This window comes from Eptesicus fuscus, chromosome 22 (assembly GCF_027574615.1).
Source record: "Eptesicus fuscus isolate TK198812 chromosome 22, DD_ASM_mEF_20220401, whole genome shotgun sequence".
In the NCBI taxonomy this organism is placed as follows: Eukaryota; Metazoa; Chordata; class Mammalia; order Chiroptera; family Vespertilionidae; genus Eptesicus; species Eptesicus fuscus.
In genome coordinates, this window is record NC_072494.1 from 9,181,629 (window position 1) to 9,253,717 (window position 72,089).

The window sequence follows — 72,089 nt, forward strand, 5'->3', positions numbered from 1 at the left end:
GCCATTTGAGGGTCAGATAAAGAAACGGGGGCTGTGAAGACTGGGGCAGGAAAGATGTAGGGTAAGTGTGATGGCTTCTTGTCATGTGGTGTTTCTGTTTACGCCAACATAGGCCAGAAGAGTAAAAACCGAAGTGTTTTCGATACCACGGAAGCTCGGGGGCCGCCTTTTGTAGTGCAGAATCTGGGGAGTGGGGTCCGAGAGGAAACATCGAAAACAAAGCCCCGTGCCTCTCCTTAGAGCTCCCAGTTCTCTTCTTCCTACAGAACCCCTGCTACTTCTTTAAGGTCCAGGGAAAATGGTCACCTCCTGCCTGCAGCCGTCTGTTACCTGAATGGCCCCTCGGGCAGAACCAATGGTGTTTTCTCTCTGTTTGCAGAGCACCTAATTAATGAGCAGGTTTACACTCCCCCCGCCCCACCAGTCTTCCAGCTCCTGCAAGGAGGACGGCAATTCTGCCTGGATCTTGGTTGTAGCTCCAGTGCCTAGCGTGGTACCTGGCACAGGGTAGCTGTCCACGGAATGTTTGTTGAGTGACTACATGAGTGCAATCAGGAGCCTGACCCTGCACCCCTCTGTGTGGCTCCTCTGGGAGGTCCCGGGGGCTCTAACAGAAGCACAGGGTTTTCTTGTTTATGGTGGCTGATGCTGGGGTTCCAAGCAGTTATGCATTCGGGCTGGGAAGCTTTCTGTGTGTTTCTCTTTTTCTAAGGCAAAGTGAAGTTGGGCTGGGAAGCTTTCTGTGTGTTTCTCTTTTTCTAAGGCAAAGTGAAGTTGGTGGCGCTGGGTGCATTGCTTCTTTGTAAGGTCTCTGTATTACGCCGGCCCCAGGGCATTCATTTCCCTCAGACACCTTCAGCCTGGCAGATCTTATTTTTTGAATTACTAAGAGGTAACACTTTGGGAAGAAAAATTCCCTTGCTTGAAAGAAATGTTTTCCTCTCCCTCTTAAATTCCATGCTTGTTTAATCTTGTTTAAACAATTAAATTCACCTTAAGGAAGCTAAAAATGGAATCACTTTGGGGAAGGGGCCGGGGCCAGCACTCCTGCCCAGCCAGCTTTTCTTCTCTCTTCGAGAAAAGCCTTTCCCATCCCCGCTCTCCTGCCAACTGATTAACACCTTGTGAGGAAGCCAAGCCCCAGGCCAGGCTGGGCTGTGCTTCTCAGAAGGTGAGCTCTTCCCAACGGAGAGCACTTGTTCTTTGTTTCAGGCAGAACTTTTACCTTTTTTATTCTTTATTTTTGCATTTGATTAAAACACTTGGATCCGATCCAGACAAAGCTGTAAGAGGGTGGCGGGCCTGGGTGAACCGCGTGTGCGAGAGCTCTGGGCTCTCTGAGGAAAGCAACAGCAGGGTTTGGTCCGGGCGGGAAGGACCCTCTTTGGTGTCGGTGTGCAGACACCTCTTCGCTCTGGCCTCGCTGTTGCTGAGCCTCAGCTCCCGGGGCTGTTTGCGCTGTTGTCAGTTGGCGGCTCTGGTCGGGAGCTTGCGCTGCCCTGAAGCCCAGGGCGTTCAGCAGGGACAGAGCATCCTCCTGCAGCTCAGCCAGGTCTGAGGCCGAGAAGCTGTGCGGTGCAGCCCTCTGGGAAGCTGAAACAGAGAGTGATTGCAGGGGAAGGGAGAGGAGGGCATTCGTGGATCATCTTGCCACTGTAGCAACCTGGCTGGCATATTTAACACGGATGTTCCATTTTCCCGTGTTATTTTGTTCCAAAATAAGACCCGAAGCAGGGAGGCATGGAACAGACTGACCTACCTCGATGTGGGGGTCGGGGGCGGGGGACGCGGGAGGACAAGAAGAGTAAACCAAAGAACTTATGTACTTACAAGCATAGCCCATGGACGCAGGCAATAGGGTAGCAAAGACCTGGGGGTGGGGTGGGTAGGGGCTGGGAGGAGGGGGGAAAAGGAGGGGGAAATGGGAGATATCTGTAATACTATCAGCAATAAAAATATATTAAAAAAATAAAATGGGCCCTGACCAGTTTGGCTCAGTGGATAGAGCATCAGCCTGCGGACTGAAGGGTCCCAGGTTCGATTCTGGTCAAGGGCATGTACCTTGGTTGCGGGCACATCCCCAGTAGTGGGTGTGCAGGAGGCAGCTGATCGATGTTTCTCTCTCATCTATGTTTCTAACTCTCTATTCCCTCTCCCTTCCTCTCTGTAAAAAATCAATAAAATAAAAATAAAATGGATGTTCATTTAGTCCTGGTTATAACAACCACTGGCATGTACCAAGTGACTACCTCATGCCAAGCATATTACATACATGATCATGTGTAGTCCTCAGAATGTTCCCTCAAGGGGTGTTTCCTATTCTTCCCATTTTTCTGGTGTGGAAACTGAAGCTTGGAGAGGTCAGGTCAGTTAACAAGAACTTGCCAAGGGTGAGAACCAGGCTTGGCTCAAAAGCCCTTGTCATGGAGTCTACCCAGGTGCGGGGGCTGGGCCTTGAGAGTTGTGAGGGTTTTTCCAGAATGCCATAAAATATGATCTATTGAATTCCCTCAAATGAGCAAGGAACAACTTCCCCAGCAAACAAACGGTCAGATTAAACCTCACACACAAGCACCCGGGCCATGAGAAAGGGAGCTGCTGAAGGCAGCATGGGTGTTTGTTTCAGACTGCTCTCATTAACAGTTCCTGCTCATTCATTGATTTTGTCTTATGCTAGCTCTGGCTAACAGACAAGTGGTAACAGGCACCAGAGACAGAACAAAAATGTATGGGTGACATGCCTACAGTTGGGAAAAGCCTATATGTTCCCAGGTTTTAGTGCACCGGGAAACCAGCTAATTCTTTATTTAAGCGGTACAACACCCCCAGGCATGCTTCCCGAGCAGCAGCCTTCACTGAAGCATCCGTTCTGAGCCACGCTGAGCGTAGGTGACGGGCACAGGTGTGTGGGGGGTAAGGCTCATCCCAAAGTATGATCTGTTCCTTTGAGCTCTGAAAGATGCCTCCCACCATTTGACAGGCAGACAATTCACCTTCCACGTCCTTCTGGCCTACGTTACTTCAAAATGATTTGAATGCTCAAGTAAACTGATGGGCCTGTGAAGTTGGCCTGAGTGTGCTAGAGTGAGGATGCGGGGGCGGGGGGAAGGTGCCCTTGCGCTTGGAATTTTAGAAACCGCTCGGGATAACGCTGTAAGTGGACCACTGCCCTCCAGAAACCACCTCGTTAATGATCCCCTTTTCGGAAAGTCCTCCAATAGACACAGACTCACAGACCATCATTTTCCCCAACCTGCACATTTTCTTCCTGAGAGAGCACTCTGGTGCATCTTCCCGTTAGCCTTCCTCGTGGAGCCTGAAGGTGTGAACACTACAATTCCCAGAGTTCAGCGGGTCCAGCTCTCTCTGCACCGAGTAACTGTTATTGTTATGCACAAGGTCAGCTCTGTTAAAATCTCACCAGGACCTCTGGATGGGAAGGGTGGGGGAATGGGTAGGGCAGAGGAATGATGCCAAGACCACAGCAATGCCAATATATTTTTCCAACTCACCTCTATTTCTAGCCTCCGCAGTGAGCAGGGACTGGGCCCCGGATGATAAGATGCTAATGTGATGATTGTGCTGCGCTTTGCACTTGTGAAAAAGAACCAGTATTAAACAACAACAACAACAACAGCAATGGTAGAATATGATTATGGTTTGGGGTGGAGGCCACAGGATCTCAGGATGGAGAGCATGTGGAATCCATCCATAGCTCTGTACAATGCCCTCTGAACTGATTGGGTTCAGATGAGAAACATTTTTTTTTTGCCAGAATTCCCATTACTGGGCGTGGGGGGGTCTGGTAGAGGCCCTTACTAGAGGAGCTGCCTTCAGAGACAAGATGCGATGGTTAGCTGCCGTGGTGGGAAATCTCCATGCAGCTCTAAGCCAAGGAGTGGCTGAGGCGGTTTAAATTGTTTATTTTAGGCTGTTACACAGAAGGTGTGATAGATCAAATAGGAAATGCTCAGCAGTACGCAGGGGACCGGCTCACGTCATAGGCCATAAGAATTTCAGATTCAAGTTCACATCCACACGGCCTTCACTATTCTGGTATCCGTAATGGGATGCTTTTGGTGAACTTCTTGCGGGTTTGGATAATTTGGAAGACGAGGCACGATGAGCTCCAGAGTACTGATGGTTGTTTGTGGTGAACTGTGGTGCTGGGGGGGGGCGAGGGGAAGCCTGCAAAGCCCCTGCCCTTCCAGGATTGGGGCTGGGCACCCCTTTCGTGATCGGATAAACCACCGTATGACTGCACTTGTGTTCTGGAAAAGAGGGAGCCCGAGGTTTTCCCAGCGGGCTCTGTCTCTGGGTTTTCCTGCTCCCTGTGGTTTGCCTTCCCCACGTGGGTGGCCTTAGTGGTCTGCTGTTTCTATCCAGTTTCCTTGTTTCTATTTCGATCATCATCGCCACCAGTCATTGTTGCATGTTCTGGTGGAAATGTTACAAATATTTAAAAGGAGATTGAGTTAGAGGTTTATCAAATGGAGAGCCTTGCCGCATTTCGGGAGCTGTTCTAACATATGCAGCACATTTACAAAGCCAGAGACTATTTTAAGGAGGTCTCCCCTTTGTGACATGATTCTTTTTTTTTTTTTTTTAAGTTTTGTTTTATAAAACGCAGTTTTCCAGGAGACTGGAGGGCAAGGGCGTTGGGACTTGGGTCTGAGGAAGGAGGCAACAATGAGAAAATGGGCAACTAATGGGGGAAGGTGTTCAGATGGATGAGGTAGCACCTGTCAGTATGATCAGAAAATAAATATCAGGTGCACATGTATGCCACTAAGAGAAACATGGGGATGACTGATATGCCCAGTGTTTCTCATCTTATAAAACACTAGAGGCCCGGTGCACAGATTCGTGCACCGGTGGGGTCCCTTGGCCTGGCCTGTGGGGATTGGGCTGAAACCGGCTCTCCGACATCCCCTGAGGGGTCCCGGATTCCAAGAGAGTGCAGGCCAGGCCAAGGGACCCCACCGGTGCACAATTTGGGCTGGGGAGGGACTGCGGGAGGACTCCAGGGAGGTCTGGCCCATCTCACCCAGTCCCAATCGGCTGGACCCCAGCAGCAAGCTAACCTACTAGTCGGAGCGTCTGTGCTCTGGTGGTCAGTGTGCGTCATAGCGACTGGTCAAACAGTCGCTTAGGCTTTTATATATAAAGATGGGGCATTTGGAATGAAGGGTGGGAAGAAAGCTGGCTGAGCAAAGGGGCAAAGGCTGGGTCGTCTGTGTGGGCTGCTGGTCTTGTCCTATTCATTTTTCTATTTTTTTCTGCCTTTGCTGGTCGTTGGTCTAGTCCAGTGGTCGGCAAACTGCGGCTCGCGAGCCACATGCGGCTCTTTGGCCCCTTGAGTGTGGCTCTTCCACAAAATACCACGTGCGGGCGCGCACGTACAGTGCGATTGAAACTTTGTGGCCCATGCGCAGAAGTCGGTTTTCAGCTCTCAAAAGAAATTTCAGTCGTTGTACTGTTGATATTTGGCTCTGTTGACTGAGTTTGCCGACCACTGGTCTAGTTCAAATAATCCAGAGCCACAGGAGAATTGTAGCAGAGACATGTGCTCATTCTAGAAAGACAGGCTCTACCTCCACAGCTTAACCCAGCCCCTCTCTGCAGACTCTGACCTTGACTCCCACCTGAGTCCCACTAATGCATTTTACCCTTTTTGTTCTACTCCCAATGTGCGTCCGACTGGTACCTCACATTTGATATGTGTAAAATATAATTTTCTATCATTCCATTCTTTTTCCCCCTCTCCTGACATCCAATTTTACTCTCTAATGCATTCCACATTTTTTCCTATGCTTTTCATTCCTATCACCACCACCATAATCCTCTCTCAGGACTAAATTACGTCATGACTAGTGTAATAGCACAGCCATTTCCCCCGTCACCCTGACCCACATTCTCTCTTCTCCCGAGTCCTGATGCTAGAATGGCCTCCCATATGTAGCCAAGCTTAATAAATATTGCCTGAGTGCTTAATACGTGCACAAGGCCCGTCACTTACCGGCCCCAATAAATGTGTCTTGAATTACATCAAATTGAAATACTTTTAAGATGCATGCAGTCCCTTTCAGGAAGACAAATGCGAAGTCATAAAACAGAACAAGAGGTTGGAGAGGAACTTTCCAGGCAGTATGAGTAGTGGACTCTGTATTGATGGAAGATCCAGGAGCCGTTGCTAGTTCGTGAAAGACAAGTCCAGGGCAATCCTATTCTTACTAGTTAAGGACTCTGGGAAAGTCAGTAACTATCTCTGGGCCAGCGTTTTCTCGTTTTCAGGGTGATAATTAAAAAAGTAGATCATTACCGAGGTCCCTCCTAGGGGATAATTCTTTGATCATTTCTTTGACTTTTCATAATTTTTCCTTTCTGTCCAAGATGATGGCTTAAGGTGATGATTGATGACTTAGTTCTAAAATAAGTAACTCAGTAACTTACTTGTAAATATGGGTCCTTGAGACGATAAACACCACACAGGCCTGCCGGTTTATGCTGAGCCAACAGACAGGACGTGAGCGGGCGTTGCCACTGTTCCTGGTTCGCGTGATGGTGCTGTCCACCAAGGTGGTGTGTCTGCAAGTTCCCTGGCCTGAGACCTAGCCACCCCCTCCTGTTCCACTGAGAGTTCCTCTTACTCCCCGTCCTGGCTTACCGTGGTCTGAGCAGTGCTTCCAAAGGCCCGGGCACTACACCGTTCTGGGCCATCAGACAGAGGCCGGGACCTTGGATAGTCAAGGGCACCACACCGTGTGGGATTCAGGGAGGTGAACATGGCTTCTGGAAATCTGGTTCCAGAGTATGATTAACTCAGTTAACTCAAATGCCAGGGGAGGAATTATGAGATCAAAACAACTCCAACTTTAAATATTACTTAGCGTTTTTGTTTTGTTTTAAATCAGCTAATGTCAAGTACATGGTCTAATTTCCCTGAGTTATTAAATGCCAAAAGATTAGTTTTGAGGAGCAGCACAATGGGCCTGGGAATGATCTCAGGAAAAGTATATCATATGCCTTTTAATTCTTCCCAAACCTGAAAAGACTTACTGTCTTGGTTAACCTAAGAAGTCTAGGAAAAGATTAATCTGGGTCCAAGGATAAGATGATTAAAAGGAAATAATTTGTCATATACATTCTTTGCTCTTCCAGCCGAGGTAATTTGCTGTCAGCATCCTCTCTCTCTGTGCATCTTTTGATTCTTCGCTTCTATCAGGGTTTGACTCTTGCTTGTAATGACCTTTACCCTCTCTCCACAGAACTGTGTCCTTCCAAACGCATTCCTTATGGAGCTTTACCATGATCAAGACATCCAATTGGAGGGTCACCTGGTTAATAGTGGGCAGGACTCTTCACCCCTGTGCCTCATTATGTTTTTAATCTTTGAAATGAGAGAATGGAATATGAAGGGCCTGTCTAGCCCTAAGATTTATGGCCCAAGATGTGAAATCCTGTGTGCATTTATACCTTCCCTGTAAGGACTAGCCTGCAGATTCAGATAGAAGGAGAACAGAAAGAGACCTGTGGTTCTGTTTAAATGGAAATAAAACATAGAAAACACATTTCATCACCCTTGGCAAAGCTGATTTTCCTCCTCTTCAGGCTAATGTTATCTCCACTCTTCCTGACATCCGCCCTGTACAGACAGGGTCATTTTTCATTCTTTCTGCTCCTGTGGACCCCCTCCCCCATTGAAGGTCATCATAGCCTGAATCCTGTTAAGTTGAAACATACGGAATTTCCTTTTTTTTTCTTGATATGACAAAAATGGTCCAATATTGGCAATTTCATATGGTTAACCTAATACAAAAGCTTTGTTGAAGCCCTAGCCGGTTTGGCTCAGTGGATAGAGCGGTGGCCTGCAGGCCAAAGGGTCCTGGACTTGATTCCGGTCAAGGGCACGGACCTCCGTTGCAGGTTCTTCCCCCGCCTGGGCCCTGGTTGGGGCGCGTGCAGGAGGCAACCAATCGATGTGTTTCTCTCACATTGATGTTTCTCTGTCTTTCCCTCTCTCTTCCACTCTCACTAAAAAAATCAATGAAAAAATATCCGTGGGTGAGGATTAAAAAAAAAAAAAAAAAAAAAGCTTTGTTGAAGCTGTTTCCTCAGTCTTGCCTCTCCTGTCACCCCCAGCCTTTATCACACCCCTTTGCCCAGCTGACCAACTTGTGTTCCTCTTTCGAGGCTTTGCTGCCATCTGAGCTCTATCTCTGCAGCTTCTGATCGCCTGGACTCCCAGTATCCATGTACTCCACACACTTCCCTCGTGCGCCGTGAGGTCAGGGTAACGGAAGGAAGTGGATGGCACATCCACGTGGGGACAGTAAGGAGAGTTTAATGAGCAGTAGGGAGAGTTTCATAAAGATGTGGGTGGGATGAAGGGAAATCAGAAGGGATGTTGAAGCACCTGGGGCTGGTGACAGCAGGGAGCCATTACCCACCCTAGGCCTGAAGAGCAAAGGCGAGGGATTGCTACAACCCTGAGAGCCATGGGGACCCCAGGGGAGGCCTGCATTTAGGGACTGTGGCTTTCAGGGGAGAAATGCAGCTGCTTGCAACCTTTAGGCCAGAAGGGAGGAAGCCAGGGGATAAGTGCTCTGCTCTTTCTCTCTTCCTGTCCAGCCATCTCTGCTTCTGCTTCCTATTTGCCAGCCCAGCCTGACGCCAGAAGGCAAGGCGCTTGTCCTCACGGGTCAGCCTCCTGGGCGTAGAGCAGGGTGGAGGGGCATCTTCCCAGGTCAGAGACGCTTCTGGGTCAGGAACGGCCCCGAGAAGTGTGGGTGTACCCTGCTGCCGACTGCTGTTTACCGTAAATCCATTTGCATCTCGAAGAAGGAGGAAAATCTGGTAGAATTAGATAGTTTATTCTTTGTGTGGGAGGTAAGGGTCCAGAGAATATCTCAAGGGAGATAATTCACATCCATTATTTCTTTTTTGTTAGACAATATTCCTAACATAAAACACACAACAGTAATGTAATAGATACCTGATATACCTACCACTAGATTTAAACGATTGTTAATATTTTACCATATTTGTTTTAGATGCTATTTAAAAAAACCACTAGAGATTCAGCAATGGCCATCTCCCCCAAATCCCATTATCCTCCCTGCCGTGTGCCGCTTCTCCATGATTTCGTTACATTCCTAAGCCACATGCATTGTATGCTTAAATATATAACCGGCATCCTACTGCACACATTATTTGCAACTTGTTTCTACTCGGCTGTCCGTTTTTGAGATTTATCCATGTTAATAAATTAGATCTAGCTCACTCATTGAAGCAACTGCTCATTGTGTGACGACTCCATAATTTACTTACCCATGCCTATGGTGATGGGTATTTAGTTTATTTTCTTTTTCCTCTTTGGCGATTACAAATAATGCTACATTAAACACCTGTGTACCTGTGTACTGTGCAGGAGCACCTCTGAGATAGGACCTGGATGTGGAGTTGCTCGTCACAGGGCATTTGCATCTTTGACTTTACCAGCAGTGCTAAGTGATCCTCCAAACTGGGGCCATCACTTGACCAAGTTGGAGCAGCAGGTGGCACGTGAGGATGATCGCAAGTCCTCCCTTAGGCTGGGCCTGGGGAGCAATGCAAGACTATCCTTCTGGTCCCTTCCTGTTATCTCTAACCGCGGTCCCAAAGGGGAGGGAGGGAAAGGTCGCTGTTTGCCTGTGACGGCTTGTGATTTCCCTTGGAGAGCCATTGGGAGGAGAAAGTCTGCTTTACGTGCACAGGGCTGAGAGGTGCTGAGAGTGACAGTGGGAACTAGTTTTAGAGTCCTTACTACATGACAGGCACTTTTTAAAAATTAATTTATTTCAACTTTTTAATTAAGACATATGCACATGCAGAAATCTTACTATATACATAAGCAATATATAAAAATCATATATATATATATATGTGTGTATGTATATATATATATCTCCTCAGTAAGTTACAACAAAGCAAATACCTGTGTAACCCCCACCCCAGACCAAGAAAGAGAATACTGCTACCACCTCTTTCATGACCACTCCTCAAAGTTACCATTATTTGATTTCTAATGCTATAGTTTAGTTTTGCCTGTTATTGAAGGTTATCTAACTAGGACTATTTAGTAACTCTTCTTTTGCATCTGGTTTCTGTGTTTTATTCATATTGTTAAATGTACCTAAAGTTTATCAAGTTCATTGCTGTATAGTGTTACATGGTATACATAACCATAATTTATTTATACTTGGTGGCCATTTGGGTGTTTTCAGTTTTGGCTACCACAAAGAAGGTTACTATGAACCTAGCTAGGAACATTCTTGACCAAGTCTCTTGTTGGGTATGTGCCTGGATTTACAAGATATGAGTTCACTTACATGTGGAATCTAAAAAACAAAATAAATGAACAAACAAAAACACTAACTCACAGATAGAGTACAAATCAATGTTTGCCAGAAGGGGAGGGGAGAAGGTGGGGGGATGGGTGAAAAAGGTGAAAGGGATTAAGATATACATCTTGCCAGTTATAAAAAACAGTCACGGGGAAGTCCAGCATAGGGGACAGTCAATAATCTATCCTATCTAATAAAAGAGTAATATGCAAATTGACTGTCACTCCAACACACAAGATGGCTGCCCCATGTGGACACAGATGGCCGCCACAAGATGGCCAGCAGGGGAGGGCAGTTGGGAGGGACCAGGACTGCAAGGGAGGGCAACTGTGGGCAATCAGGCCAGCAGGGGAGGGCAGTTGGGAGGGACCAGGCCTGCAAGGGAGGGCAGTTGGGGGCAATCAAGCCTGCAGGGGAGGGCAGTTAGGGGGGACCAGGCCGGCAGAGGAGGGAAGTTGGGGGCAACCGGGCCTGCAGGGAAGGGCAGTTAGGGGTGACCAGGCCTGCAGAGGAGGGCAGTTAGGGGCAATCAGGCTGGCAGGGGAGTGGTTAGGGAGTGATCAGGCTGGCAGGCAGAAGTGGTTAGGGGCAATCAGGCAGACAGGCAGGCGATCAGATGGGAGCCAGCAGTCCTGGATTGTGAGAGGGATGTCTGACTGCCTGTTTAGGCCCGATTCTGGTAGGATTGGGCCTAAACAGGCAGTTGGACATCCCTTTAGGGGTCCCAGATTGGAGAGGGTGCAGGCTGAGCTGAGGGACATCCCCATTCCCCCGTGCACAAATTTTGTGCACCGGGGCCTCTAGTATATATATAAAAGCCTAAGCAACCTTTAAGACCAGATGACGTGCCAGTAGCTATGATGCGCACTGACCACCAGGGGGCAAATGCTCAATGCAGGAGCTGCCCCCTGGTGGTCAGTGCAATCCCACAGCCAACCTCCAGTGGCCAGCCAACCTCCCGCAGTCCCTCCCCCTGACCAGCCCGCCTCAATTGGCCCCAATGGCCCCGATCGCCAGCCAGGCCGAGGGACCCCACCCATGCATGAATTCGTGCACTGGGCCTCTAGTATTGTAATAACTATGTACAGTGCCAGATGGGTACTAGGTTACTGGAGAGATCACTGCATAAGTTATATAAATGTCTAATCACTATGTTGCACACTTGAAACTAGTGTAATATTGTATGTCAATGGTAACTGAAAAATAAATTTAAAAAAATACTTAATGTCAAACTATTTTACAGACTGTCTGTACCAATTTATACAACTGCCAGCAGTGTATGAGAAATTCTGTTGTTCCAAATGCTTATCAACATTCATTACTTTTAGTTTTAAAAATTTCAGCCATGCGGGTGGAAATGTGGAGCTAGCTATCACTGTGGTTTTATTTGGCCCACTTCTCTGCTGTGCTTCCTGAGTCTCAAACCAAGGATGCCTCTGTGTGGTGGATTTCTGAAACTGCTCTTTTATTCCATTGGTCTGTTTGTTTATCTTTGCACAAAACCCACTCCCTTACTTTTTGTGGTTTTAGAATGGGTTTGGTGTCTGGACAAACACTTCTCCCCGTTGTCGGAGGGCCTTGGCGGTCCTTAGCTTTGAGCTTCCATACATATTTTAGAATTAGCACACTAGTTTCCACCAGGAAAAAAAAAAGCCTATTGGAATTTTTATTGAAACTGTGTGGAATTTATAGGTCAGTTCCAGAGAACTGAAAACTTTACAATGTTGGTTCTTCCAAACTATGGACACGACTGTCCTTCCATGTGGGCTCACGTTTTTGTGTCTTTTCTCTCCCTGTTCCTATGCCTTGAATGCCCTTCAAATCCCATTCATCCCCTGGTTCGCTCTTACTCATCTGCAAACTCTTACTCATCCTTTAAGGCTCACCTTGCTCAACTTCCTTACCCTGAGGCAGAGTTAATTACATCCTCCTTTTATACCACTATTACATAGTTTATTTCATTGCCTTCTAGATACTGACTGCCCTCCCAGCACCTAGCACAGTGCTTAACACATATTTATTAAACAATGAATAAAAGTATAAAATAGTTAAAATATACAGTGTAGCCTTTTGTGACTTTTCCGAAAATACCCGTAAAGGGTATTTTTATTTTTTACTGGTAATCTATTGTGAAAAAGTAAACAGAGTCCTGGCCAGGGTAATCAAATTTCCTGCATTTGGAAATAAAAAGAAGTTTCCGTGTCTGTTTTTCATCCCCTTTCTTTCACGTAAAGTTTGGGGATGTGAGTTAGGACATCTATTAGGTTATCCCGATTTTCCAAAATGTAAGATGGAACTAAATGACCTCAGGGGTTTCCATCAGAGAAGTAAGTGGTGGTGAGAGAGAGTGATCCCCAGGGAGGCCAGAGGGCAGGAGAAAGTCCCGCTTTCACTTCACTGATGTGACTGAAGTTCTTTCACAATCTGTGGATGTGTATGTGGCAACACTTGGAGTAGCTTAAAACCATAGCATGAAATGACCTAGACATGATTCACGGGTGGCTGTCAGTGCATCTTCCCTAACAACTCTATGAGTAAGACAAATGGGCTTAAGTGCTTTGTCCTGCCTTGAGAATGCAAACAGGATGCTCCGGAAAAGAATCTACTTTACGTCCAATTGGATAACGATTTCTCATACATTTGGGAAGAAACACGGAGAAAATTTTCAGCCCTTATTGCACATTAATCCCCAGAATTTCATTTCATGGAATGTCCACTATTTCAAAACATTCCCCACAGAGAATCCTATCAATGGCTGGGAAGTCTCCAGAGGTTAACTGATAAGAGCTGGAGTTCTTTCCTTCTTTTTTAAAAGCGGAATTCCAGGAACTAAACTACTTGATTCCTAGACCTGGTTTATGGTTTCATGTGTTCAGGCTCTTAGAATGTTGGAACTGGAAGGACTTGAAGGAACATCTGGTTCAGCCCCCTCCCTTTGCAAATGGTGTCAGGGAGGTCAATGGCTTTTTAAGGTCACATAGCTTGTGGGGGGTGGAGCTGGGACAAGGACCCAGGTCTCCTAGCTCTTAGCCTAGGGGTATTTTCTCTACGCAAAAATTAGCAATAGGCAAATTCCTATAGGAGAGGAGTGGAGAAGTTTTAAAGGATATATATGGGACTTTGAAACACTCTGAGTATGGACATGACCCACTGCTTTCCTGAGACTGGAACCTCACTCCAGGCCAGCTCTCAGAGGCAGCCCTGCAAGAGGCTGCTGACATGTCAGCCCTCATCTCGGACCTGCTTGTAGAGGAGCTGCAGATTTGGTGCTGATGACCGATCAGTATTCCACTGAGCTTAACTGGTACCTGCTCTGTCCTCCATAATTATCAGGAATCTCTAGCCCATCTTCAACCTCCAGCCTCCTCGGGCACTGCCTCCTGCCCTCCTGTGATCCAGCCCTGCCCTCCTCTCTTTCTCTCCAGTTCAGCCCCACTCCACCCAGGACACTTTGCTTCCTTGTGTGGGACTCCTACTGGGCCCCGCAGAGTGCTGGTTCTGCTGAGAAGACTCCGCTCCACCTTTCCCTGAACACTTCTTTCTGGCTCCTTCTCACAACAGAAACATGTCTTCTCCCTGGATACTGTCCCTGGAACTTTCTCCACCAGAGACTTTCCTTCTCCCACTCCCAGTGGCTCATGGGGTGAGGAGTGTGAAGAGAGTGTGCTCCTTCATTTCCCTCCAAATTATGCTTATTAGTCATCTTGTGGCCCTCTCCACCCTTTTACTGTTATTTAAAAAATTCTTACTGACTCACCAAAGCTTCCTTATGGAGTCTATTTCTTCTTGAAATCCTTTCTTCTCTCTTTAAACCTTGACCAATAGTTCCACTTTCATAGGCCTTGTAGATGGCTCCATCTCCTTCCTTCAGAGATGCTGGAGGGTTTTCCTTCTTTCTATCTCAAACTTTCTACATACTTTTGTTCTTCCTTGATATTTCAGAGAAAGTCAAATCTTCAAGGCCAGTATCCCATGGTTTTTGGATTCTTGCCCATCTACCTGCTCTAGCACATCAAGACCCACATCTCTGAGTTGTATCTCTTGGTAGTTCCTTCTGACTGGAACCTTTCCTCCCCCATCTGCACCAGAATCATCTAAGGTATTTAAAATGCAATTTCTTGGGCCCTTTCCCAAAGAGTGCTGTCCAGTTAGTTCTGTATTCCCAGTGTCTAAATAAAATTCTTAGGGTCTGTGCCTACAATCTGCATTTTGACAGATTCCAAGGTAATGCTTAAGAACAATACATTTAAAACTAGAATCATATGCAGCCTCACTTATCAAAACTAACCACCCTGTGTTAGCTACTCATTGCTGTGTAGCAAATTATCCCAAAATTTAGTGGCTAAAACAGCATTTCTTTCTCACAGATGTCTCTAGGTCAGGAATCAGGACATGGCTTAGCTGAGCCCTCTGCTTTGGGGTCTCTCACAGGCTCAAGGTGTTGGCTAGGCTGCCGTCCACATCAAGGCTCAGCCAGGGAAGGATCTGCTCCTCATGGGCTGTTGCTCTGAGGGCCTTAGTTCCTTGTTGGCTGTTGGCCGGAGGGCACCCCCAGTTCCTTACCATGTGGGCCTCTCCATGAGGCAGCTCAACATGGCAACTTTTTTCATCAGGGCGAGCAAATGGAGAAAAGCCAGAGAAAGAGTGTGAGACAAAAACCAGTCTTTTATAACCTAATCTCAGACAGGACATCCCCTCACTTTTGCTGTATTCTGTCAGATAGAAGTGAATCACAATCCAGCCCATATGCAAGGGAAGGGGATTAAACAAGGCTGTGAATATAAGAAGGGGACTTATTGGGAACCTATTAGAAGCTGACTGCCATCTACCCCAACCGAAAAGCCTTTCCCTTTAACCTACTGCTACCCATTTAAGGTGCCAACCTATTTTTCTCCTAATATTTACCACTCAGCTTTTTAGGGGAGGAGTCCACATTGGTGGCCTTCATTTTCTGGCCACATATTCACCTCTTATTCCTTTGTGGCTTCCTTTCTTGACACTCGATGTAACTGTTTTCTCGAAGGTTATAAATGAACTGCTGATGGCCAAGAACTTTTCTCCTCCTCTACCAGGACCTCTCTCAGTATCTGATGTCCCTTTCTTAAGACTCTCCTTAGCCTCCAAAATACTCTACTTTCCTGGGTCTTCACTTCTCTGCTCACTTCGTTTATTCCTCTACGGATTCCTGCCCCTAAATTTTGAGCAATTATTACACTATCCAGAACATAATAATTTTGTATTTGAATAGGATATACTAGTATTATCTGAGAGAAACTGAAAATGTTTTGGGACCAGCTCAACATTATACCTATGGACACAGAAATAACTAATCCACTAAGCCTGTTTGGAGAGACAGTATAAGAAAAAAGTTGCTTTAAAAAATGCATGCTATCACCTGTCACAGTCAAGAGGAGCTTAAGAAGATGTAATGATTAAATGCAATGTGATATCCAAGATGGGATCCTGGGACGGAAGAAAGACATTATGTAAAAACAAGAAAATCTGGATAAAGTATGGACTTCAATTAATAGTACTTAATCAATATTGGTTCATTCATTGTGACATATGTACCATACGAATGTAAGATGTTAAAAATGGGGAACTTGGGTGTGAGGTGTATGGGAACTCTGTGCTCTATCGACCGTTTTTCTGTAAATCTAAATATATTATAAAAGAAAGTTTATTTTTTACAATGCGCACCAGATCAAGCTCTACTCTTCCCACACCAATAACTCACATTGACATTTGCGTCTCAGGTCTCCACAAGCCTCTACCCTCAGGCTTGTGCTCACCTTTCTACCTCCTTGGAACTAAGCCCAGGGCCCCGAATATTCCACAAGTAATTGTTGAATGAGTGAGTGAGCGAATGAGCAAATGAGTGATTGTGAAATAACAGAGTGAACTCTTGGACAGGCTGGTCTGTAAGGACATAATGAACCCAGTTGAAGGGTAATGGGAACGTTTTACTGACCTTTGTCTTCAGTTCATTCAGTTCAACCAAACCTCTAAAGTGGCCTGTTCCCACTTTCTTCTTCAAATTACATGTTCCTGCGCTGTTTTTATCTCTGTCACTTCCTTTCTCTCTTTTCTCTTTTCCTCTCTATTATTATTTCTTCTACTGTGGTGCACTTTCCACTCATTTGGACCCAAACGATGGTTGTTCTTCCTAATGTGTTGTGGTCTAGTGGGAAGTTTCTTGAGTGTCTGTTTTGAGCTGGGACTGAAGGAATAGCAAAACACGGATATTTGGTTCTGGAAGTGTGCCTCCCAGGTAACCACAGATCCTGGACAGGAAGGCTTTATGCCATTTCCCATGGAATTAGTCAAAACTGACTTGTTTTTACTAGCATTAAACAATTAGACTTACTCCCCAAATTTCATCATTTTGGAACAATTGTTTTGGTTTCCATTAGTTTTAGTAGTGTTTGCTCATGGATATGGTTATCAAATAAAGAGCAAAGTCTCCTTTCATGGCCACTCAGAGCTCCCATCTTACATCATAACTGACGTTTGCATATTTAGAAATATTTGGCGTTATCTCTTCCTTCTCCCCTTCTCCCCTCCCTCCCCCCTCCTCTTTCTTCTCTTCCTTCTTTTTTCACTTCTCCCTCTTCCTTTTCCTCCTCTTCCTTATCCATCACTCGCAGATAGATGGCTTGCTTATTCATGGACTTGGATTTGCCTGGGACTTGTGAACTATCCTCTTTCTGTATGTTTCAAAAATAACATGCCATCCTCTGTAAAGGAAGCTAGTGCTATTGGCTGATTCTCAAAAAGGATAGATGGGAGTCAGCTGATTTCTAGTCATCTTAATTAGCTGTTTGGGGTTTAAGTCCAGGATGTGACATGAGAATAAATGCAATTAATGAGACTAATGAGGTTTGACCTCAGCAGCACAATTTTCTGATCCTCTGACCTAACTGGTTATAGATTACAATTATAAATGCCTTGTGTTTTCCCCAGTGTTTCATGCTCTTCAAATTCTATTTTATCTGCCCTGGCCGGGTGGTTCAGGTGGTTTATTTTATCTGATTTTTATATTCTTAAGACATGGTTCTTTCAAGAATTGAGTTCTCAGGTTTTTAGACCAGCATGGCACTGGGTGGGAAGTGTGACTTTAGAGTCCTGGATGTTGGGAGGAACTAAGCTTGGGGTGGACTTCCTTGGACTGTGTTTCAGAGTGGTCAAGGCTTAGTAGGGCCCAGGAAGGAATTTGTGGTCCTTCATGGAGGCAGGACCTGTGTTTGTCCTGTTAATGCTCTTTCCCCAGTGCCTAGAAGAGTACATGGCATAAGGTAGGCACCCAGGAAAAGTTGGCTCGGTGTCTCTTTTGCATGGTGGAAATGAGAGAAGGAAGCTGAAAGGGGCAGAAGGTCTGATTCACTCTCATCATTCATGTCCCCAAATAGAGGTTTTAATCAACAGTCTTGGGGAGGTTGTGGTTCCCAAATTATTTCTATTTATAGGAGAGGGATAACCTAGCTCTTTCCCCACGCCCCTTCTTGTGTCCAGTGAGGACGGTGAGTTGTTAATTAGATTAGTCACAGTCCCGGACACAGAGCCACATTTACTAGTGAGTAGGATTTGAAGGACAATGGCTGGTGTGTGGGAGCTCATCTCTTTGGTTTTCTACAACTGCAGTAGAGTCTCAGGCCCAAACCCAGTTAGGAGGTTAGATAGAGGGACATTGGTTTTACATTTGATGTTTTCCTTGTGCTCCCATCTCTCTTAGAAACTCACAGGGAGGAGGGCTGGCTGAGCCAAACAGGTCTTGAGTGCTCCTGGACCGACTGGCAGGACCCCAACAAAGAACTAACCTCACCCAGATTCCTGATGCTGTTAGAAGCATTGTTGTCCTCTGCTCTGCAGTTGTTCTTGAATCTGAAGGGGCCCCGGACAGACGTAAACATCGGTCACCAATGAGCCCTCCCGTGTGTGGAACATCTTAGTCCTGCTTCTTCCTTCTCTGACCCCCACCTCCAGGCCTGTCTTCAGTGGCTCTTAGAAATCAGCATTGAGTTCGTTTCCTGAGATTGCTGTAACAAATCACTGTAAACTTGATTAAAGCAACAGAAATTTATTCTCCCTCAGTTCTGGAAGCTAGAAGTTCAAAATCAAGCTGCCAGCAGGGCCACAAATCTCTCCAGAGGCTCCCTCCTTGCTTCTTCCAACTTCTGGTGGCTTCCAACATTTCCTAGTTTGTGTCTGCATCACTCCGGTATCTGCCTTCCTCTTCCCATGGCCCTGGCTTCTTTTGTGTGTATCAGATCTCCCTCTGTGTCCCTTCTAGAAGGATACCTGTGATGGCACTTGCAGCCCACCTGGGTAATCCAGGATTACATCTCCATCTCAAGACCCTTAACTTAATCACATCTGCAGAGACACTTCCCAAATGGGGTAACATGATAGATGCCAGAGATTAGGACCTGGTCTCTCTGGGGCCACACCATTCAGCTCCCTAGAAGCAGACTGGAGAAATCTTGCTTTTACCTCTTTTTCTGTAGAAGTGCCTTTTTAAAAAAGAGAGGGGCATGCCCATAGTACATTTCTTTGAGCAGATTGGGGGTCTCATTCTTGGGCACGGTGCTGGAAAGTGCCTTGCTCATCAAAGACAAACAGCATCTCACTTTTTCTAGTTGTTGTGACTTATTCTGAATCATAATAGAAAACACAACTTCCAGTCAGGGCCTACAGGACACCAACATCTGGGAGCACAGCAAAAAACAAACAAACTCCCAAACCACCAGCCAATTAACCAGATGCGTATTTCCAAGCGTCTAGAAGATGTTTGGTCCCTGTATTTGGGGTCCAGGGAACGCCGCGGAGGCAATCTTGAGAAAAGGAGCAAGTTTGCCTTCACCCCTGCATGACCGAGGAAGGTCATAGGTGGCGAGGCAGCATGTTAAGGGTCCGGAGTCGAGAAGAGGGGAGGAGGGAGGAGGAGGAACTTCTAAACGGAGTTATAGAATTGTGTCCAAGAACTTGGGGAGAGGCAGGATTGGTGGAGAATGAGGACAGAACTAGCTGCAATTACTGGAACTCTGGCCCCTCCGAGCAGCCATAGGAAAGATCAAAGGGACAAAGTCCATGCATTCCAGACGGAATCGGGCAGCAAAGCGCAGCTATGAAAGCATTCTTGGCTGCCATACTCTCCAGTGAAGAGAGCGGGCTCTACAGAGTGGAGAGCGCACCAGGTCTGGGCTGTGGTGGGGGATGTTTTCAGGGCAATCAAAACAAGATTTGTTAGTGCAGTGGCTCCTTGTTGCAACTTACCAGCTTTACTAGCGAGCTTCCGTCTTCCTTACGTGAGGTAGATGTACGCAGGACTAACCAAAATGTTAGTTAGTACCTGATTGCTCGGCAGGATTTAGAGGTGTGAAAGAAGGTCCCCCCAAACTAAGACACAGAACCCTCCCCCTTCACCTGTCAGGTAGAGTAGAAGCCGTCAGAACACCCTGACTTCCCAAACTAGCGCTATTGTGTCCTGTGTGGTCTTACTTGTACTTATCCCTGGGGACCTTGATCAGCCTGTCTATAGAATAAAGATGATAATAGTATCCCTCGAATGGAGCTTGTCAAGTTGAAGGGAGATAAAATAATGTGTATGTCTGAATATAAGTGAGGATTTATCCAAATTATTCCATGGGAGCAACCTTGTATTGGAGGCCACACAACGGCTCTCGTATTACAGGGAGCTCTCTTGATGACTTTGTTTTGAACATCAGGGTAGTGGTTAGTTAAGTCCGAGCCTGAAACAAGCTTAATCAATGCCCTTTTGAAATGTTTTAGAGTTCTTTAGATAGAAACCACGAGGGGAAAAAAAAGCAGATAAATTTAGTATAGGGTAAACGATTCTTCCTGGAAGTAGGGCTTCCCACTTGTAAGTGATGAATGTAATTGCAAACAAGCCCTTTGAAGATCATTTTTAGATCATGAATAATCACCTATAAGAAGAATGAAAAACCTAACATTTCTGATGCTATAATTGCTTTTTCTTTTCTTTTCTTTTCTTTTCCCTATTCTTCCCTTCCTGCTTCCCCAATCCCTCCCACCCCCCTTCCTTTTTTCTATGAATGTGAAAACCATTTTGTAAAATATTATTTTGTATATGATACAATTTAAAATACATTTTTAATTACATTTTCTACTGTAAATGGATATTTAACTATTTTACCTACCACCCTGTTTATATATTAAAGCTGCAGAAAGAACTTTTTGGGTAACACTGGACCCTGGGAACTGGGACTTTAAGGGGCCTGGACACTATATTTTCCTGCCGTCTCAGCTTCTCTGCGCATGTCAGCTTCATTGTGGACCTACTTTTTGAGCTTTCCTGATCACATTGTGGGAAAATGCCCCCCTCTACTGCCTCTACCTCCTGATTATTATTTTCTTAAATCCTCACCTGAGGATATGTTTAGTGGGAGGGAGGGAGGGAAGAGTCTGGAAGGGAGGGAGGGAGGGAGAGAGAAACATCGATGTGAGAGAGAAACATGGATCATCTGCCTCTCTTACGAGCCCTGACCGGGGATTAAACCCTCAACCTTTTTGGTGCATGGAACGATGCTCCAACCAACTGAGCTATCCGGCCAGGGCTGATTCTGTACATCTTGTTGAAGTCTTTAGCCCAGATTGAGACTGGAATTTCTGAGCCTCTACGCCAAGTTTCCCAGGGAGAGATTCAGACTGGCCAGGTTAGGTCAGGGGCTCACCCTGGACCCTCAGCTGTGCTGGGGCCACATGGTACGGTCATGACTACCAGAGCTCCTCCCTCTCACCCTACATGTGAACTGTACAGGGTCAGGGAAGACACGTTTTTACTGAATTTGGTATGGGATGGGAGTTTTTGAGCAATGAGCTAGCTGCATCTGAGGACGGTTCATCTGGTAATAATGTTAGGAATGATTTCAATGGCAAGAATGATTTACTAGACATTCTTTTGGCAGGGTGAGGGAGGGGAATTGGGAAGGCTTTGGGGCCTTCAAAAGTTATCTAATAATAGATTGCAATAGTCAGGGAGTGAGCTGCCTTTTCTGTAGTAACCCCTTAAGACCCTCCACAGAAGCAGGTGGCAGTGAGGAGAAAAGAGGGGGAGTTGAGGGAGGGCACTTGGAGGAGGGGAGCGAGTTCCTAGTAGGGGTAAGTCACCATGCTGAGCCTCCGGCCCGGGCCTCATCTCACCAGGCACTCAGACACAGCCTCGAAACACGTGGCTCCTGAAGACAGGCAGAATCCGGCAGAATAAGTGAGTCACGTGGCCCCTGGCACACAGAGGCGTGCCGAGCCTCACCTGGGTTGGAAGGCACTTCCCTTGGGGGAGGGCAGGTAAGCAGTGAGTCACTAACTGGGCAGCCCAGTGACATAGCTTTCATAAAACGTGAGACTCTTGACTCATCTTGGCTGGTGGTGTCTGCCGAGTGTGCGGGTGTAGATATAAACACATGGCCACACACACACCCCCCCACGCCCCCTCACAGAGGGCGGGCCCACAGCTCAGGCGTGACTCAGAAGGTAGCAGCAGAGATAACCCGCTGACTCACGGTTTTACATTCCTTGGCTCCCTCTTCAGACAGGTCCTGGTTTGAAGGACAGGTGACTCACAGACTGGCCCTCTCTCTGGTCTGGTTTTTCCAAGTGCTATCCTTAGTTCTCCAGGTTACCGCAATGTCTGGGCCATCCCTGGTCTGGAGGCCAATCCAGCCATATTAGGTCCTTAGCTTTCTACTTAGTGTGTTCACTGGGGTTTCTGTTTCATCAGCCTCTCTATTTCTAATCATTCAGTCAATATATATATATATATATACATATATATATATATATACATGTATGTGTGTGTATACATATACACATATATATGTATGTATATGTATATGTATGTATATATGTATATATATATATATATGTATGTATATGTATATGTATATGTATATGTATATGTATATATATTCACTGAGTGGCCAGATTATTATGATCTCTGAACGCTTAATAATCTGGCCACTCAGTGTATATCCTATATAATAAAAGGCTAATATGCAAATTGTCCACTTGACCAGGAGTTCGACCATCAGGTAGGCCAGCCAACCGTCCATGTCCCCTCCCCCTGGCCAGGCTGGCCGGACCCCACCCATGCACAAATTCATGCACCGGGCCTCTAATAAATAAATAAATAAATAAATATATATATATACACACACACACACACACACACACACACACACACACACACACACACACTGAGTGGCCAGATTATTATGCGTTCAGAGATCATAATAATCTTGCCACTCAGTGTATATTTCAGAGAGGAAAGAAGACGGAGAGAAAGGTAGAAACATCAATGATGAGAGAATCATTGATGGGATGCCTCCTGCATGCCCCCTACTGGGAATTGAGTCTGCAACCAGAGCATGTGCCCTGACCAGGAATTGAACCATGACTTCCTGGTTCATAGGTTGACACTCAACCACAGAGCCATGCCAGCCAGGATCAGTCAACAAATACTTAATGTATCCACAATGTTCCGGCTCCGTGCTGGGTGCTGGCATTGAGCTGTGCACAGGAGGGACCCCTGTCCCAAGGTCGCTACAGCCTGCGCTTGAGGACTGTCCTGACTCACTTTCTGGGGAAGTTGGTTCTGTTGGAAAGAGACAACTGTTCAAACTTCCCTCCCCCCATGGCCCCAGGGGGCCCATGCTTCTGAGTGATGACTGGTGGGTTCCTCGTCTGGCCCAAATGGTTGGATCCTCTTCCCTATACCTACTTCACACTCCTGCTCCCTGAAGAGAGTGAGTCCCCTTCCTTCCAACAAGTGTGTTGCAATTTGGGACTATTTTGATAGGTAAAGGGCTGGCTGAGTATGTTCTGAGCTTCACACATACAGTAGCCCTTAGCCCTGCTCCTAGACTCCTGGCCATTACCCATGGACTTGCCCTGGGGGCAGCAATTGCTTTATTTGTCAAGCCTTAGCGTGAATGTGTAATTTGATCATCACAACAACTCTATGAGATAGGACTTTTGTCAACAGGTATATTATCATCACCTTTATTTACATGTCAGAACACTTAGGCTCAAAGAGGTGAAATCCCTTAGATCACACAACTTATCAGAGATAATCCTGTTTTATCCAGAACCCCCTGCTCTGGATAATTATATATGTATCTCAACCCCAGGGCCAGTTCTCTGCCTTCTTGAGGCCATCTTTATCTTGAGTTTGGGGGCTATTTATCTTCTGGCTTCTGCAAGTGCCTGACCCTCACTGGCCCATCAGGCACAGTCTGGCAGCTGTAGGAAGGAACAGGGTGTAGGTGACAGCATGTGGGTCTGCTCAAGGAGAGTGAAGTGAGTTCAGTGTTGTACGAGTTTGGTGACTGCATTGCAGGGGTTCTTGGGCAAGGCTATAGTGTGGACAGAATTTATCTTTAGGCTCCAACCCCTTTAGTCATACCTTCTCATAGTCCTGGTTTTGTGAGCTACTCTCTTGGGGGAGTGGGGCCTGCCTCTGTGGCCCCATCAAGAATGTGAAGAGAGAGGCACTAGAGTTATAATCACATGCTTTTGGGCTGAAAGAGGCCTCAAGGAATCATCTAGTCCAATTTCTTTATGTTAAAGACAAAGAAAATAAGAGATTGAGGAATGGTGACTCCCTGAATGGTGGCGAGGCCGGGACTTGAACCCTGGTCTCCTTTCTGTCTAGTGCTCTTTCTCTGACATCACCTTTCAGCGCTCTGAACAAGATTACAGGCAGCTTGAGAGTCTATACATTTGAGCATGAAATACAATGGAGCTTTCATCTCCACAAGTCTACACAGATGGGCTCTTCCTTCTGTGGGCCTCCCCTCCCCAAGCAACCTGTCTTGCTCTTCTATCCCAGGTCCCTTGGGTCCTTCCTCCCCCGTACTTTATTGATGTTGTCTTATATCACACAGGATCTGCGGTGTCAGAGTTACTTTCCAACAAAGGCATCTGAGAGTGGAAAGTGTAACCATAAGCTTGGCAGGGAGAGCTAGCATTGTGTTCCTCTGCAGATGTTCCCTTTCTCTTTCATTGGCCCTGATAACTTTCTTTGTTTCTCCTTTTGTGGAGGAACCTGTGTTTGGCAGAAGAGACATGTCAGCATCCTTGTGAAGTGCAGTTTCTCATGGTGAAAGGCCTTGCATAGCAGGTCCTTAGCTTCCTTCACTGGCTGCGAGGCGTCTCCTCCTGGGAACATCCATGGTCCCCTCCACCGTGCCATGACGTGGTGGGTGTGATGGAAAGGCCTAGTTCCTGAGATCAAATAGAACCTGGTGTGAGTCCTGGCTCAAGCACTTTAATAGCAGCCAGACTTTGGAAGAGATACTTAACAGCTCTGAACCTTGATTTCCCTACCTGTACAATGGGCATGTTGGGGATCACACAAGAAACGGTGAGTGAAGGGGTCTTGCATGCAAGACCATCCAGATGCCTCATGGAAGAGGCAGCGTTATCTTGAGTAAGTCGAGGAGGGTTGGCAGTTGTCACGGCTTGAGAAAGTGAAAAGGTTTTCACTTTAGAAAAACCCCACAGTCATCTCTCTGGTTCATACGCGTTAGTGAAATCATCTTCCCCTTGCTGGTCTCCGTGTCACTTTCTCCGGTGGTGTTGTGGGGAGACGGTTCGGTGATGCTCTTACCTGTCTGTGGGTGCAGCAGGCCAGCGTGGTGGGAGACGTGGCCTGGAGGGTCTTAGTCCTTCCTCCAGCCGCCGTTTGCCAACCGCCCAGGTCATAGGGCAGGATATCTCCCTTCAGTTTGCTCATCTTTAAAGTAATAGGAACACTCACTCTCCATTGGGCTGATTAGAGAATTAAATGAGATGATGCTTGTGGAGCTTTCAGCACAGTCTGGTCCCCCCTGAAGTTTTCTCAGCTGGCGGGGCTGGGTTGCTGATTTGGGAAATGCAGGCTGCCCTCGGCGGGAAGGTGCCTGTACAAAAGGACCCCGGCCTACAGAGCAAGATTACTATTGCCAGTTCCCTCCACTTGCTCTGGAGCTTGAGGCTTCCCAATCTTGGCCTTGATATGACCCTGCCAAACAGAATTTGGTACACTGGACCCACCTGGCATTGGAGGAGAGAATAGGGTTAATTTTCAAAGTGCCAGAGCGCTCTTGTACACACCTCTTCCCCTGCCTGGAACGTGTTTCTCATGTCTTCTGGTAAATGCCTCGTCATCCTTTAAAAGGCTTTTTTTTTCTTTTTTTCTTTCTGGCAAGTCTTCTCCAGCCCTCAGCAAATTCCATGGCCCCCTTCTCTGTGCACCCAAAGCACCAGAACTTGTGCCATTATTAAGCTCCAGTTGTGTGCTATACACAGAGGCCCTGTCTGCTGCCCAGCTTCACCTTTCGCCCCTCCCCCCGCATTTTATACTCAAGTCTGTGTTCCTCTTAGCTTCACAAATGCTCCATGCCTCCTGTCACCTCTCAGTGTCCTAGTCTCTCTGCGACAGCACTGGGTTCCCCTCCTCTGTGCCTGTCCTTGGCCCACCCCCATGCAGTGAGATGCTGCTCATCCCTGGGTCTAGCTGAACGCCCTCTCTTCTGGGAAGGTGTCCCTGAGTGTCATGTCTGGGTGGCCCTGCCATAGGCTCCATGGCACTTTCTCAAAGCCCCTGTCACACTGTCTTCCCCGCTCGACTGGGGGGCATCTTGCTCCATCTCTGAACCTAGCACAGGCCCATCGTAGTTGTTCACGTTCAACCATCAAGTCTGTTTTCATGTTTGCCTCCCACTACCGCAGGCTGGCTCCTTCAGGAGGGAGCTCTCTTCGTTATCTGCTCGTCTGCAGTGGTTAGCCCAGTGCCCTGCGCACAGGAGCTCAAGGCCGCCTTCTAGCGTCCTCCCCAGCCCTGTCCCAGTGAGCTCCACAGCTACCTTTCCCTGAGCAGCCAAATTTCTCTCTTTAGCATCAGAGAACCGAGAAGCTGGAAGGAGTCCCGAGGACCAGCCCCTTACAGAAATCCTTGGCTCGCTCTCCTCTCCCTGGCAGGTGGTCCTGTACGCCTTCCCTCCGTCCTCTCTCCTCTGCCATGTCCCCCACCCCACTCCTACCCAGACGAGCTGTTATTGGCAATTAGCGTAATGTTTCTGGGCTTTCATTCAGGCTGAGACTCACTCTGGTGGGGGGTGGCTGACTTCCATGTACCTCGGTGTTTAATGACAGTCTTGGTTCTCTTTGTCTTTTTTTTTTTTTTTTGCAATGGAACAAATATGCAATGGAACATTCTGCCAGCATCCAGGAACACGGCTCAGGTGGAGGCCCTGAGTGTGGCAGTGTAGGGAGGGGCCCTGGGACTGAGACTCCCTCTTTCAATGGGTTTTGGTCTTCCCGTCATCCCAGCCCCAATAACAGTGACTCAGCAGCAGAGAAAGTGGAGTCATTTCTGAATCCCAGACATGCAGTCGCGGGGGCTCCTGGTTAGCGCTCAGTCCAGGAGGTGGCTGGCGGGAGCAGAGAGGGAGCTGTCTGTGTGGGCAAGTGGGAGGGCACCACTTAGAGTAAGGGGCCCTGGGACGCGGTGGCGACAATAGAAGGAAAGCTCATGGTGACAAGGGTTTTCAGCCACGTAATGCTGGATAATGAGTACGTTCAGATCCTGGGTTTCAGGGTTGGGCTCTGCTCCCTGTTCAGACCAAGGCAGACGTGCAGTAGAAGCTTGCTCCCGGGCTGGGCAGCCCTCATTCTGGGTGTTTGCAGATAAAATGTCTGCTAGAATCTGGAGCCCTGAGCCAGAGATGCCAACCTCTCTTGGCTGGACAAGCGTTTTTCTCAACTTTGGAACTGCAGCCCATAAAAGGAGAATTTACGAACAAAGAATCAGGTCCCTGTTTTGAAATACTGAAAAGTATGTTTTCTACATGAAGTCTTCATTGCTATTGTTTTCTGATAAACCAGTCAAATTTAGTAACCATACTGTAGTTCCATATTCCTGTCACCTACCACCCCACCTGCTGAACTCCTGCTGTGCGTACTTCTTCTCATCTTGCAACCGTCATAGAATGCCCAGTGATTGGGATATGGCTTGATGGGAAGAGTGAGAACTTTGGGGCCAGACAGACCCAAATTTACGTCAAAATCCAACTTTTCAGTGGCTGTGTGAATTTTAAAAAAAATCGACTTAACGTTTCCTAGCCTGGGTTTCCTTCTCTGTGAGGTTAGACAATTCCTATTGCAGGGTGTAGTGAGGATTACAGGGGATGGGGGGTTGGAGGGGGGCAATGCATTATAACCCCAATGTAGTAGGAGGCCTGGTGGAGGGCAGGCCTTATACTATGTTAGTGTCCATTTCTCTACCCAACAGATTGTGATTTCCTTAAACATTGTATCATATTTATTTCTGTCTCTCTCTCAACACTCATCCCATTGCTTTGTGTATAGTAGGTACTCTATTACAAGAGAATGTACTCACTTTAAAGTCCAAGAGGAGAGAAAAATGGACCAAAGGGCAGATGAAAGGAGTGTCTGATTGGGCCAGAGCCTTCTGACTCCATATGTGGACCAAGGACCACCACATCAGCATCTCTGGAGAACTAACAAAATGCAGAGTGTTAGGCCGCACAGATCTACTCAAACAGTATAAATGTGAGAATAAGCATCAAGGTTTTTTTTTCCACATAGCAGGCCCTCAGTATATATTTGGTTGAAATTTTACTTATTTTCCTCTCAACATATGCTTTTGGATGAACATTGGAGTTGTTTTACCTAAGCACCACCCAAAGGCAATGAGGGACAGAGCTGGGCTGGGTTTCTTGTCTGAAGAGCTGTCCAATTCCTAGCTCTGCCGTGGGTCCCTTGCTGACCGTATGTCAGCAAACCCAGCCTCAGTTTCCTCATTATAAACAGAAAGTTCAATCTCTATCTCACTGGGTGACTGTGAGGTTAAATGAGATACTATGTATGGAATCATTCTGTAAACTGTAAAGTGCCATCCCCATGGCAGGACTTACCCTTAGTCATCCTTACGATTAGTTTCCCGGTGCACCTGTTTTCCCCATTGCCTCACAGCTCTGCTAGCTGAGGCACGTGACTTGAATTTGAATGCCATGCTAGGGAGCCTGGGAAATCTGCCTTCAGCATCCCTTCCTAACTGAGACAATGGGCAGCGGTGACTCAGAGCAGCTCCAGGGCAGTGGCCTGCTCAGACAAGAGGCATCGCAGAGACTCCGGGGCCTGGAAATGCGTTCTTGCCCGGATGCCAGCGAATGGAGACAGGCCCACTCTGAGCGCTGGTTGTCCAAGGAGAAATGTGGAAACCAAACTAGCCCTGGGTGGGTATCTGACGTCACTGAAAACAGACAAGGTTTTCAGATGGTAACGCTTACCATCTGAACAACAACAAGAAGAAACAATGAAGGCATTACAGCAAAGGGGGGTGGTTATCCTGTAAACGAACTCTTAGAAAACCAGATTTTCTGAATCTGACAAGAATTTATCACAAGGTGGCAGTTTTCAGAGTTCTCTAAGCATTGGCAGGGACGGGCTAGTCCAATGTGCGAAGAAAGCAACAGATTAAAAAAAAATCTGTATAAACACCAGTAGAAATAAACTTGTAGCTTGTTGCGATGTACCCACATCGTTAGAGATTTCGCCCTTAACGTCTCTCTTTTAAACTTGACTCCAGGAAATAGATTTGGAACCTGATCAATCCCATCCTCGGCTCTGCCACCTCCTCCCAGAATCATAAACATAAGACCATTGCGGCGCGTTTCCTGCATGTGCCTTCCATGTGGCTCCAGTCTCCACCTCGCAGATGCAGCGAGCAAACACGCCCCAAGTGTGGTTCTGAAGTTGGGGGAGGGGCTGGAAGGATGGGCCCAGGGCAGGTCTGCACTGGGAGGTACCCCGTCAGGGAGGGAAGCAGTTCTCCTGTGGCGGATGGTTGAAGAGTCAGTCACCCTTTCTTCATTGCTTTGCTTGTTTGGTTGGTGTGTGTGTGTGTGTGTGTGTGTGTGTGTGTGTGTGTGTGTGTGTGTGTTGCAGGGGGTGGGCTACAAAGAAGGGTTAGAAATATTTTCTTTCTTGCTTTAAAAATCCATTTCAATCTGTGCCATTCCTAGAAAAACCATACCCCCCCCCCCCCCCCCCGCGCCCCCCGCAGTCTCCAAGTCCTTCAGTTTTGAAAAACACCCATCTTCTCTGCTACTTCTTGCTTCTGTGGGTCTGTTCGGAGCAGCAATTAATTTCAGTGTGAAGGAGTGCGGGGCCTGGGCTGTCACTAATGTGTTAGGACTCCAGGCTCCTGCGGTTTGACACCACTTGAATACACAAATTGTTAACGTTGGGACAATTCCCTCCCCGCCCGCCTCCGGAATCTCATATGAAACCCATTTTCCAAGGAACTGACCAAGGAAGCCTGACCTCTTGCCTCAATTGCTTAAAGGCCTCCAGCACTTTTCTCGGCCTGCTAGTCTCGATATCAGAAGGTGAGCTGAACTTCAAAGGGGAGCACGCCAGATGTCTTCTCCCCCCACGGGGCTGACTTCCTCTCACTTCTCTGCGCTCCGCGTGTGAGTTCAGGTTGCTGTCCGTTTCCCCTGGGCCTCTGCTGTTCCCAGGCTGCCCCCTGGGTGCAGGGCTGTCCCGGGTGCTATGCGCTGGTCCTGATGCAGCAGGAATTTGACATTCCTGTCGTCTGAGCTGCTCTGCGATGAGTGTGGGCACGAACGTATGTGTTGTCCCATCAGCTCCAGCCTGCACTGGCCTGCACTGGCCTGCATTGTCCCATTCAGCAGCCACAGTTCACATGTGAACACTGGATTCCTGGGGTTCATATCGAGCACTCGAAAGGTGGCTTTGGAATTGAGATGTGCTCCAAGTAAAATACACACCAGATTTCAAAGACTTACTATGAAAAATAGAATGTACAATATCTCTCTGGAATTTCATATTTAGTACATGTTGAAATGATCCTGGGCTAAACAAAGTAGATTATGAATTTCACCTCTTCTTTTTACTTTTTCAAGTGTGGCTGCTAGAAAGTGTAAAATGACATATGTGGTGATAAGATCAATGATGGAGGCCTGAAGTTGCATTGGCTGAGTGCCTGGTGCCCTCCGACCTTCAGCCTGTGTAGGGAGTGACTGGTTGGGCTTCTTGAAACCGCAGAGGACACTTTGTGTGTGTCTTCCCAAACCCACATTAAGTTTCCTCAGGTGGCACCTCTACCCTGGGCAGGCTGATCTCCTGTGCGTGTCTCCACGTACAGAATAGAGAGGCTTGTGCCCATTGGTCTGAGGGCTGGAAGGAGGCTGCTGGTGACTCAGGCCTGGTCGGTGGCCCATGGCACACTGTAGGTGTATTTGTCCTGGACAATATCCAGTCATTTCCCACAAAGTCTGGGCTGGATCACTTTTCTTTGAACTTGACATGTTTAGGATGCAGCTTAATGGGAAAGGGCTTTAAAGATTATGTCTCTAATCTTTTCATTTCACAAAAGAGGGCACTAAGACCCAGCTGCACAGTGCTGGCGGGAGGTGATTATGAGCTTACACTTTGGCAGAGGCAGTTTCAGGTTCAAAGCCTCGCTCTGCCACTTCTTTGCCAGGAGAGTTTGGGTAGGTTTATTGAACTTTTCTGGGCTCAGTTTAGCTTTCTATTAAATGAGGATCATTATCTCTCTCTCATTGAACCGTTGTAGGAATGCCATATGAAAATGTATGCCAATGTTATGGACTAAATGTTATCACCTCTCCCCCAGATTCATATGTTAAATCCTAACCCCCAAGATGATGGTATCAGGAGGTGGTGCCTTTGGGAGATGACTAGGCCCCTGCCCTCATGAATGGGTTCATACTCTTATAAAAGAGACCCAGGGAGCTCTTTCCGCCCTTCCTCCTTGTGAGGACAGAGTGAAAAGACAGCCATTATGAACCAGATACCAAATCTGCCAGCACTTTTATTTGGGCTTCCCAGCCACCAAAACTCTGAGAAATAAATGTCTCTTGTTTATAAACCAGCCAGTCTAAGGTACTCTGCTTCTGAACCGACTAAGACAGTACATTACTCAGCCTGTGCTCTGGTAGTAGAGGAGGACTTGATAAATAGTAATTATTGGTTTCTAGATAATTCTCAAAAGGCCCTATGGCCGGTTAGCAGCTGAGGTTGGGTTGAGAGCCCAGATCTTGACTTCCTACTCCAGTGTCCTTGTTTCATCAGTGACACCAGGCTAGGCACAACCTGTTACACCTAAAGTCAAAGCACCAGGACTCAAGATTAGTTGCCCACAGCTCTACCAGTTGCTGCTGCTGCCGCCTGGCCCGCCTCCGGCCAGCACTGCACTCTTGCTTTGTACCACCATGAACTGTTTTCTTGCCTGTGTCCCCCTGGGCACTGTGAGCTCATTGAGGGCAGGGTCTGCATTGCCTTCATTAGCATAGCCCTTCATCCTTTCAGCAGGGCACTGAGGACTCTTGGGATGCCTCAGGGACAGAGACAAAGATCTTGCCTTTATGGAGCTTGCATTCTAGCTGGGGGAGGTGGATACCATGTTGGAGAGTCATACAGGATTCAGTTCATGCACAGTCCAGACCCACACATGGTTGCCTGGCTGGAGTAGCTCTGGTAATGGCTCAGTCTATGCCTGCAGTCCTGGAGCCACTGCTGCCTCCCTGCCACTCCTACAGGCTCAGGACTGTCCCTCATGTTTCCCACAGGCGTGTTTCATAGCCCCTCACCTGAAACGAGAGTGTTCACCTCTCAGCTCCCACCTTCCAGGCTGGGACTCCCTGTTGCTGCTAAGGTGATGGGCCTTCATGGCTTTACCCTGCTTTCTCATCACCTGAAGTATGAGACATTAATATCCATGGGGCAGGCATTGACCAATGGGAGATAGATACTGAACAATACACTTTCCTCCTTCCTGGGCACGCTGCTTAGAGATGCATTAGCTTCATTCAGCCTCTCTGAAGATGTCCTGTGGGACCGAGCCATCACTTGTTACAGCACTAATGCCATTTGGAAACAAACTCCCTTAGGCCTGCTTTCCCCCTTCTGTGCCTTATCCACCCTTTCCATTCATTCCTGCTTCCCTGGAATTGCATTCCTTCGAGCTGTGTTTTCTAGGGAACTGGGCCAAGGCAGTAGGTGATAAGAGCTACAGAAGAAGAAAATTTAGAGAAGGGTAAGAAGGGGATCAGGTATGCTGTTGAAGGGTTGCCACTTTCAACAGGATTATCAGTGTAAGCCTTGTTGAAAAGGTGATACTTGAGTGAAGACTTGAAGAAGGCGAGGATGTTAGCCACTGTGAGGAAAGGGCATTCTGGGTGGAGCGGAGGGAACAGCTGGTTCAAAGACTAAGGCAGAAGGTGGCAGGCATGGCCACAAAGAGCAATGAGGTCTGGGTGGCTTTGGGGAGTAAGAGCAAGAGTTGCAGGAGATGAGGTCAGAAAGTGGGGGGTGGGTATGGAGGGGGTCATTTTAGGTCTTGTAGGTCATTGTGATGACTGGAGCTTTTACTCCAAGGGAAATGGAAGCCTGGGTTGAATTTTGGGTCGGGAAGGACAGGGCACCCAGCTAGTGTCTGATGGATAGAGCAGTGCCTGGCATATAGGAGGTGCTCACTCAGTGTCTGTTGATTTGCAATAAGACATGCAGTTGATCTCCCCTGGACCCTTCTCAGAGCAGCACCCTGCCGAGGACCCCCGGCTCTGTAGAGGGCTAGAGCCGGGCTCGTACGTTTCTAACCAAGAGTTGAAAACAGATGGAAACAAAATGCCAGCAGTAATCCAAAAGGCATGTGGAAGAAAGATCAAATGGGAGACGAGGATGAATGTGTTTTCAGTGGAGCCGTGTGCTTGCTGCAGGACCAGATTTGTGGGAAGCCAGCAGAACCAACCTTGTGCCTCTTGGTGGAGACTGGAGCCCTGGAGCTGGGAAGAGTGCATCTATCTCCCCTCCTCCCTCAACCCCAGTAATGAGGGGCGGGCTCTCCACTAAGCGCCAGGCAAGGCCTGTGAGCTTTGACTTGTTGGAAACATACCTAACAAAGCTTGCCCTAGCTGGTTCTGTGAAATTTGTTTTGCGGGTCCCCTCCATTTTGAGTTCTGTGGCTCCCACACTTTTTAGGTCCTGGGTGGATCTAGTGGCTGGTTCCTTTCTTGGTCATCAGGGACAGCTGAGGACAGGAGGAGCCTCAGAAACAAGGGCCCTCAACATGCATCCTTAGTTTCTCCAGGGCTTCTCCTCTTCCCATGGACCCCTTTCTTTTATACCCACCTCGAAAAGATGATGAGTGTTTGGGAAGGAGCAAGAGTCTGGGGTGGTAGCTGGGAAGTTAGAATATAGATAAGGTGACGGGTCATGGGGAATATCCCAAATGTTCTCCCTAATAAGGGGGAATGACTGCCTCCACAGAGCAGAAAAGAAGAGAAATATAACCACATGAATCCTTTTATTCTGGGGCAGTGGGTCAGGGGCTGAGGCTTTAGAGCCTGAATTTGATGTCAATGATTTATTTTAAGGAAATCTGGAGGCTTGTGCCAGGGCCAAGGAACATGGTTGGCTTTTTGTCAAGAATCTTGCAAGTCAATCTTCCTAATCATCTTATTTTGATGCACAGCTACACCTCAGCTATGCTGCTCGGAGAAAAGTCAAAGCCTGAGGATTCTCAGGTATTTTCCTAGCAAGAACACATAAAGCTTTGGAAACTAGAAAAGATAATTTAGTGCCCAACGAGGGAAGAGGCTGAGACTCAGGAAGACAGATGAAACACCATGTGTCTGCAGACAGTCTGAGAACCTTACAAGTTGGGGCAAGAGCAAGACTTAGAGCTGCTTAGGAAGTTCTGCCCATTTCCCAGATGGGCAGTTGAGGCCATAGGGAAGTCCAGCTGCTCACAGGCCCAGCTCCAGGTGCTACCTGGCTTTTTAGGAACCACAGGAACATGTAACAGCCAAAATATGTATGACTTGTTTTATTATTGTTTTTTTTTTGAATACCATGATATGGTTTATAGAAATATAGAAAGCAGTATTTCAAGATTTAATTAATGGAAGAGCAATGTAAGACCCCCATCACCACATCCTTAATTATGGAAAACGGGCTGGTATAGTCCACTACTAAACAACTTATTGTCAGCCAGGGAAGCACCCGTGGAATCCAGAAAAGTATAGAGAGCAGTTCTGTTCTATGGTTTTGGCCCTGTATCCCATCCCGTCCGGAATCCACAGGAGTGTGTGGGTTTGGGAGCAGCTTCTCATGCCAGCCGACCCAGCCCAGCTCTTCATCTACCACGAGACCCTTATTCTAAACCAGGGAGGGCAAACCACACTCCACAGACCAAACCCAGCCCACTGCCTGCTTTTGTATGTGAGCCAAGGATGATTTTTACATTTTTAACTGGTTGAAAAAAACAACAACGAAAGGAAACTATTTTGTGACGTGTGAACATTTTATGAAGTTCAAGTCTCAGTGTCCATAGACAAAGTTTGACGGAAACATAGCTGTGCTCATTTATTACCTGTCGTCTAGGACTGCTTCGGTGCCAAATGGCAGAGGCGAGTAGTTGAGACAGCGAATGTCCCACAAAGCTGAAATGTTTCCCATCTGATCCTTTACAGAGCAAGTTTGTGGGGCCCCTTTTCTAACCCTGAGCACCCCTGTGACATCCAGGTTGGCAAGGGAACCTGTGGCCTTGAACACTGTCTTTCTCCCCTTCCCCTTTGACCCCTTGGTCACTTCACCACTTTTCTCCCCACTCTCCCCCATCGTATTCGTTGTCAATCACTCTGGCTGCCGCTGGAGGGTGGGGAGGGTGGCTGGAGGTGGGGAAGGAGAAGCAGGACAGAGGCAAGAGTCTCCCCCTTTGTCTGGCCACAGCTCGGAGTCACCACACGACCACTGAGTGCCATCAAGAGCAACTCAGTCTTTTCTGCAGTAGAGTCTAGAAGAATTTCTGAATTCTTCCTTACCTTGAGCTCATTTAGCTTCTCTTTATGCCTAGGCTCAGGAAAGCGGGGGTTTTGGGGGAGAAAACAACCTTTCCTTGCACAAATGCTTTCCCTATCATGGGGATGAGAATGTACAATGTAGAGGATGTCAAAGATCATACTCTTACTGCCGATCCAGCTACTTCTCTGTGCACACAACCTGCATATTACTGCTTCTTTGGCTTTGTTAATTCCATTCCCTCCCCTGGGCTCATCCCTTCTTCCTCCACCTGTATTTTCTTCTTCTTTAAAAGGCTGCTCATGTCCTACCTCCTTCATGAAGCTTTCCTAGACTGTATCTGCAAGGAAAGTGTTCTCAAAGCTTAAGTAGGTTCCTCTCTGTTCTTGTCACTGGGCTCTTGTTAGGGACTGTCTTGTTATATGGGTTGCGTTGCTCTCATCTCCATGTCCTGAACTCACCTTTCTCCTGAACCCCTAGAGGGGGCTAATCCTTGGCTGTAACAGGTTGTCCCACTCACATTCTCCCTCTACACGGCTCTGGGGTGTTGTCTGGGGGTGTAAAACTGACTACCCTGACTTCTACCTCCCTAGCTTCAAATCCTCCACTGCTCTTTGGGTCAACTTCATATGAGCTGGTTCCTCCCTCCCTCTCCAATCCCTGCTTCCAATTCTGAGCAAAACTGAACAGCTGGTGGCTCTTGGATACACTCTTCCTTATATTTCCCACCCTGCCTGGGATGCTTCTCTACCCCCTACACAGGCCCTTTCCTAACTAACTCCTGCTTAAAGGCTCAGATTCAGGGCCAATGCTTTCAGAAACCCGCCCTAGACTTTCCTCGTCTTCCCTCACCAGGTTGGATTAGGTGTTTATCTAATGCCTAACTCTGCGATTAGCTTTTCACATTATATTGAAGTTATCGGTTTCCATGACTGTTTCCCCCCAGTGAGCTATGGTAAGGACTAAGCCCTCTTTATCTTCATACCGCTAGTTCTTCCCTTAGTCTCTGACTTATAGGAGGTGCGGTGCATGAGTTTATTGAGTGGCTGAAGAAATGGATGGCAAATCCCTTGAGGACAAGTGATGTTTTACAGATTTGTTTCCTGAGGACCTGGCTTAATATGTGTTTTTTGCTGCTGATAAGGATAATTCCACTTGGCGGTTCTTTGGGTTGAAGATAGCGTTGCAGACTCTTGGCCAAACCTGTGCCTCACAGCAGGGCCTGCAATGCCTGTCTGTCCTCCAACACACTTCTTGGTTCACATTATATAATAATAAAAAATTAATTATAGCCCGAGTGGCTGCTCTGTGTGTATGAGGTGTTCTAACACATAGTCTCTAATTCTCAGCACAACCCTGCAAGGTTAACATTACTCTCTGCCAAAGAAACCGAGGCACAGAGAAGTTAAATAACTTTCCCAAGATCATACAGCTAGTCATTGGCAAAACTGAGATTTAGTTTCAGGTCTGCATGGCTACAAAAGCTTTAATCATTCTACGTTATTTCTTTCTTCCTGCCTATAATTTATGTTTCAGCAACATCAACAAAACTATAAAGTAATAGAAAAAAGAAAGAAACAGAGAAAAACGGGAAATTTCAGCTATAACCCAGCCACATGAAAAATATCCAGCTGTTTAAATTTGCCCACGTTCTTGTCCTGTCCCGGTCCACATGTGTATCAAGTGAATGCGGGCAGACATGCTGTTTGTGTTCTGCTTTTATTTTAACCCAACATTGCGCAAAGCATTTGCTAATGTCTGGTCACAGTCTTCGTAATTGTAATTTTAATGACTTGTACTTCAGTTCTGAACTCAGAGCTAATAATGAGACTCATAACTCTAGTGGCACCTCCATCCCCGCCCCTTTCTACCCACTGCTCTGTAAGTGCATCTGGCCTTTATTGGAGGCAGCTGTGAAGAGAGGGCTGAACTTGGAGCCAACAAAGTTGACAGTGTCCCAGATCTGACATTCAATAGTTGTGTGACCTTGGGCAAGTCAAGTCCATTCACTTTCAAGCTCCTCCCTTGGTCTGTGAGCACCTTTAGGGCAGGGGCTGTTTTATTTCTCCTTTGTAGACCCTGAGAATACTGGCACAGAGGATGAGATCAAAACGCGCTTGGTAAGGAGTCTCAATTTCCACATGTGTAAACTTGGATAATGAAGCTCATTCCATGAGGATATGGTAACTAAATGAAGTTTTACACACACACGTATGTAAATTATTATGGAAATAGAAGTTGGTATAACTGCTAGGTTTATATAATTGACATAAAAGTCTACTCGATTATCTGGAGGAACAGTGAGCTTCCTGACTGAATGCTGCATCTTTCATCCAGATGTTTGGCATCCTGTAGGCGCAGTAGACGACAGATTAAAGGAATCCTCAGTCAGGGTTTATGTCCAATGGTCTCTGTTCCCTCTTCATGGTGTTCTCTGCTTTGACAACAGGGTGGCATGTGTTTCACTTGCTGGGTGCACCTCACTCAGCCAGGACCTTCGAGAGTGCACTTGGGTGTGAGTAAAATGAAGGGCGGGAATGTTCAGTGTTCAGGTCTAAGCGGCATAGTAGTTTGTAAGAACTCCTTCTAGTTGGTGCAGTCCTTTGCCTGGGGCCGAAGCTGCTAGGATGGGTTGGTTTAATCTTGAAGGAAACAGTCCAACAATGTGGGAACCATTTTTCTTTATTGAATAATAAATACCTTCATTTAAGATTTCAGGAAAATGAGGTATTTGTAGACATTGAGCTGGGCAACAGGAAGAACTTCTAACACATACTGGGCTGTGTTCATCTTGCTATAGTCACATTTCTTCTCATATAAAAACTTTGGGAACAGTTTTTCATTCTTTCCCAGTTATAAGGACAGAAAGAAAAGGAAATAGTGCAGAGACTTGTAAAATAATTCCCATTTCATCTATTTCTATAATAATCTTTTCACCACAGAATCCCCAGAGTCACATTTCCCTCATCATCCACGTAATATCAGCATTGTAATTCTCAGTCTTAATAAAGATTAAGTTGCTTTCAATGTTGGTTGTTTCAGAAACCCAGAAACATGTCAGCTACACATAATACTGGGAAATAAATCAAATGAAAATTCAAAATGACCCTTTATCTAGGGCCGGCCTTACCAGGATGGAGCTCCCAGGAGTCTTGGCTTTGGTTTGGTTCCAGAATTCCTGCCTCTTCCTCATCACTCCACTTACTACCACCAGGAGACACCCACCCGCCTTCTGCCCTAGCCTGACCTGCTCCCAGAATCTGGGAGAGGGCTCTCTCCATGCGGGCGGAAGCTCCAGGGAGGCCTGTCTGTTCCCAGCAAATATGCGGCGGCGGCCGGGATGGGTGATTTTCTAGGAGGAGCCATGTCTGTGATGTGTGAAGCCTTCACTTATTCACCCAGAATGCAGGACCCACTTGAGCTGGTGAGTTCATAGTCTCGGTTTACAGGTTGTCTAGCCCTGCTGGGCCCTGGCCTTCGTGGGGCAGCTTTGCCTCCACCTCCCGCGTGGAGGGCTGGTGTGGTTCACAGCAGGCCGGTGCCCCGTGCCCTCTAAGTGAAACAGCACGCTTGGATGGTGTTCTCCTTGGAAACCACTGGAGCGCACATCACCCCTTTATGACAGAAACACCACAAAAACATTCCCTAAGGGTGCTGTTTGCTACAGATTTTCCCACCAGGATCCTGGCGCAGGTCCAGTGTTGCATTGCCACTGTCATGAGAAGGGAACAGAGGACCATGGAATTAAGTAATAGCCCATCTCCCTGCCCTCCTCAACCCTTTGATTTGTGAAGATCTGCACTCACTGTTTGTGGTCAGGACTCCTGGACCTCCGTTTTGAACTAGGAAGACATGGGAATGAGAGGTCTTTGGGGCTCTTAAAAGCAGCAACAAACAGTCCACAAAATCGCTATCTGCAGCTTAAGCACCCTTGCTATGAACCTCCCTGGAGGACAGCCAGGAAAACAACTCAAGTCAGCCCCCAAAATAGGCTCCTTGCAGGCACTTAAAAAAAGAGAGAGAGAGAGAGAAAGAGAGAAAACTAAAAAATATTCCACTCAGAAGCAGTAATAATATTTGTAGAATGCATTTTTACTGTTGCTTACTTGGCTCAAGTCTAAATAATCTTGAAAAAATATGTTATTGGGCTGACAAATAGCATGGCTGTTGAGAGATTCATCTCTGTTTTTTTCCCAGAAGCAGCTAATTTCAGATGCAAGTGAGGGCTCTGCACAGTGTTGATTTTGCTTTATCAAAGCTGTCAACATACGGGTCTGTGAGAAGCATGGCGAAGACTCCTTCTGAGGGTGGTCCCATATTTTTCTTGCATTTTTTTTACGGAAGGTCTTTCAGATTGAATAGAGCAGCCAGCCATTTACTGAAAGCGGCCTGCATTGTGCTAGACACCCTACTGGCACATTTGCAAATGTTGGCTCCTTTGAGCCTCAGAGCGACCCTTCTTGGTAGGTGTCATCACTCCCTCCATTTCACAGACAAGCAAAATGAAGTCAGAGCTGAGGAAGCGACTTGTTCAGGAAGGGGCAATAATTCTCATTTTCTGAGGCTGAGTTAATGCTCCTTTCTCTCCTTTCAACGACTTATTTATTTTTATCATTTGACAACTTAATGAGAGGAGTTAGTACAAGACAATGCCGAACCACACCCATGTCAACTTTGACTTGTGCCTTGCCAACCCGATCTCTACCCAAAATTCTGGACTCATTTCCAACATCTCCACTGGATATCTCATAGCTTCTCCCACTTGACAAGGCCAAAACAGACCTTTTGTAGTTTTACCCCCAAATCCGCTACTCCCATAGTCTTTTCCATTTCTATCGATTGTCCGAGCATCCATCCACTAGCTGAAGCCAAGATTTCATCCATCAAAAATCGTATTGAAGAGAAGCCCCAGACACACCAGCCTTTCTGGTCATCCCAACTGAGAAGGCAGATCTGAGTGTGGCTGTTGAGCACTTTAAATGTGGCTGGTACAGACTGAGATATAAATTATAAGTGTAAAATGCACACTGGATTTTGAAGACTTGTGTGATAAAAAGAATGGGAAAATATTTCATTTATAATTTTTACATATTAAAGTAATATTTTGGATAGATTGGGTTAAATTGAAATATATTATTAAAATGAACTTCACCTATTTCTTGTGTTTTTTTAAATGTGGCTACTAGAAAATTTAAAATTACAGATGTGGTTTATATTATATTTCTATTGGACGGCTCTATTTTAGACCATTTAGCCACAAACCATCCCAGACCAGAAGAAACACCCATGTGACCCACAGATTTGGAGCAAATAAAACGGTCGGTGCTTAAAAATCATTAAATTTTGCCATGTTTTGTATGTAGAGAAAATGGTTGCCAGAATAGAAGTATACGTATTATGCTTTGTAGATCCTACCAACTCAGCTCTTTGGCCTCTGCAAGAATGAGCCAGAGCCCTAGAAAGGCATGGAAATAAAGCAGGATATGGCAGAGAACAATGAGCAGTGGAACTGGGAACACTGATGGAAAGGTTGTAGAATTTGGAGTGGGTGGGGGATCTTGAGAGATCTTCACCTTCTCAGATTCCCAGTCTGGAAGTCATGCCTCCCTGGTCTGTGGTCCTGGAAAGCGAGGAGCCCTTCTTCCTCTTTCCCACTCTCCTCTCCTCTCTGCTCTGTGCATGCTCTGCTGTCCTGTCCCACAGAGCTCCGTGGGAAAAAAACACGACTTCAACAACAACAACAAGATAATAAAGGGCATGTCAGTGAGAGAACAGGGGGAGGGAGGGAAATGGGTGATTTTGGCAGCAATACCCCATCATCTAGGGCCTCTGTGCTTCCCTCATCTCCCTCCTCCCTGAACCAGATGGGAGGAAGCCATAGAGATCATTCAGCCCCCAGAGGCACCACTTCTCTCCTTATAGGTGCCCAAATGATGAGCTTGGATGGCATATTCTTTGCATCTCCTCTACTCCCAGACCGTCATTCCACCTTCTCCTGAGCACAGCACCTCTTCCCATGGCCAACCCTCTCACACTGTCCCATTTACTGCCTGGTCACTTTTGGCTTCTTATGGACAATCTATGACTGTTCCCAATGATTTGAGCACATGTTGAGATGCTGTGACCATCCCAGACACTTTAGCATCCATATGGAGGCACCTCTGCCCACCTTCCTCAGTCCCTTGATGGAGTCAGTTCCAATGACCTTTATCTCTGTTCTCTTTAGTTATGTGTCAGCCATGTCTTTGGACTGGTTAGTATACCACACTGAACTTGAATTGCTTATCTTCAAGATTACAAAGTCTCTGACCTCAGCCTACTATATGTTGATTCTTCTTACCCTGCTGTCTATGTGAAGTGTTCTTCTCCCTGCTAGGTCTCCCTGCTAGGTCTCTGTACTGACTTGGTCCCCTGCTGGGGTGAAGGTGCTCAGTGCTTCCCATTTAGGAGCTTGCCTCTCTTCCTTGGAACAGAATGCTCACCTGGAAGGCTTCTTACTGCTGACAAAGCAGCATACAAAGAAACGTTGAAACCAATAACCTTAAAGGAGTAGGAAAAAAAAATCTGTCAGGTATCTGGGACTTGGTTACAATGATACTAAGCATCTATCTGATTTTCTGAAAAGATATTCTACTTTTCACCCTGATGTTTAAAGTCAGGAAGATGCATCCAATATTGTATAACTACAAAGCTGCTCACTACTTCAGTACCAGCAGGCAAATCATGAGAACATGGCCAGCCGATGGCAGATGATGGCCATCATACAGCTAAGGAGTTGGCTTTTAGGTTATTTCTGGTCCACAGGACAAGTGCTGAAAGTGAGTGTCTTATTCATTCTGGCTGCTATAGCAAAACCCACAGCCTGGGCATCTTATAAACAGTAGAAGTTTACTGCTCACGGTTCTGCAGATGGAAGCCTAAGATCGGGATGCCAGCGTGGTCAGGTTCTGAGGAAGACCCTCTTCCAGATTGTAGACTGCCAACTTCTGGCTGTGTCCTCACGGTGGAAGGTGCAAGGGGCCTCTCTGGGCATGAATCCCATTCAGTTCTGGAAGCTGGGAAGTGCAAGGTCAAAGCATTGATGTCGAGTGCGGGCCCACTCCCTGGTTCATGGTTGGTTGTATTCTTGTACGGTAGAAGGGCGGAGGGAGCTCTGTTGGGCTTGTTTTATATGGGCATGAATCCCATTCATGAGGACTCTTCTCTCATGACTAATCACCTCCCAAGGCCCTTGCTCCTAATATCATCACCTTGGGGGGTAAGATTTCAACATAGGTATTTTGTGGGGACACAAACAGACGGAGCAGAAAAACTACAGGAAGTGATATGAACACTGAAGAGAGAGAAAAGGATGTGATGCTCTCCAGGAACCATCTAAGGAAAAATCTCTTGTGAGACAGAATGAGAATTTTAAAACAACACTCTCTCACCCAACTGCCCCATGACATCTGTTAACACAAGAGGCAGAGCTATTTCCTGGAAAGGCTCCTTGTGTTTACAAGGGTGAGACCCTCTTGATGTTTTTGCAACGTTAATTAAAGAGCTGAAAGCTGGATTTACATCCCTGGCGGTTCCCCACGGGGGAACCCATGGGCTGGTTGCACACAATGTTGCACATTGGAATGAAAAGAGAAAAAGTCAATCAGTTATCCAGATGTTTTTAAATTTTACATGGATAGAGCCACTGTGGGGATTTAATCCTTGATAATAATGTATTATTCTCGCAAAATGGCGGAGAAAAACACTTTTGAAAGGGAGAAGAGAGTATCTTCATAATACACAGGCTTTCTTTTCCTTTGTGAGTTTATATTTAACAATATCAAGCAAACCAACATGGAAACCAAGGACAGAAAGTAGAAAGAAGCAGTGGGTGTTCCTGGTTGGAGAAGAACAGCCATGGGGGTGGAGATCAGGGACAATACTTAGGCAGCAGCAGTCTGGCTGTGCCAGGGTGTGGAGGCAATGTCGAGGTAGTGTGTGCTCAGAAAGTATGAATGGCATTCAATGCGAGAGTTTCTGTTTCTCAAACAGTTCTTTAATCTCCTTTCCCTCTGAAGTCTGACATTGACATTTCACCATTAGAAAGCTAGTTCTTTGACTTAAGTAAATGGTTCTCAGACGTTAGTGTGCACAGGAATCATCCTAGAAATTAGGGTATTAAATAGCAGATTTCTGGTCTGCCTTACCCTTTCTTCCCCATCCCCCCCGAGATTCAGATTCAATAGGTTTGGGTGGTGTCCAGGAATCTATGCTATGAATAAGTACCCCAAAGTTTCAAGCATGTCTCTGCCTTGGGAAGCAATGAAGGCATGGCCTCCTCTAGCTGTTGTCTTTCAGAAGGAGACCCTCAGGTTGAAAGAGCAACTGTCCAGCTTGAAGTAGTATGAGAACCAGGCTCCAGGACACGAGGATCTAGGCCCATAACCCCATCCTTCCAGCCCTGTGGCTTTGGGCCAGACAATTAAACGCTAAGGACTTCAAATTTCTTATCTGTAACATAGAGAAGACAATTTCAGCCTTAATTAATGAGCCGCTGTAAAAAACATGATCAAGTGAAATAATGAATATAAAAGCTTTGAAAAGTGTCCAGTGCTTGAAAAGTATTTCATTCTATACATATGTAAGCGTTTGTTATTGTTACTTCCCATTATCGTCTATTAACACATCCATTTGAATGAGTTTAGAGATTAAGTGATGGGGTAAGAGGTGAACTTGGAGCTCAGAGGACTACTCAGGAAGTGGGTGTGTGGATAGTGCTACTGCGGCCTCCCTCAGGCTGCCAGGGAGCTCAGGAGGGTAACAAGGTGGGAGAGAGGCAGGCAAAATGTGTGTGCATGTTGCATGTGGGGCGCTGAGTGTTGGAGGAAAAAAATCCACTCACTTTGCAGTTTTGTTTCAGGTTTCAGATTATTGGGCACTAATAACATGCTGTGTTTTTTATCCTCAAGATTTTTTAAGCCTTAAGCGTCATAAACAGGGTATAGGAGGATAGTCTTTCATGGAAAAAATAAGGAAAGAAAAGGAACGTTATGGAAATCGTATGGGGAAAGAATCAGCGTCAACGTAAAACTTAAAGAATGTGTTCCAACCAGCCACAGACGGCCTCTCACCTTCTGGATATTCTCACCCTCCATTTGGAGAACAAGAATGGCCAGAGGCTGGTTTCAAAAATAGCCACGTCCCTTGGGAATTCACAACCAAAAAAGAACCCTGCCTTCCAGGGACCGAGAAGGGAGCGAGCTGCCTGTGAGCATGCATCTCCCCCGAGCGTGGAAGGCAAGGCCTCCGTCTCCCCGCTCTGTTTGTCATTAGCAAACTTGGGAACAGGGATGATCCCTGTCCCTCCCCAGCACAGAGCATCAGGGGCTCAAAGATGTGCTTCCTGAAGGAAGGGGAGAAAGCACAGGGTGGAGAGGGGAACTGAGCCAGTTGTACGAGGAGCCCTAGCCCCGATGAATTGGTCCTGGGACCCCATCCCATTAGACTTCACTCTGAAGGGAGACAACACCTGAAGCTCCCGCCGGCCCTGTCAGCTCTGCACACCAGTTGGAGTTTGTGCAGCCGCTTGGCGTGGCACCATGGGTCACTGAAGGGCATCCATCCCCAGAGGGTGGGAAGTGGCAAACTCTCTAAAAGTCAGCGGAGACAGTGAGACAGGAAATGAAGAGCAACACATCTCCCCTCTCCATTCTGTGGGAAGGGAAACAAATGGAGCTTGGCTTATCAGCTCGGCACTGGGCCTGCTGGAACAGCGGGCCCGGAATGCAGAAGGGATGTGGTCCAACCTGCCTGGGGCAGGCCAGGGAGGCCTCTTGTGGTCAGGGGGAGCCAGGCCCGGAGGCCTGGGCTCAGGCACTGGATGGGATGCTGCTTTGCTAGTGAGGCCCCAATGCAAGGTCTCCGGTGCCTCCCAAACTTGGAGTACGGGAGGCGCATGCAGATGTGGAGCTGTTTTCACCTCCCTAACATGTCCCAGATTTGTGCTGCTGAGAGCAGGTCCAGTTGTGTGAAATCCCGCTGTTCACTGTTGTCTAGCAGAGCCCCGGGGTGCAGTGTCAGCCCTGCTTCCTTAAGCAGGTTGATAGAATGTGCCACAGGGCTGTCGACCCTAGAGGAGCAGTCAAGTGGATGGTCCTGAGCGCAGGAGACACCCCCAATCACATATCATTAGCTTAGGAATGTAGGGAGTGGGGGAGGGGAGCCGAGAACAGCAGGTTTGACTGCACTGTGCTTGCTTTAGCTGACACTGAAATGCACAGGCATCACCTGAATCCTCACACACTAAGGAGCAGACGCAATGGCAAATGGGGTGGAAAATTGGAGAAACAACGAAGTTGCATATGTGTAATGAAGTGTTTACTGCACTTGAGGATTCTTCTTAAATTGAACATGATGTAAACTCTTGGTTAGGCTTCTATTCCCTGTCTTAGTTCCCTCTCCTCTTAGTGATCTGGGAGGGGGAGGCTTCCTTCCATATACAAAGGAGACTCTGAAGCCCCTGAGGATGGGCCTGCCCTGGGGGTGGCTGGTGATCAGAGTGATTAATTTATGGATAGGTTCTTGGGAAGGAACCTTCCAGGAGGAAAAGTGCAGATGGCTTCTGAGAACTTTGGCAAAACTCCTTCCCAGGAGCTCATGGTTTATGCCCCGCCTTGAGAACCGGGACTGCACGTGTGCTTCTTGGCTACCTAGAACAAGACGCATTTTGTAGTGCTACAATTTTGCTAGACTCCTGAAGGGAAAAGGTCCCCTTGTTTTTACAGTATTTCTGGAGTAACTTCACCCCTTCTGGGATGAGTGTGAGATTGACTTATCTGGCGTGTTAGGATGGTCAACACCTTGCTCACTTGGGCTCTTTCCAAATGCAGATTCCTGGTCCCCCTTACTTTACAGAGTTCTTTGGGAATTTCTGGAGGGGTAGGTTGGTCTCTCCCCCAAACTTTCATGCAGTCCAGTCAACCCACCCCTCACCCATCCCATAGATATATTTATGGAAAATCTGCTTTACATTCTGCATGGACAGGAGGACACATAGTGTAACCTCTGGGCTCTGTCTCTGAACAAGGGTCTGCTGCCCGATGCCCATAGGAGCCAACACTGGCTTTAAAAGAAAACTTTTATTACTCTCGAGTCAACCGGGAGGAGACAGAAAACGCTGCTCTACTCTGTCTCCCTGATCTGGGGTCCAGACAGTTCTACGGGTCAGGGAGAAGAGGGTGGCACGAGGTTATGAGGAAAGTTTTGACGGGTGGGTGTCAGAATATGGCCACTTATGGTGTAGGGTGATGGCCAAGAGAAAGCACAAAGGAATTCCAATCTGTTTGTCCATGTTTGGCCTGGGCACCGGGGCTTCCTTATTGAAGGACCTCTCGCTTGTAAAGGGCTCTGGCTGGCCACATCTCCGTTCCGTAGACTAAAGATTCTTGGTTCTGGGGTCACCTTGAGGACAGGGCTGGCACATGCGCAGTGCTGTCTGTAAAATAACTCAAAGGTGGCATGAATCACCAGTCTGCTTTTAGGGAGCAGGCCCAGTCTTAAGCCGATCAGTGTGATATGTGTGCTGTTTTAATTCTGCTCCCCATTCTGCTCTTTCATGAAGGGGCTGATATATTTGGTAAACATACTAATAATTGCTTTTCAAAATGGCCACAATGTGCTGCAGTCCGAGGTGGACAGTTAGTAAGCTCTGGATTCCCCTAGAAGATGAGCAAGTTTTCCTGCTCATGTAGGAAGTCTTCATAGAAACCCGTGTCATTATCACATCTTGTGGATGTTCCACAGCCAACAGCATATAGACTTGGGTGAGTTTTAAAAATCTGGCCCTGATAATAGCACCCTGACTTGAAGTCCCTGAGACCCTACCAATACTGGGAAGGTCATTAGACTTTCCAAAGGGTTCCCTGATGGAACTCTTTTTCTCCCAATCACAGCAAAGATCTAAATCTTTACTCCATCATGGATATTTAAGTGATCCCAGCCTTCCTGATCTCTCAAATGAGGACAATACCACCTACTTGTAGGGTTGCTGTGAGGACTCAAGTTAACGAGCTGCCCCAACACATGGCTCATAGTAGAATCTCAATTGGTTACAACCATTACAATCATTATCCAGTTCTCAACTCTTGAGACAGTAACTTGTCTGTGATTGGTCACAGAGTTCAGCTAGAAACGGTGTTGGGAAATGACACAGTAGAAACAAACCAATCACACCATTTTACCACTTAAGAGCTCCAGGACTGAGAGCACCTAGTCTGTCTACGTCCCAGCGTCCTCCTTTGTGTTATTCCTTCGCAGAATTGTTGGGAGGTCTGCAGCGGCAATCATGAAAACGTCTCCCCCTTTAAACGTGCCTCCCGTGTGATCGACTCAAATTTCCGCTGCTAGTTCCCTTAGCAAAGCTGCAGGAGTCTCGGGTGTGTCTTCATAGTTCGGAAAGCAATTCCTGGGTCGGGAAGGAAACAGTGTATGCCCTTCTTTTTTATATAAATAGGGAAATGGAGACTTTGAAAAGCTGTGACATGCCCAAGATCTTGGCGAAGCCCAATAGGAACTTGGTTCTCCCTTCTGGCAGTTTCTGTCAGACTGCTGCTATAAAGCAGGAGATGGCCCTGTGGGGTGGAAGGAGCGCTTCCCACCCTCTCCACTCCCGGTTTTCACTCCCGAGTGAGGTTTGCTCTCCTGCTGGTTAAGTACCCGGCCCTGCTCTGGAGGGAGTTTGTCCAAACGGCTCTCCTGTCTCGGAAAGTTCACGGAGAATGGAGTTTCAAGGAATCGTAGGGATTGCTTTTAGTCTCAGGTCCTGCAAAGATGATACTTTTAAAGGCTCTTCTAAAAATAAAATTCCTCCGAGGAGATGTTTGGCCTGTGGCTAATGTGTTTGGAAACATGTTTTCTGTAAAACGCAACCCCATTAATCTACCTGCAAATCCAGAAAGACAGCTTTCGTTGCGCACATCAGGGCTTGCCCCAAACTTCCCCGGCTCACCGAGGAGATGCAGAGGAATGAACCACAGGCTCGCGGTGCCTCTGTCTTGTTTTTCCCCAGACGGTTCAGAAATTGAGGATTTGGCCTGGTGTTTCGCCCACACTGAGCTCTGGCAGCAAGGGCACCTCTAGGGAGCCATCTTCTTCCCCTGGTCTTCGCATTCCCCAGCCCCTAGGCCACGGGGGGGCCTTGGAAGGGGCTGAAAGCTGTCCCTCCCTTACAAATCACAGCGCCCTTCCTCTCCAAGAAAGGCTCTGCCTCCCTCTGGGTCCTCCCTATGTCCACGGCTCCCTGAGAACCAGCCTCTGACGGGTGCATTATTCATTCATCAGGACTGTCAGACCTTGTGAACCTCTGCTCCTTCCCTCTGGCTGGTTCGCTCTAAAACGCGCATCTGCCACAGGTTTCCCCGAAGACAGGGGAAACGACGAAGAACTGGATTCCAGCTAGCACGGTGATCGACTGCTGTGTAATTGGGGGAGTTGCCATTTAACAAATGGAGGAGACTGTCTCCAAAAGGGACGACGTAGTGGTGTGAAGTCAAGGACCAGGACTTGAGTGCCCACAGCGTGCCACCCTTCTTCTCTAGTGATGATGAGAGTGCTGATCCAGGCAGAGAGGGGCGCAGTTTCCGTGTGGCATTCGCAGGATAGAGATGGTGGTGTGGGTCTCTAGCAAAGCCCCGTGTGTCCTTGAGGCGCCCAGGGTGGAGTCCCACACTGGACAGACTCTGCCAGCTTCCATCCACTTTGCCCGGGACACTCTCCTTCCATACCATCATGGACGGATGTAACTCAAGGAGGATTAAAATCCTTCCTTCTTGACCTACATATTCCACATGCATATTTAGTGGGTTGTCTTAGGAGCGGCAGTTTTATGTTGGGAAATCTGAGCCTGGATTGTGTGTTGGGGGAGCTTTATGGGGCATTGCACAATGTCCATGTTTTAGTGTTGCTTTTATTTCAATGTGACAAGATGTGTTGGCCTGAGATGCCTTTGGGCTCTGGCCCTGGAATTTATGAAGAGAGAATGCCGCAGGGTTATGGCATGGGTGAGACTGCAGGATGTCACCCACTCACAAGGGCTCAGCACAATAACATATGTTAGAAGAATAACATTGGAACAGTAAACATACACACAAACACACACACACACGCTCACTCACCCATGACATACAGCAAAGCCCGCGTCAAGTCCTGGACACCCCTCTGTTTGGTCCTCATGCCTGCCCTTTTCTCTTAGCCTGTGGGGGTTGGGAGCTACTTCACTGGTAACCCCTTTCTCTCTTTCTCTCACCCCTAAGGGAGGACAGGTGCCAGAAGCCAAGTGTCTGGGCCTCTTTTAGCCGTGCCTTCATTTCCACTTATCACTGGGAGTAATTCACCACTGTCCTGACCTCTCTCTTAATCCCTCCCTTGAGCCTCCCCCTGAGCTGCCTCCACGGTGGCAGGTGACAGACTGGCCTGGCCAGGAACAAAGACAGTTATCCTCGGCTGCCACCTGTCTCCCCGTGGGTGCCTGCCCCGTCTTGTTGCACTCCCTCTATGTGTCTAATTTACACAGCAAGCCCTCTGGGCAGGGGCTCTTTGTGCTTTTTTTTTTTTTTTTTAATTCTCTCCTCTCCTCTGTGGTTAGATGGCTTATGTCTGATGTTTAACTTCTCCACCCCCATTCCTCTTCATTCTTAAAAAAAAAAAGATACCAACAGAAAAATCTTTAAAATGAACACGTTTGATTGCTGTTAGATATACAGAGAAGAGGGTGAAATGAGGTGTGGGAGGTGCTGTGGTTTGAATGTTTGTGTCCTTCCAGAGTTGAGAAGTAGAAAGCCTGATCCCCAAGGTGATGGCATTAGGAGGCGGGGCCTCTGGAGAGTGATTGGGTAATAGAGGGCAGAGCCCTCCTGAATAGGACAGTGCCCTGATAAAAGAGGCGGGGGCAGCTCCCTCACCCCTTCCACCATGTGAGGACACAGTGAACATACGGCCACCTAGGAACTAGGAAGGGGGCTTCCACAGGACACTGAGTCTGCCAACGCCTTGATCTTGGAGTTCTCAGCCTCCAGAACTGTGAGAAATAAATTTCTGTTCTTTGTAAGCCACCCAGTTGATGGTATTTTGTTATTGCAGCCTGAACTAATTAAGACAGGAGGCTGTTGTGGGTGCCTGGGAGCAGCTGGTGCTTGCCAGGGAGAAGAGCTGAATTAGTCAAAGAGGAGTCTCCTTGGTCTTACTGAGAGGTGATCAGAATGCAGACCAGGACCTCTGATCTTGAGGTCGGGCAGGGGTGTGTGTGTGTGTGTGTCTGTGTGTGTTTGTAGTAGAAAACCAGACTGGCCTCATGGCCAGAGAAAGGTATCTTTCTTGAGTACATATTTGAATACTGTGCTTAAGATTCTTGTACCAAAATAGGAATTTAGGTTTAGACAAAGTCCGGGGCCTAGTGGAAGTCACTATTTATATCTTTAATTCATCCATCCATCCATCCATCCATCCATTCACCCACTCACCCACACTGATTAACTCCAGTGAAACAGAAGAAATATTTAGAAGTTAAATGTTGTGTCCCCAAACGCTTTATCCATTTGCACATAAGTCTCTGTAATGAGGTTAGAAGACTAGAGGGCTAAACATAAAAGGGGAAAGGCAGTGATCTGGGCTAGGAGAGGTCAACTTAGGAAGGTTTCCTAGAGCTGTGCTCGAAGTAGAAGGGAAGGGAGATGGAGGAGGTGAAGCAGAAAGGAAGGAAGAAAGACCTACAGGATGCTTGAGGGTGGGAAGAAAGGGGCTAGTGGACGTGATCCAGGGAATGGGACAGGCCATCCGTGGGTAGGGCACTTACGAGAGCAGTGATGACAGCTGAGGAAGAACTAGAAGAACAGATAAGAACTGTGGGACCTGAGATTAAAGATGGCGACCGGCAGGAAGGTAGGGAGAGAGAGAGTGTGAGTGAGTAACCCATAGAGAAGAGTGTAGACGTGTGTGGTGTGTGTGTGTTTAAGCTAGGGTCAGTTAGATTCTGCACGTCTTCCAAGGGGCTGCCTAACCGGGCAGTCCTAGACAGCGGAGCCCCGCGCACAAAGCGGACACATCTCGGCGGCTGGTGCGGACGCGGAGACCACGCCATCTTGAGAAACAGAGCTGCCTGAGACTCGGATCCTGGCTTCTGAAACAAACCAGGACCCTGCAGCCACTGGGGACAGAGAACTGCTATCACAGCTTCAGACCAACAAACAACAAGAATCCGGACGTCCCGGCAGAATTCCGTGAGTCAAAGAGCCTACCCCCTCCCCGCAGGCGCGCAGACAGCGCCATTTTAACTGATAGATCCGCCTCTCGCCCAAGCCGCAGAGCTTTGCGCAGGGACTCGCTCCCCCTCAGGGAATTTGGCGCACGCGCGCGCACAGGAGAGAATCAGCTCCCTGTTGGGGAAATCTGTCAGTGCGCACAGAGGGCTCCCCTTCGGAGAATTTGGGGGAATTTGGCTTGCGGGTCACAGCTCTCCCTTCAGGGAATCTTAGTGCTTGCACAGAGGGGCTTTCCCTTTGGGGAATTTGGCGCGCAGGACAGACTCCGCCCCCCTTCCGGGACTCCGGTAGAGTGCACAGAGCCAGCTCATCTTCAGGAAATCAAGAGTGTGCGCCCTAGCCGGTTTGGCTCAGTAGAGAGAGCACACACAGGTCGCAGCTCCACTTCAGGGAATTTGGCACGCCGGACACAGCTGCCTGGGATCCCTGACTCACAGCGCATTCACACTAAGAGCCAGCGACCCCAATTGTTGGTGCATGCACACATAGGGACCCTGAGTCTCAACGAGAAACCGCACAAGGCAACAGAGACTCTGACACTCTAGTCTTGGTGCAGACACAGGGAAACTCTGACTCCTGGCACATGCTAAGGATCTCATTTTCGGCACATACCAACAGTGTGGTGCAGACAGGGCCCCTGAATCTAAGTGTGCACACGAGACCACATGGAACACTGGGGACACTGACCCTGGGCAAGTCTGGTTCCCACCAACCAAAGGCAGCCACACGTCCTAGTGTCAGAGCACTTCAGTGAAACTCGGGTGGAGTGAAGTCCCCACAGTACACGGCCCAGGTCCACGCAAAGGGAAGCTTGAGCTTTCTGGTGATAGCCAGAATGGGGAAACGAAATAACTCACAGAGGAAAGAAAATGTGGAGTCGCCAAGAAAGGAAATCAGTGAAACTGAAGCTTGCAACATGACCGAAAAGGAGTTTAGAGTAATGGTCGTGGAATTTATACATCGGATGGATGAGAAAATAAACAACTTATGCAAGAATCAGGAAGAAATGAAAAGTGATATAGCTACAATCAAAAACACCATGGAAAGTTTCAACAGTAGACTACAAGAAGCAGAGGACCGAATTAGTGAGTTAGAAGATCAGGTACAGAAACAAGCTCAATCTCAACAGCAATTGGAGAAAAAAATTAAAAAGCAGGAGGAAAGCCTAAGGGAGCTTCGGGACAACATGAAACGAAGTAACATGCGTATAATAGGGCTGCCAGAAGGACAAGAAGAGCAGCAGGGATTAGAAAATCTATTTGAAGAAATAATGACAGAAAACTTCCCGGATATGGGAAAGATAAAAGTTACGCAAGTACAGAGAGTCCCAAGCAGGATCAACCCCAAAAGACCCACACCAAGACATGTCATAATTTCAATGGCAAATATAAATGATAAAGAGAGAATCTTAAAGGCGGCAAGAGAGAGACAGAGAGTTACCTACAAAGGAACACCCATCAGATTGTCAAATGATTACTCAACAGAAACACAACAAGCTAGAAGTGAATGGACAGAGGTATACAAAGTGTTGCAAAGCAAAGGACTGAATCCAAGAATACTATATCCAGCAAGACTATCAATCAAAATTGAAGGGGAAATCAGGAGCTTTGCAGATAAAAAAAGGCTTAAGGAGTTTATCACCACCAAACCAGCAATGCAAGAATTGCTAAAGGGAATACTGTAAAAAGAAGAAATAAACAGGTAAGAAGGAATATAGACACAAAAATAGATATGACCACAAACAAATACCTTTCAGTAATATCTTTAAATGTAAATGGACTAAATGCTCCAATCAAAAGATATCGAGTAGCTGAATGGATAAAAAAACACGACCCATATATATGCTGTCTACAAGAGACCCACCTCAGAACAAGAGACTCACACAGATTGAAAGTGAAGGGATGGAAAAATATCTTTCAGGCAAATGGAAATGAAAAAAAAGCTGGGGTAGCAATACTTATATCTGACAAAATAGACCTCAAAGTAAATGCCATAACAAGAGATAAAGAAGGCCACTTCATAATACTAAAGGGAGAAATCCAACAAGAAGAAATAATTCTGGTAAACATATACGCTCCCAATATAGGAGCACCCAAATACATAAAAAAACTCCTGGAAGATTTCAAGGGAGAGATTAATAGCAATACAATCATAGTAGGAGACTTTAATACCCCACTATCACCACTGGACAAATCCTCTAAACAAAAAATCAGCAAAGAAACAGCAATCCTAAATGAATCACTAGACCAGATGGAATTAATTGACATCTTTAGAACATTTCACCCCAAAGCCACAGAATATACATTCTTCTCAAGTGCACATGGGTCATTTTCAAAGATAGACCATATGCTGGGTCACAGGCAAAGTCTCTTCAAATTCAAGAAGATAGAAATTATATCAAGCGTCTTCTCAGATCACAGTGGCATAAAACTGGAAATCAACTACAATAAATACAATCCAAAGAAATCAAACACTTGGAGACTAAACAGCATGCTATTAAACCATGACTGGGTCACCAGAGAGATCAAGGAAGAAATAAAAAACATCATGGCAACAAATGACAATGAAAACACAACAATCCAAAATCTATGGGACACAGTGAAAGCAGTCTTGAGAGGGAAGTTCATAGCTCTACAAGCCTATTGCAAAAAACAAGAATCAATGGTAATAAATTACTTAACCCTACAACTCAAAGAGCTAGAAAAAGAGCAGCAAGAAAAGCCCAGTGTAACCAGAAGGAAGGAAATAACAAAGATCAGAGCGGAGATAAATGACATAGAGACCAAAGAAACAATACAAAAGATCAACAAAACCAAGAGCTGGTTCTTTGAAAGGATAAACAAGATTGATGGACCTCTAGCCAGGCTCACCAAGAAGCAAAGAGAGAGGACCCAAATAAACAAAATCAGAAATGAAAGAGGTGAAATAACAACAGATCCCGCTGAGATACAAAGGATTGTTACAAAATACTACGAACAACTCTATTCCAACAAACTGGACAACCTGGAGGAAATGGACATATTCCTAGAAAAATACAACCTTCCAAAAATCAATCAAGAAGAATCTAAAGAGCTCAATAGGCCAATAACTATGGACGAAATTGAAGCAGTCATCAAGAAGCTTCCGGCAAACAAAAGCCCGGGGCCTGATGGCTTCACAGGAGAGTTTTTCCAAACATTCAAGGAAGAACTAAAACCTATCCTCCTCAGACTATTCCAAAAAATTCAAGAGGAAGGAACACTTCCAAGCTCCTTCTATGAAGCCAGCATCACCCTAATACCTAAACCAGATAAAGACAACACAATGAAAGAGAATTACAGACCAATATCCCTCATGAACATAGATGCCAAAATCCTCAACAAAATTCTAGCAAATCGGCTCCAGCAGTACATCAGAAAGATCATACACCATGACCAAGTAGGATTTATCCCAGGAATGCAAGGATGGTATAATATCCGCAAATCAATAAACGTGATACATCACATAAACAAATTGAGAGATAAAAATCACATAGTCATATCAATTGATGCAGAAAAAGCATTTGACAAAATCCAACACCCTTTCTTGATAAAAACTCTCAACAAGGTGGGAATAGAAGGCTCATACCTCAACATAATAAAAGCTATATATGATAAACCCACAGCAAACATCATACTCAATGGACAAAAACTAAAAACATTTCACCTAAGAACAGGAACAAGACAGGGATGCCCACTCTCACCACTCCTGTTTGACATAGTACTGGAAGTATTAGCCATTGCAATTAGACAAGAAGAAGAAATAAAAGGCATCCAAATTGGAAAAGAACAAGTAAAGCTGTCTTTATTTGCAGACGACATGATATTGTACATAAAAAATCCGAAAGACTCCGTCAAAAAACTAATAGACTTAATAAATGAATTTGGCAATGTAGCAGGATACAAAATTAACGCCAAGAAATCTATGGCCTTTCTATACACCAATAGTGAACTTACAGACAGAGAGACTAAAGAGGCAATTCCATTTACCATCGCACCAAAAAAATTAAGATACCTAGGAATAAACTTAACTAAGGAGGTAAAAGACCTATACACGGAAAACTACAGGACACTGAAAAAAGAGATAGAGGAAGACGTAAACAGATGGAAGAACATACCATGTTCATGGATTGGTAGAATCAACATCATTAAAATGTCCATACTACCCAAAGCAATCTATAGATTCAATGCACTCCCCATTAAAATACCAACGGCATATTTCACAGACCTTGAAAGAACTCTCCAAAAATTCATCTGGAATAAAAAAAGACCCCGAATAGCCACAGCAATCCTGCGAAAGAAGAATAAAGTAGGAGGGATCTCAATACCAGATTTCAAGCTGTATTACAAAGCCACTGTTCTCAAAACAGCCTGGTACTGGCACAAGAACAGACATATAGATCAGTGGAACAGAATAGAGAATCCAGATATTGACCCAAACCACTATGCTCAATTAATATTTGACAAAGGAGGCATGAACATACAATGGAGTCAAGACAGTCTCTTCAATAAATGGTGTTGGGAAAATTGGACAGATACATGCAAAAAAATGAAGCTTGATCACCAACTTACGCCATACACAAAAATAAACTCAAAATGGATACAGGACTTAAACATAAGACGGGAAACCATAAAAATACTAGAGCAATCCACAGGTAGCAAAATCTCAGACATATGCCAAAAGAAATTCTTCACTGACACTGCCCCTAGGGCAATGGAAGCTAAAGAGAAAATTAACAAATGGGACTACATCAAAATAAAAAGCTTTTTCACAGCAAAAGAAACCATTAACAAAACAACAAGAAGGCCTACTGCATGGGAGAACATATTTGCAAATGGCATCACTGATAAAGGTTTGATCTCCAACATCTACATGCAGCTTATACAACTTAATAAAAGGAAGATAAATGATCCAATAAAGAAATGGGCAACAGACCTAAATAGAAGCCTTTCAAAAGAAGACAGAAGGAAGGCCAAGAGACACATGAAAACATGCTCAACGTCACTAATTATCCGAGAGATGCAAATCAAAACAACAATGCGGTACCATCTCACACCGGTCAGAATGGCTATCATCAACAAATCAACAAACGACAAGTGTTGGCGAGGATGCGGAGAAAAAGGAACCCTCTTGCACTGCTGGTGGGAATGCAGACTGGTGCAGCCACTGTGGAGAACAGTATGGAGCTTCCTCAAAAAACTGAAAATGGAACTCCCATTTGACCCAGTAATCCCACTCCTGGGAATATATCCGAAGAAACTAGAAACACCAATCAGAAAGGATATATGCACCCCTATGTTCATAGCAGCACAATTCACCATAGCTAAGATTTGGAAACAGCCTAGGTGCCCGTCAGCAGATGACTGGATCAGAAAACTGTGGTACATCTACACAATGGAATACTATGCTGCCATAAAAAAGAAGGAATTCTCATCATTTGCAGCAACCTGGATGGAATTGGAGAACATTATGTTAAGTGAAATAAGTCAGTCAATGAAAGAAAAATATCACATGATCTCACTCATTTATGGGTAATAAAGAACATTATAAACTTGAACAAAAAGATAGATACAGAGACAGTAAAGCATCAAACAGACTGTCAAATTACAGGGGGAAAGTTAGGGAGGGTGGGGGAGATAAGAGATCAATCAAAGGACTTGTATGCATGCATATAAGCATAACCAATGGATGCAAAACTCTGGGGGGTGAGGGCATATATGGGAGTGGGGTGGGGGGTGGCAATGGTAAAATATGTACACATATAATACCTTAATAAAAAAAAAATAAAAAAAAAAATAAAAATAAAAACAAAACAAAAAAAAAAAAAAAAAAAAAAAAAAAAAAAAAAAGAACTGTGGGACCTGCCAGGGTACAGTTGAGACTCTGTTGAAAAAAGTCATGCATCGTCAGCCTAGGGGCTCATTGAGGGAGGTGCAGCTAGTGGAGAAGTGGTCCTCGGTCCAAGTAAAGGTGAGCATTTATCTGTCCAAGGCTGTCTGCCCTTCAGCGGAGGGCCACACTTTTAGCTCTGAGTCTGTGTGGTGGAGGCAGCGGTCTGGTTGAGATAGTGACAGTATGGAATGTGTTGATGCCCAAAGGGCCAGGGCTGCTCCTGTGGCACAATGAAGGCATTGAGAGTCCACAGTCCCCGGGACTAGGAGCTCTAAGGACATGCCAAGGCCTAGGGAAATAAGAGTTGAGCACTTGCCACGAAGGTGCAGAGAGCCGTGGCCTCAGCCCTTGGAAACATCATCAAAAGAAGCTGTTCAGAGCAAAATGCATTCCATGTGTTGACTCTGCCCATGTGTTTCTTGTCAGCGAGGCTGATCTTCCTGGGTTCGGACGGGTTTCTGTTTGAAATTTTATGAGCCTTGGCTGGGAAGCAGCATTTACCCTGAGTTGTGGGAGTTAATGGCCTTTTCTGGCGGCACGACTCTGGCGGCCTGGGGGAGTTCCCAAATGCCAGGCAGGGAAAAACCGATAGCCCGTATTTCAAATAAATATTGCACTTTACTTATAGGCAGCCGGGGGCCCAAGACTCCCCAGGGCCCTTAGCATCACCTTAGAATCTGATGTGGTGTACGTGGGCTCACAGGGCCTTCCTTGGGTCAGCACTTGGAGCTCATGCCAGTATCTTACAGGGAAAATGTCCAGGGTAGGGGCCCTTTTATAACCTCCCCCTCCCCCATGCCAACTAGGGACAGGCAAGAAGCTGCATTTGCCCCTTCGTCTTCCACTTTGGCTATTGAAATAGAGACGTCAACACTAGTGCTTGCCACACTGAGGCTCGCTTCATTTGTACTTCAACGAACACTTATGGGGCAGAGACTGGAAACTGGTCACTGTGTTGAGCACCATGGTAGACACAAAGGGACAAGAGTGAGATGGGCAATCGAGAAGGTCTTGGTTCAAGCCCTGCCCTGCTCTAATCTGTCAGGTTCTGTCATTGTCCCTCTCTGGGCCTCTTGAACCAATTAGTACAAGTGCTAACGCAATTCAGAGTACTGAAATGATTCTTAAAGTCTTAGTCTTAGGGTAATTGAAGGAGACTCTTGGATTTATGCAAACAGTGGTGTTTTGTACGAGTGTCACTTAGCTGCTTAGTATCTATGGCAGATTATCACCTGGGATGGCTTCAGAAAGCTTCTTCCTGCTGCTGAGCTTGGCCACCTGGGACCCCTTGCCACCCTGTATCTTTAAGCTAATGCCTGACACCTCCTATGCCGATTCCCTCCAGAGGAGCCGCGGTTCGAGGCACTGATTCCAGACTAGGTTCTTGACCTGCACTCATTTCAGTGTTCTTTCTGCCTGGGCCTGGCTTTTGGCTCTCCCTCCTGTTTACTGTCTCCTGCCCTTTGGATTGGGGTTGTTCCTGTTCTTCCTGGCTTGCTTCTGAGCTTCCCCTCAAGGTCTTGGCTGGGACCTATCCATGGACTCACATCTTTCCAAACAACCTCAGATAGGATTTGAGTGCCCTTTTTTGATCCCTCATGATAGCGGTTGCCAACCTTTCAGACCTCACGGGCCATCAGTGGCGACCACTGCCTTAGGATTCAACTCCTGTCTCTGGGCAAAAAAGAATGAAAAGCAAGGGAATCAAAAACTCTTGGATATAATACTTCTAGCTGGTTTTAACCACCAGAATTTTAGCCAAAAGGAGGATGCATGAAGGAAACAGTATATGATAAGCTGAAATGTGACTCACTGAGGACTCCAACGCTTGAGGTCACACATGAACAAGTATAATGTCTTTCTCATAGGACAGCTCTTCCAAGATTTAATTGCAATTTCCTAGCAAGTATCTGTTAACTTTCTGTGATGATCTCACTCTCCTGCCAAGTCAGCTCCTTGTTAGGCAAAATGTCATTTTCATCAACATTCCTTAGATATTATGATTTTGAATATTTTGTCAACCTGCCTGCTCTTCCTAATCCTGTCCAACTGATCTCTATTGTTCTTTCTTTGCGGTGCCCAGAGCTGCATGCCACTCTAGAGAGGCTCTGATCAGCCAGGTTTTAGGTCCTGCATCCCAAAGTGAACTCGGTTCACCCTCGTCCCTGTGGCCTGCTCTGGGGGCAGAGGTGGATGGTCAAGTTAACTTCACTGCCAAATATTTGAGAAGCCCTACAGACTAGCATCTCTCTTGAAGATTTCAGAATGTACATTGAAGGATGAAAGGATCCAAGTCGTCCTGTTCACCTTTACGTCACCTTGTATTTCCCAAATGTCACAGTCATTATCCTTCAGCCAGGAAGGTGCCTTAGAGCCGCTGCCCTCAGTTCAGGGAACTGGTCTCTGTATACCCTGCCCTTCCCAGAACTTGAGCCCTTCTCTTAGGATCCCTCTTCCCAGAACTGCTCCCCAGCAGAGAAGCAGTGTTGAAATCTTGGAGGAATCGGGGGGACTCCAGGTATAGATTATAGGTTAGTACAGTTTTTTCTGCCTGTCGCACCTATTTCACAGAAAGCAAGTTTTCATCTGGTGGGAAATGTGGGGTCTCGAGGTTTATTTAAGAAAACTTTATGTAAAAGTATCTGAATTTAATAAAGAGAAGAGTGTAGGCTTTGCTGCAGAACTCACCACAAGTTTCCAAAACAATGTTATAAGTTACTACTGACTAAGCAAAAAGATGTCTGCACTATTTTATTTCATTCTTATAAAAGACCTTGTGATAAGTAATTAACCCCATTTTACACATCAGAAATGATGGAAGAGATAGGAAGAGATTGAATAACTTTCTGGAGGTCACACAGCTAGTAAGTGAAGGAGCCGGGATGCCCCAAATCAGAACTGAGCCATTCAGGGTCGTGCTTTTAGCTTGCAGACTACGGGACAGCCCCCTGTAAATCTAAAACACTCACATCTGTCTTCCTGGGAGCACACTGCGGGTGAATCCCTCCTTTCTCCTCCTTCCTCCAAGGGTTACTTGTAGTATTAGAACAGCTGATGCCTCCTAGCTCTATTTCCTCGCCCAGGTGGAGGATGCTGGTGGAAAGTTCTCAGATGATAAACTGTCAACAGTAAGTTGTGTGTGAGTCTCCCCAGACACCTGACCCTTTGCTCCTCTGAGTGAAGCTGGGGTCCCAGGTTTTGAATTAGTTTAGAGCTTCATGGAGGGAGCTAGAGAGTGTGGTTGCTCACCTATCAGGTTGTCATGGTGACTGTGGCCCTGAAGGAACTGCCCTCCATTGGGTAGCCTAGGATCTCTTGACTCTTCCTGTGGCTGAGCAGATGGGGCTGAGCATGTGGAGGGGGCGAGGGAAAGGGCCAGATACCAGATTATGCCTTTCTTAGCTCTGGAACATTTAAGGATTTGGGGATTCCTCAGGCTTTCAGGATATGAATGGCTAATAACTAAATCTCCAAGGAAATAAATAGCAATTAATCTGACTTAATGTTACCCTGGGGACACTATTAAATTCTGCATTGTACATCTCAGTGTTATTGAATGTATGGCTTAGAGCAAGGGCTTGGGCATTTGCGCCTGCTCAGGGAACTGTATGTGTAGGGATGAGAGAGGAGGGGAAGATGAAGAGAAACGCCCAGGAAACAAGTTGGGCGGTCAGAGTTGGAGGGGCTGACATAGGCCAGTGGTGGGTTCCAGCCGTGTAGACCAGTGCCCCATGCGTGAGGACAGCTCTCTCCCAGTGCACCAGGCCTGTTGTTGTGGAGCAGATGCGAGTGAATGACCACTGGAGCCCAGACTAAATTAAAATTTAGGGAGCCTTTATTAGCTGGGCGGCCAGGCGACCCGGCGACTGCTCTGCCATTCTCCACACAGGGAGACCAGAGAGCAGCAGCGACCCTTTGTGTAGGACCGCTTTTAAGCACATTAACCACATCTGGTTTTTGCAGAACAAGTAACCCAAGACAAAACAGTTTTTCCCAAGCAACGTCAGGATCATGCCAATGACAACCATGTTATTCACAGGGTCATCCTGTTCTTCAGAAAGCTGACAGTGTTCTATGAAAGAAGGCTACGTGCTGGGAAGGGGCCATGAGACCGTATCTCAAGGCCTGGCCTGGTGTCAGCACTGACAACTCTATCTGGGGCATAGTCCATGGTCTCTCTGGAAGCATGCTCAAAAATTCCCACTCTCCAACACCTGTGATGGCTACACTGGACCAGCCACTCCCATGCTGCAGACCAGGCGTCCTCAAACTACGGCCCGCAGGCCACATGCGGGTATTTTTGCCGTTTTGTTTTTTTACTTCAAAATAAGATATGTGCAGTGTGCATAGGAATTTGTTCATAGTTTTTTTTTTAAACTATAGTCCAGCCCTCCAACGGTCTGAGGGACAGTGAACTGGCCCCCTGTTTAAAAAGTTTGAGGACCCCTGCTGCAGACAGACACATAGGTCCCTATGAGGCATTGAGACCTCTGACTCATTTAACCTAGGAGGAATTTCTGGTTTCCAGAAGCAAGTTGTCCTACCTAAGATCACCCAGCTAGTCAGGGGCAGAATGGCACTAGAACCTGACTTTCCAGACTCCCTGATTTGTGAGCTCTTTCTTGGATCTGGGCAAGGAATCTTAGAGCTGGGTCTTAGAGTCACACACCTGGGGTTGATGGGTACTTACTGGCGCTGTGACCTTGGTCTTAGCCTGAACTCCACTTTCATCATCTGTAAGATGAAGGTAGTAGTACTGTGGTGGTGGTGAAGATTGCATACATAGGGTAAGTACATTTCCTGCCTACTGGAGGTGCTTAATACACCTTCCTCCCCACCCAGATCGGCCTCTCCGTCCTGTGTGTGGGCTCTGCGGGGAGGGCCCGGGAGCCCCTGAAGGAAGGTTTCCTTTTGGCGCTGACCCTGGGCAGAGATCCAGGCTGCGAACTCCTTCTCTAGCTTCACCCTGATGAAGCAGAGGCACCCCTCCACCCTGGGTGGGGCCAGGCATGTGGGCACCTCTTCCCCAATGTCATTGCCTTCTACTCCTACCCCTTCTCCTAGGGACTGGCCCTGGCTTCACCCCCTCCAAGCCCAGTGGACATTGGAGGGACACTGGAAAGTAGGAGGCTTTTTCTCCTTTTCCCTTAATAACAACAACAACAACACCACCAACAACCACATATAGAAGAAAATAAACACACTCTACCTGCCATTTCCTGACTTGCCTTCCTCTGCACTCCACCCCTGGTATAAAATCTCCCTTAACCTTCCCAAAGAAGGAAGGAAAATCAGTGTTCTGATTGGTTGATCGAAGATCCTGGACCCAAACCCTTCATTCTGCTCTGACCAGTTCACTGGCATAATCAACCCTTAGTAATAATCCATAATAGTTGCTATAACAATAGTAACAATAGTTAGCAATTATTGTTTGGGGCAAGGTTTTATGCTAAGTGCCCACCTTATCTCATCAAATGCTTACAGAAATGGTACGAAGTAGGGATTATTACTGTCCTCGTGTTACAGAAGAGGGAACGGGGGCTTAGAGACGTTAAGTAATTTGCTCACAATTGCACAGTGAGCCAGTGGCAGAGCTTGGATCTGAATTGGATTTGGCTGACCCTCGAGCCCCTCTCCGTCTCGGAGTTTGTACGACATGCTTACTATCTAAGGCTCTGAGGAAGCTCTACTGTGATCCTGCCACCCCGGACTGGGCCCACCCTGCCCCTGTGTCAGCCCCCAGCCTGAGATCTGCAGCAGGTTGGCAGGTGTGGCAGAGGCAGTGCCGGGGAGGACTCGTCTTCATCACTTTCACAGACGGTGACAGAAGCAAATAAAACACGAAGAGAAGGCTTCCCCAGCCGCCCAGCCTCCCAGTCAGTGGGACTGGCTGTTTGAAATCCTTCAGCCACACCATGAAGGCCATAAAACGGGAAGACTGTAATTTCCTCCCTTCAGCACGGGGTCTGGCGGCATAAGGAATTGCTGGAGGAAGGGACACGCCAGCCGGTCCTGACTCCCTGCTCAGCCGGGCCTGGGATGTCTCACTGGCTCTGCTGTGGTTGGAACTGAATGGCATTTCCATCTCTCGCTCAGAAACTTGGGAAACGGTGCCTACAAGAAAATGTCAACCACCACTCACATTTTGTAGTTTTATAATTCACAGGGCATCTGTGCTTTGTACCTTGTACCTGTGTCTCCTGATTATTTCCCACGTTTCCTGAGCCAAACGTCGTGAGTCTTTTTGACCATAAGTATTGAAGTTTTTGATACAGGCTAGCGAGTTAATTGAGAAAGTTGTTGTCAAATATTTCATCCCTTTTGCCCTTGAAGGGGCACTGGGTTATGAGATCCAGAGCCTGTTTTCTCATCTGTAAAGGGGGGATAACACATGTACAGCAGGGCCTCAAAAAACAGAATTTATTAAGCAGTTAATTTAAGAACATGGTGACTGTGTGCATCCCAAAATACATACATGCTAAATGAAAATAACCAGAGTAGTATAATTCTGGGTCTGGTGTTTGCTCTAAGAAAGCACGCTATATGGAGTACTAGTGAGATCCTGAGCCAGGGTAATTAAGGAGCATTTTTCTGGTGGATTCTAGTTTTGGGCCTTTGTCTCTGTTGTTCTTTTCTGGGTGTCAAATTGATTCAGAAGAGAATGTCTTCTGAATGTCTACACTTGATCAATCCCACGAGTTTACACTAACTTGGAGAAAGCTCTCTACGATTCTCTGGGTACGATTGGTTTAGGTACAGAATTGCCACCCTCTTTTTAATGCAGTTTTAATTCTTCTCCTGCTGACCATTGGATGCATTTGTGCAATGCTGGACCTAAAGAGAGAAGGACTTCGTTTCATTGTCTTTTCTGTGAATTTTCTTGCTTTGATGGCATATCATAGAACACCTGCTCTCCATAGCCTATGGCAGTTGAAGATTTATAAAGTTCCATAAGAGAACAACTTCCAGACTGAATGCTGCTACCTTCATCTTCCCTCATCACTATGGTTACTTTCTGTGCCTTATCAACCCCCCCTCCTCATTGGCTGAGCATTTGTTGTTGAACAACCTCATATCTGCCGTCGTCTTGCACAGACAACTTCCTTTATAACTTTGGTGCATGTAGTTCCTATGCTGGTTTAGAAACTTCTATGTTATTGAGTGCCCTACACAGAATTGACATGGAGACATTATAAAGGCAGTTAGGTTGGGTTTGTGCCCCCTGACCTTTCCTTTTCTCTGTCCTTTATTTCCCTGGCGTGGTGGGAACAGAGGCCCAGGTGTCCAGGTATCACACGCCTCCTCACCCAGAGAATAGCCAGTGGTTTAGTGCAGCTTTTCTGGTAAAATCTGTTCTCGGCTAGCTGTCACAGAGAAAAGGTGGTCACCGCTGATGTGGGCGCCAAGTAAAAGCTGGGCCTTTCAGGGGGCAAGGGCAAAGGACCCAAGTAATGCACAAATACGCCCCAACTTATTGGGAAGAATAAATGACTTCTGGACTCTGAGACGAGGTGGAAGAAATAAAGTAAGACAGAAGTCAGGGAGAAAAGTGATCTGAGAAGAAAGCCGGGTATCAAAATGAGTGCCAAGGGCCATGCGAGTGAGAGAAAGACTGCAACCTGGGGAGGTAGCATGGGGAGAGGAGGTGCCTTTGGAGCTATGTGTATGCAGCAAGTGTGAGGGGTGCGCCCTGAAGTGTGAAGCTGGAATGTCTGAAGAAGCAGAATAGCTGATAAATTGTGATACTGCTTTACCAATTTCTCTCTTAGAAAGTGGAGGAAGCAGCAAGGTGAACTGCCATTCTGGATTTAATTTTTTAAAAATGTGTTATTGTATTTTGACAAATAAGACCCAGAATAATTAACAAATATGTATGTATTAACTAACCCCTGGAATTGACAAACATTACTGCTTTGAGATACTTGCCCTAGACTTTTACTGGAGAAGTAAAACATTCTTAGATCAAGTGAAATTCCCTCTGTTCCCCCACCTCAGTGTGTCCTTCCCTCTCTCCCCAGAGGCTGCCGCTGTGAATGTGGACTCAAAGCTGATCAATAGGAAACAACTCATTTTAAAGATAAGGAAATGGCAGAAAATTTGGGGGAAATAGTCTTAGATAGAAGTAGCCAAAGATAGGAACCCTGGCATCTTCCCTAGATTTAGGGACACAAATGCCATAGAAAATCAGGTGTAAATTCAGGCCTCTTGAAAAGTGGAAGCAGATTTAAAAGTTTGGGAGAGTCTACGAATTATAATTGTGACTATTCAGATAAAATGAGCCTGGTAAGGGGAAAAAAGGGAGACAGCTTTACCAATAAGGAGTTTCTTTGGGAGCTCTCTTAGAGTTCAGCTTTCCCTGGCACATCTGTGGGGCCTGGAAGGAAGTGACTCAGCCAAGGTGAGCAGAGACCTGTAAGGAGAGCCAGAATTCTGAATTCGATGAAGGAGATGAGGTTTTCAAATAGTGTTGAGAACAAGAACCAAAAAATCTTTTAAAACTCTAATCAGAACAAAGGAAAGATCAAAGGAGTCACAGACCCACTTTTTGGAGCAGCTGGTGAAATGTTAATGGACAGTCGAAAGAACCCAGAATGCCCAGATTCTGTTTATTAATTAATTTGTCCACGAAGAAGGGTATCTTCTATATAGAAAACCATGTGGACCAAGCACAGTTTGGCAGGTTCTGAGCTAGGTGGAGAGTTGGTAAGAGAATGCTCAGCACCTCCCAATGAGGCAGACGGATTGCATCCCAGAGGACAAATATGATGGCAGACATGGTTATAGAATCTTAAGTGCTTCAAAACTCTGGATGGGCAGATGTCCTAATTTCTAAAATCTGGTACAAGTATATTCAGGGATGTGGAGAGCAGAAAACGCGCTGAAGTTCTTTCTTAAGCAGTGCCAAGTGCGGTGTGGAGAGGAGCCCACGGGGGCAGATATTGCTAAGAGGCTTCCTCCACCTCAGGCCCTTCAGTTCCTGGTGGCAAAGGAACCAGGAGACATAATCCTGAAGGGACATCCCTACCTCCGAAGGGAGAAGTTCGGGGTGGGACTCCCAGAAGGCAGTCCGTTCACACAGAACTTTGCTGCCGTCGCTTATGGAGCCCACTCATCTCTGAACCTCTTTCTGGAAGAGTCTTCAGAAATCCTGTCCCAGCCCCTTAATTTGACAGACGTGGAAGCTTGGGCGCCTGGATTGGCAAGGCGCGGAGAGAGGAAACAACCTGTCCAAGTTTACACAGCTATTAATGGCTGAGCTGGGAGCCGAGCCAGGTGAGCTGACTCACCACCTGGGGTTCTTCCCCTGTATGCTGCACTTGCCTTGCCTAGCATGCTCTTCTCATTTGTGCCCATATATCTTTCATCTCCCCACGAAGACTGCCTTCACTTCACTTTTATTGTGGGGCAGGCACTACCCTAGTTGCTTTGTAGATATAAAGATGATTCAAATCTGGTTCTGGATTTAATGAGCTTCTAGTGTAGTGACCACGTAGAGTGTGACACTTGATGGGAAGGGAACAAGTAGATTGCTAAGGAATCATGGGAAGGTGCCATTGTGCCCTGGAGGACTCAAGAAAGAAGGTTTTTCCAGAAGGCTTTCTATGGACAAGGAGACACCTCACACAGCTTGGCCTTCTTCACAGAGCCTTGCACAGCATGATAAAAGCCAGGAAAACTGAACGGCCACAGTCATCCGAGACCTCACTGAGCTTGTTTTTGAATTTAGAGGGCTAGTCCATCCTATTCTTTTTTTAAAAAAATATATTTTTATTGATTTTAGAGAGGCAGGGAGAGGGAGGAGAGAGATAGAAACATCAATGATAAGAGAGAATCGTTGATTGGCTGCCTCCTGCACATCCCACACTGGGGACTGAGCTTGCAACCTGGGCATGTGCCCCAACTGGGAATTGAGCCATGATCTCCTGGTTCATAGGTTGTCGCTCAACCACTGAGCCATGCTGGTCGTGCTAGCCCAACCTATTATTATTGACCCCTGCTCTGAAGGATGCTAGAGACCAAGATATTTTCCTTTCTCCTTCCCCTCTTCATTTTTTTCTTTCTTATGCTACTTAATTCTAGTTGGCTCCTCTTCAAAGATTTGATGAAGATTAAAAATTTGTTTTTGAGCCAGGATGTGTCACTAGCTGGGAAGCCAGAGACCGGTGAATCACACCAGGAGGGTGAGAGTTTCTGCTCCTTGTATTCGCTCAGCAACTGGACTACACCCAGGACTGCCTTCGGGAATGAGAGGAGGTTATGGGGCAGAAAGCACTGCATCGTGGAGCCTCCTCTCTGAGGCAGTATGGAAGCATTGACAGCCCGATCAGGAAATTCAGAGAAAGAAATGGAATTGACCATATGAATGTTGAGAATACTGCATTCTTTCCCGTAGAGGCTTGCTCCCTGGGGTGCAGGTGTATAGGGTGGTTTGGAAGACCCAGCTCCCTGGGTATATGGCCTTTATTATGTTGAGACTAGAGGCCCGGTGCATGAAATTCGTGCACAGAGGGAGGTTGTCCCTCAGCCCAGCCTGTACCCTTTCCAATCTGGGACCCCCTCAAGGGATGTCCGACTGCCCGTTTAGGCCCGATCCCGGTGGGATCAGTCGGACAAACGGGCAGCCGGACATCCCTCTCACAATCCAGGACTGCTGGCTCCCAACTGCTTGCCTGCCTGCCTTCCTGATTGCCCTTAACCGCTTCTGCCTGCCAGCCTGATCACCCCCTAACCACTCTGCTGCCAGCCTGTTTGCCCCCAACTTCCCTCCTCTGCCGGCCTGGTCACCCCTAACTGCCCTCTCCTGCAGGGTTGATCACCTCCAACTGCCCTCCCTTGCAGGCCTGGTCCTTCTCAACTGCCCTCCCTTGCAGGCTGGGTGCCTCCCAACTGCCCTCTCCTGCTGGCCATCTTGTGGTGGCCATCTTGTGTCCACATGGGGGCAGGATCTTTGACCACATGGGAGCAGACTTATTGTGTGTTGCAGTGATGATCAATCTGCATATTACTCTTTTATTAGATAGGATAGAGGCCTGGTATAGGGGTGGGGGCCAGCTGGTTTGCCCTGAAGGGTGTCCCGGATCAGGTGGGGGTTCCCTTGGGGCGTGGGGCGGCCTGAGCGAGGGGCCTGTGGTGGTTTGAAGGCCGGCCATGCCCCCCCGTCAACCCAAGCGGAGGCCCTGGTATCTGGAATTTATTTTTCTTCTACAATTGAAACTTTGTAGCCTGGAGCAGAGCCAAGCCTGGGGCTCCCTCCGAGGCCGGTAGCCATTTGTGTTGGGGTTATAATTGAAACTTTGTTGCCTTAAGTGGGTGGGCCCGGCCAGGGTGTGCGGAAAGCTTTGCTTCCCCTGTTGCCGGCTGCAACCCTGGCCTGCTCTCTCAAGCTTCATTCTGCCGCCATTTGTTTGAATTTGTTTACCTTCTATACTTGAAACTTTGTAGCTTGAGTGGAGCCTTAGGCCTGGCAAGGGCAGGTGGAAAGCTTGGCTTCCTCTGTTTCCTAGGAAACCTTGCTCTCTGTGGCTGTAGCCATCTTGGTTTGGGTTAATTTGCATGCTTGCTCTGATTGGATGGTGGGCGTGGCTGTGGGCGTGGTTTGTGGGTGTGTTGGAGGTATGATCAATTTGCATATTTGTCCATTATTAGATACTAGTGTTCCCGTTGCAGGAAAAATCCTGCAATAGGATTTCCTGCTGCACTCTACCCCGCCTCCGTTCCTCCCTTGTCGCCCGCCCCTCCCCGCCTTCTCCGCCAGCCCACCTGCATTTCCCTTCGCCCCCGGCCCTGACTTCGCTCCTCCCTTCTCCTCCCCTCCCTCCCCCCCCCGCCCCCCGGCTTGCTTGCTTCTTTGAAGCTTTACTCCCTTCTGCAGCTCTTGGCTTCTTTCGATGCTGTCTTGCTATGCAAATTAGCTGCCATCTTTGTTGGGGTAATTTGCGTACTTGTCCTGATTGGTTGGTGGGCGTGGCTTGGCTGGTGGGCGTGGTTTAGGTGTAGCGAAGGTACAGTCAATTTGCATATTTGTCTATTATTAGATTAGATGATATGATCCCTCTCTGCCCACTTTGCTGAGAGTTTTTATCATAAATGGGTGCTGGATTTTATCAAATGATTTTCTACATCTATTGATATGACCATGTGATTTTTTTTTTTTTCAAATCTTGGATTGGTTTTATTTATTTATTTATTTATTTATTTTTTAAAATTTCTTTATTGATTAAGGTGTCACATATTTGTCCTCATCCCCCCATTCCCATCCCACACCCCTCCCCACGAATGCCCCAACCCCCTGTTGAACTTAACCATTGGATAGGCTCATATGCATGCACACAAGTCCTTTGGTTGATCTCTTCCCCCTCCCTCCACCCTCCCCTATCCTCCCTCTGAGGCCCGATAGTCCGATTGATGCCTCCTTGTTTCTGCTTCTGTTCTTGTTCATCCGTCTATGTTGCTCATCATTTCCCCTAGATGAGCGAGATCATGTGTCACTAGAGATATAAGAACTGAATGTGAGACGAGCAATAATAGTTATGCTGACAGGCAAATGAATCAGTCTGTAGTGAGTTTCTTTCTGGACCAACAGTTCTTTTGAGACCCAATTTCAATGTCCACTAGTTCCTTATGTATACATGTCAGCACTGACCCCTCAGCTCTGGACGGTGGACAAATGGTGGTAACGGAGGGCCGACTCCCTCTGGTTTGGTCTCGGCCGGACCGAGGGGCACGGCTTCACCCGGACTCAGGGGCACGTGGCCTCACCCGGACCTAGGTGCGAGAGGCCTCACCCGGATCCAGGGGCACATGGCCTCACCCGGACCCAGGGGCGCGTGGCTTCTCCCAGACCCAGGGGCGCGTGGCCTCACCCGGACCCAGGGGCGCGTGGCCTCTCCCAGACCCAGGGGCGCGTGGCCTCACCCGGACCCGGGACCCAGCCTCACCCGGATCCAGGGACACATGGCCTCACCCAGACCCGGGGGCGCATGGCCTCTCCCAGACCCAGGGGCGCGTGGCCTCACCCGGAGCTAGGTGCATGAGGCCTCACCCGGATCCAGGGACACATGGCCTCACCCGGACCCAGGGGCGCGTGGCCTCTCCCAGACCCAGGGGCGCGTGGCCTCACCCGGAGCTAGGTGCGCGAGGCCTCACCCGGATCCAGGGACACATGGCCTCACCTGGACCCGGGGGCGCGTGGCCTCTCCCAGACCCAGGGGCGGATCATGTGATTTTTATCTGTCATTTTGTTTATGTGATGTAGCACATTTATTGATTTATGAATATTGCACTAACCTAGCATCTCTGGAACAAATCCCATTTGATCATGGTGTATGATTTTTTTAAATGTATTGCTGGATCAAATTTGCTAATATTTTGTTGAGGATTTTAGCATCTATGTTCATCAGGGATATTGGTCTATAATTTTCTTTATATGTCTTTATCTAGTTTTGGTAGTAGGATAATGTTGAATTTTTTGGACTAGTTTGAATAGAATAGGTATTAGTTCTTTGAATGTTTGGTAAAATTTGCCTGTGAAGCTATCTGATTCAAGACTTTGTTTGCTGGAAGTTTTTTAAATTACTGCTTTGATTTCATTAGTTGTTATTGGTCTATTCAGATGTTCTGCTTCTTCCTGATGCAGTCTTGCAAGATTGTATATTTCTAGGAATTTATCCATTTCACCCAGTTTGTCTATTTTGTTGGCATATAGTTGTTTGTAATATTTTCTTACAATCATTTATATTTCTATTCTAACCTCTCTTCTTTCATCTCTTATTTTATTTATTTGGATCTGCTCTCTTTGTTACTTGATGAGTCTGGTTAAAGGTTCATCAATCTTGTTTATCCTTTCAAAGAACCAGCTTTTGGTTTCATTGATTTTTTTAAAATTTAAATTTCTGCTCTGATCTTTATTATTTCCTTCCTTCTACTTACTCTGGGCTTTTCCCGATTTTCTTTTTCCAATTCTTTTAGGTGAAGGGTTAGATTGTTTACTAGAAATTTTTCTTGCTGCTTTTGGTAGTAGGCCTTTAATGCTATGAGCTTCCCTCGCAGGACTGTTTTTGGTGTGTCCCATAGATGAACCATTAGGGTTTAAAAGTCAGTTTTATTCTTTTCTTATGAGGTTGACCTTTAGTCCAAGTGTGCATACCTAATTCTCCAAGGCTAATAAGGACTTTGTATTGCTGATGGGGGGTTAGAATAGAGAATCTCTAAAGCTTTTTCCATTTCAGGGATCTGGAATCCCATAAAGAAGATGTTGAAGAAAAAAAAAAAAGAAGACTTTGAGAAAGCCCATTTGTCTTCTTTTCTATTTCTATCACTATGTTGTAATTCTTTTTTTTTTCCCCTAATGACTAATGATGTTGAACACTTTTTTTTTTTAACTTATTGGCCATTTGTGCAAATTCCTTTGAGATTTGCCTGTTCAGTTCTCCTCCTCCCCCACATTCTTTGCTGGAGGAGGAAATCTTTCTTCTTCTTTTTCTAAAAATTTATTTCAGAGAGAGGAAGGGAAAGGGAGAGAGAGATAGAAACATCAATGATGAGAGAGAATCATTGATCAGCTCCCTCCTGCATGCCCCCTACCGGGGATTGAGCCCACAACCCAGTC